This window comes from Heptranchias perlo, chromosome 10, assembly GCF_035084215.1.
Source record: "Heptranchias perlo isolate sHepPer1 chromosome 10, sHepPer1.hap1, whole genome shotgun sequence".
Classification (NCBI taxonomy): domain Eukaryota; kingdom Metazoa; phylum Chordata; class Chondrichthyes; order Hexanchiformes; family Hexanchidae; genus Heptranchias; species Heptranchias perlo.
In genome coordinates, this window is record NC_090334.1 from 35,007,084 (window position 1) to 35,079,172 (window position 72,089).

At 44.9% G+C, this 72,089-nt stretch overlaps 2 protein-coding genes and 1 long non-coding RNA gene across 3 annotated transcripts; 2 read left to right on the top strand and 1 right to left on the bottom strand.

The window, feature by feature from the left end:
• The first annotated feature begins 642 nt into the window (after nucleotides 1-642).
• LOC137326126 (uncharacterized) lies at nucleotides 643-4,424 on the top strand. The gene is made up of 3 exons (XR_010964114.1): nucleotides 643-820; nucleotides 3,341-3,386; nucleotides 4,367-4,424. It is a non-coding gene; the product is annotated as an uncharacterized lncRNA (long non-coding RNA).
• A 40,204-nt stretch (nucleotides 4,425-44,628) lies between these two features.
• LOC137326406 (complement component C1q receptor-like) lies at nucleotides 44,629-47,906 on the top strand. The gene has a single exon (XM_067991452.1). The coding sequence runs from the start codon at nucleotides 44,723-44,725 to the stop codon at nucleotides 46,061-46,063; it is 1,341 nt and encodes a 446-aa protein (XP_067847553.1). The 5' UTR covers nucleotides 44,629-44,722; the 3' UTR covers nucleotides 46,064-47,906.
• A 758-nt stretch (nucleotides 47,907-48,664) lies between these two features.
• sstr1a (somatostatin receptor 1a) lies at nucleotides 48,665-49,771 on the bottom strand. Its single transcript, XM_067991453.1, has one exon. The coding sequence runs from the start codon at nucleotides 49,769-49,771 to the stop codon at nucleotides 48,665-48,667; it is 1,107 nt and encodes a 368-aa protein (XP_067847554.1).
• Between the last annotated feature and the right edge of the window lie 22,318 nt (nucleotides 49,772-72,089).

Genomic DNA, 72,089 nt, shown 5'->3' on the forward strand with positions numbered 1-72,089 from the left:
CTGGATGTCTGAATATTTTATATTCTACAAAAGTCACCGCTGCAATTCCCACTGGAGATCAGCATATACCCTGGAGAAATCGCAGGCTGCACCATTTTTCCAGAGTTCCCACTGATCTTCCCCCCCAAAATTACAGTGGATGACTGGGAGCCCTGTAGGAATTCTGCCTGTATGTGTTTTTTTGTGTGACATAATACAGAATACAAATTTACTGCCAAATTTGTAGAGATGGCATTTTCAAAACACAACCAGCCTTTCTCAAAACAGTAATCCAAAGAAAATCAGCCTTAGCTTTAAGTTAGAATCAAAACATAACGCAACAGGTACTACAGAAAATACCTGAACCAAGCTACATTATGTTGTGAACACCAACATAGTTTGGTTGAAGACTGATGTTGGTTGGCATGATCACTAAAAGAAGCTGATGTACTGAGTCAGCTGATCTCACCAGGAAGTTGGTAAGAGGTGATATAGTTGGCCTCAGCACCCTGAGTTAAGGGCGGGAAACATCAACCAGGGTTCTTGCTTCTGATTGCTGTTCTGGAAGTTCTGCTGCAAGGTGTGGATGTGTAGGTGTCAGCTAAGAATGGGATCAGACTAAGTTGTGATGCCTGTTCACCCCTCCCTCATCCCCAGGTTGAAGAGCCGACTATCACTTACTGTCTAGACTTGCGTATGAGGGAGGACTGCTTGGGCACGGTACCCAAGGATGGGTAATGGCTGTGGGACCACACTTTAACATGAATCAGTGCCTTAGAAGAGTAGGAAAAAATAGGTGAAGGGGAATTTCGAAAGAAAGAGGCTGATGTGATATCCTCAGGTAAGCTCCAAGAGATGATCCAATTTCATAGTTCTTTACATGTTGACATTTTCCATTTGCAGCTTTGTGTAGCATAACATTTAGATTTTCATTTATTTGAGATGGAAGTGTACTTACTGATCCATATTTCTTCAAACTAAACTATTTTGGGGTTTACCCAATACCTTAAAGCATGATTCCTGTACTCTTAGGTCTGAGCTGAAATGTGCCTAGTCCCAGTAGTATTACGGAACAAAAGAAACTTAAAAGCTAATTCACTGAGACATTACATACTTCCTGCAATTTCTTACAAGCACAAAGAGTGGTTTCCTGAAAAAGGTCTGCTATTGTGTCCATTTCTGTCTTGAATTAAAGGACATCCCCTTATTTTTCAGGAGCTTTTTTCAAGAGAGGAGCATTTGGAGGTTAAGCTTGAGATTTGCATCTATTTTCAAGCAATAATAGAAGAGGCTCTTGGAAAAGCAAGAAAAGCTAAGCAGGATATGCCATTATAGATAAGAATATTATAAGCACTGTACTTCTATCTGTGTGTGTATCTATGCCTATTCAGAGGGTGTTAACTGTTTAGCAACAACAATATGCTTAAAACTCAAGTGCAAAGCAAAGAATTTAATCTTCCTTTTCATTTCTGAGTCTGACTTATTCAGCTTTGTTCTAGATTTCTTTGCTACATGAACTGAGAGAATCACAGCAAATTAGTACAAATGTGAAGAGAAAATAATTCAAATAGGGCATTGAATTCATGTTTATTGCTCCCATAACTAGGAGAGTTGAGGAGAAGTCATCCTTTCAAGATTTTCCCAAAGTCTGGACCCAGAAAAACTTTAATATTTTTGTCCTAGATTTGTAATACACCAATTTAAATTCACAAATCTGTGACGTCGCTCACAGGGCCTATGGAATAGGGAAATAGTCTCTGTGGTCTCTGAATTTAAATGACATTGACTGAATTAACTCTTCTTAGAATCATAGAATCATAGAAGTTTACAACATGGAAACAGGCCCTTCGGCCCAACATGTCCATGTCGCCCAGTTTATACCACTAAGCTAGTCCCAATTGCCTGCACTTGGCCCATATCCCTCTATACCCATCTTACCCATGTAACTGTCCAAATGCTTTTTAAAAGACAAAATTGTACCCGCCTCTACTACTGCCTCTGGCAGCTCGTTCCAGACACTCACCACCCTTTGAGTGAAAAAATTGCCCCTCTGGACCCTTTTGTATCTCTCCCCTTTCACCTTAAATCTATGCCCCCTCGTTATAGACTCCTCTACCTTTGGGAAAAGATTTTGACTATCTACCTTATCTATGCCCCTCATTATTTTATAGACTTCTATAAGATCACCCCTTAACCTCCTACTCTCCAGGGAAAAAAGTCCCAGTCTATCCAACCTCTCCCTATAAGTCAAACCATCAAGTCCCGGTAGCATCCTAGTAAATCTTTTCTGCACTCTTTCTAGTTTAATAATATCCTTTCTATAATAGGGTGACCAGAACTGTACACAGTATTCCAAGTGTGGCCTAACTAATGTCTTGTACAACTTCAACAAGACATCCCAACTCCTGTATTCAGTGTTCTGACCAATGAAACCAAGCATGCTGAATGCCTTCTTCACCACCCTATCCACCTGTGACTCCACTTTCAAGGAGCTATGAACCTGTACTCCTAGATCTCTTTGTTCTATAACTCTCCCCAATGCCCTACCATTAACGGAGTAGGTCCTGGCCCGATTCGATCTACCAAAATGTATCACCTCACATCTATCTAAACCAAACTCCATCTGCCATTCATCGGCCCACTGGCCCAATTTATCAAGATCCCGTTGCAATCTTAGATAACCCTCCTCACTGTCCACAATGCCACCAATCCTGGTGTCATCTGCAAACTTACTAACCATGCCTCCTAAATTCTCATCCAAATCATTAATATAAATAACAAATAACAGCGGACCCAGCACCGATCCCTGAAGTACACCGCCGGTCACAGGCCTCCAGCCTGAAAAACAACCCTCCACAACCACCCCCTGTTCCCTGTCGTCAATCCATAATAGGCTTGTCAGCAAAGTTGAAGCCCATGGAATAAAAGGGGCGGTGGCCGCATGGATACGAAATTGACTAAGGGACAGGAAACAGAGAGTAGCGGCAACCGGTTATTTCCCAGACTGGAGGAAGGTATAAAGCGGTGTTCCCCACGGGTCGGTACTAAGACCACTGCCTTCCTTGAGACATACTAATGACTTGGACTTGGGTATACAGGGCCCAATTTTAAAATTTGCAGATGACACAAAACTCGGAAGTGTAGTGAACAGCGAGGAGGAAAGTGATAGACTTCAAGAGGACATAGACAGGCCGGTGGAATGGGCGGACACATGGCAGATGAAATTCAATGCAGAGAAGTGCGAAGTGATACACCTTGGTAGGAAGATCGAGAAGAGGCAATGCAAACTAACAGGTACAATTCTAAAAGGTATTCCCATCTTTTCTTGTTAATATGTTTTATCCTGCATTTCCAATTTCAGAGGCTGCGTTTCAGAGAGAGGTGTCGTTACCGGCTATATTTCTAATGTAAGTATTTTAGAAATTTATTTTGAAATGAGTGAAAAGGGCCTCCAAAATATATCTGCAGAGGATAATGCATTTTTCTTTGCTCAGTGTTAATTCTTTTAATTTAGATATGTGAAAGAAACATTAATGTTATTATATGTTCTAATAATGAATTTCTATTTTCAATTAAATTATCAATAATTACAAGCATGATTGGATTTTCTGTATGCTTATTATTTAATTCATTAATTGTATGAAACTACTGCTTCTATTTTTATACTTAATTTCCTTTCCAGTAGCTCATTGTCTATTTGCATATAAATGATATCTTTTTTAAGAAGGTCTTGTGGTGGTTGAAATTTTAACACTGGTTCTACGGCTATTGGCTAAACAAATGATGTAATACTCAAAGCACACATTCTGGCGTCTTATTTGTAAAATGCACATTATACATTGGTGGTAGAATTTCCATTAGGGTTCCCCAATCTCATTCCGTAATTTTGGCAGAAACCTTGGGGGTTATATTGGATAAGGCCAATTATTGGGCGCGGATAGCCCAACCCGCTATTAACCTGTGCCTGGTGGCCTCGCGCGGGCAGCAAGTGAACTTCGTGCTACCTGTGCTGCTGAGAGGCTGCATGGAGAATCAGAAAGCCTGAAATGGGGCGTGCCCAGCGCACGTCATTGGCAGCCTGCACCTCTTAAAGGTACACGTGGATGCAGTGCTGAAAGAAGTTCAACGATTTGACACGAGTATTCAAGGTGAGTGAATGCAAGTGTCAAGTGGCACATCCTGCCAACTACAACACGGCTCCACGCATCACACCCCCCATCAATGTTGCACTTGGCATGCTGCATCTCATCCACACATAGTACCACACTTGTAGGCCACACAGCCACCACTCACAGGTCACACACACTGGCACCTATTCAATCATGACAGGCACATCACCCAGACACCTTGCAGGATACTCACTGACACACTGCCCTTTGTCTTGCAGGAGGAGGTGGCACATAACTGCTGGCAGCAGGAGAGACTTGAGAGAGGACAGCCACGCCTACACATCCTCATCGCCTTGGAGGAGACTCTGCTACGGATGATTGGCCGGCTGTCGCTGCACCTGTGACCACATGCTGAGCTGGAGGTGCCGATGAAGGGGGTTTCTGCATATCTAATGCTCCTCCTCATTTCTCATAACTCCCTCCTCCCATAATCTTTTCTGACTCACGTGCTGCAGATACTGTCGGCATGCACATCTTACTTACTCCTCAACTCAACCTGTTTCTCTTTGTCATTGCAGATACCCAAGAACACGTGGCGGCATCTTCTGAGGAGGAGGAGGAGGAGGACACTGAGGACTATCCATCACTCGATCTGACACTTGTATCCACCAGCTCAGAGACTGATAATGCGCATCCTTTATAGGCTAGGTTAGAGGAGGGATCTGTACATGGTGAGACACTGGGCATAAGTGCACAGGAGCCGGGGCAGTGGGGGGGGAATGGAATACACAGGTGCCAGCTCGCTGGAGGGTGAGGTCGCTCACTAGTTCTGCTGCAGAGGAGTCAGATGGGGACTTCAATGACCAGGCTACTGAAGATGGCTGATGAGCGTACACCACTAAATGCTTGGGGCACTGGAAAGCCTGCACACAATGTCATTGGGCATGTAGGAGTCCAGGTCCAACTTAGCACAGGGCTTTGCACAGAGCTTGGAGCCCATCCTTTCCAACATGGAATGCATGGTCACCTCTTCAGCACACCTGTGGATCTCACCATGACGTAGCGCCTGATGGCCGATGTCGCAGCTTCCATTGTAGCACAAACCGATGTCATCAAAGGTCTGCAAGCTACGGTTGCTGCTCAAACTGCTGCATTGGAAGCTCAGACTGCTGCTGTCGTGGCTCTGGGGACCAATGCGGAACAGGGCTTCCAGGGCATCACCGTACTCCAGTGATCTGTTCTCGAGCTGATCAACAGGATTGCTGAGGTGCCGCCCCAGAGAGTGGCAGTGGCGCTATGGCAGTCGGAGCTGCTGTCCTCTCTCAGGACGACAGCCTTCCTGCTCCCACCCCTGCCACTCCACCAGCGCCATTGTTGTTGCCTGTCAGCCAGCCAGGCCAGACTGCTGAGATGGTGCAGTCTGAAGTCGGGCCCTCCCAGCCCAGAGCTGCTCCAGGTCGTCCTCCAAGGCCATCTGCATGCTCCTCAATTGAAGGCCAGCAGCCTTCCACCACCCATGCTCCAGCCACTGGGGATGCACCTCGTAGGAGCACTAGGATAGGTAAAGGCACACGGACAACAGGCACTAAGGGAATGCACAAGGGTGAATAGTCCTGTTCTGTTTCCATCATTTAATTTGTTAATTGATAAATGTGACTTTGAATTTGCATTCGGTGGTGGTTTTTATTTGTGTGATGAGCTGAGGGGGAAAGAAATGAGTAATCAGATGGAGGGCAATTTGATGGTCATGTGGGAGCGGACAGGTGGGGAGTATAGGACTATTGGTGAATTTGGGGATGTAGTTGACATTATTGATAGCGGGCACGGATCAGGCGAGCACGCAGAGCCCTTGCAGACAAGGCGTGTGTTCCCTGTTGCACCCATGCGTCGCCTTCCACTTTCTCCTCTGGCTCCTCCCCCTCCTCCTCCACAGCCTCTTCCTCCTCCTTCTTCACATCTGGCTCAGGGTCTTCTCCGATCATCGGTGGCAAGGGCTGGTCCCTCATGATGACGAGGTTGTGCAGCATGCAGCAGACCACCACGAATCTTCCCACCCACTCAGGGGAGTACTGTAGGGCTCCTCCAGACCGGTAAAGGCAGCGGAAGTGTTGTTTGAGGAGGCCTATGGTGTGCTCCACGATGTTGCGTGTGGCAGCATGGCTGTCATTATAGGCCTGCTGTGCACGTGTGTGTGGGTTCCTGATTGGAGCCACCGCGTGAGGGAATAGCCCTTGTCGCCCAGTAGCCAGCCTTTGACTTGCTGAGCCGTGTGAAAGATACCTGGCACGTTGGACTGCTGCATAACAAAGGCGTTGTGATTGCTCCCAGGGTTGCGAGCATCGACCTCCATGATTCGATGCGTGTGGTCGCACATCAGCTGCACGTTCAGGGAGTGGAAGCCCTTTCAGTTGACGAAGACGGACGAGTTGATATACGGAGCATGCAGGGCAATGTGCATGCAGTCAATGGCACCCTGCACCATGGGGTAACCAGCAATGCGAGTGAACCCCCTGCTCGCTCGTTCTGCTTGTCTCTGTCAAGAGGGAAGGTGATGCACCTGTTCCTCACCTGGTACAGTGTGTCTGTGATCTCCCATGTGCAGCAGTGCACTGCATACTTGTGAGATGTTGCACATGTCACCAGCAGAGGCCTGAAATGATCCTGAGCCATAGAAGTTCAGTGCCATGGTTACCTTCACAGCCACAGGCAATGCTGTCCTTGCCCTGCTCTGAAGCTGCAATTGTGGCCGCACTAGTTGACAGATCTCCGTCACAGCCTCCATGGTGAACCTCAGCCGCCGGATGCAATGCTCCTCGGTCATGTTGAGGTAAGAGAATTGGTCCCGGAAGGGCCTCATTGGATATGGCCTCCTGCTCAGTGCCCTGCGCCTCCTCCTCCTCTCCTCACAACTTGACCTGCTCTGCCTGGCCTCTCTGCTTGCTTCCAGTCGTGCTCAATGCCCAGCGGGAACCCTAGCAGACCACCCATTGTTGGCAGGAATGTTGTTCAACCACGGTTTAACTTTCCGAACCGTAAGGCAGTAGATGCCACAGCACTCTCAAATGTAGTCCAGGAACTCTCAGTAAGTATAGCGAGCTTCAAAAAACACTTCCTACTCCTCCAGCAGCAAGAAGCAATAATTCAGTAACTAACCTGCAACACCTGCATGGTCCCTTTTAAATCAGCGTTGCACACTGTATGCATTTTTTCCCTACTTTACATGCTGCCGGTGTTTGCTTTCTGCGCATGCACTAACACCTATACCAAGATGGCATCTGCGCACGTCACACTGGAAACGTGTGTGCACAGCCAAGATGCCATCTTGGCACTTCGAGAGGCCGTATAGCACCGAAATAATGGGAGCTACAATTTCTAGCCCCTTGTAACTAGCCGTTTCCGACAATTATCTGGGGTTTCCGCCAATCCTCTGCTGAAGTTATGGCGGGAGATCGGAAGAATCCCCAAGGAAATAGAGGCAGAAACCTTCAACTCATTTTAAAAGTACCTGGATGTGCACCTACAAGGCTATGGACCAAGTGTAAACAATTTTACAACACCAAGTTATAGTCCAGCAATTTTATTTTAAATTCACAAGCTTTCGGAGGCTTCCTCCTTCCTCAGGTAAATGTTCAGGAGCTCCTTGAAGCCTACGCATTTATACATATAGAACAATACATGGTGTTTACAGAATGCCCCTGCAACTGCCCGTTGCCAAGGCAATCACCGTGTTCAGACAGAGAGGTGTCACCTGCAGAACCCCCGAATACACATTCAACAAAAAAACAAACAGGAAAAAAAAACAGAGAGAGGCAGAAACATCCGGAAGGCAGAGAAAGCCAGCAAATGACCCATTATATTAAAAACAGATAACATTTGTTCGCTGGTGGGGTAACGTGTAGCGTGACATGAACCCAAGATCCCGGTTGAGGCCGTCCTCATGGGTGCGGAACTTGGCTATCAATTTCTGCTCGACGATTTTGCGTTGTCGTGTGTCTCGAAGGCCGCCTTGGAGTACGCTTACCCGAAGGTCGGTGGATGAATGTCCATGACTGCTGAAGTGTTCCCCGACTGGGAGGGAACCCTCCTGTTTGGCGATTGTTGCGCGGTGTCCGTTCATCCGTTGTCGCAGCGTCTGCATGGTCTCGACAATGTACCATGCTCTGGGGCATCCTTTCCTGCAACGTATGAGGTAGACAACGTTGGCCGAGTCACAGGAGTATGAACCATGCACCTGGTGGGTGGTGTCCTCTCGTGTGATGGTGGTATCTGTGTCAATGATCTGGCATGTCTTGCAGAGGTTACCGTGGCAGGGTTGTGTGGTGTCGTGGACGCTGTTCTCTTGAAAGCTAGGTAATTTGCTGCGAACGATGGTCTGTTTGAGGTTGGGTGGCTGTTTAAAGGCGAGTAGTGGAGGTGTGGGGATGGCCATAGCGAGGTGTTTGTCCTCATTGATGACATGTTGAAGGCTGCGGAGAACATGGCGTAGTTTCTCTGCTCCGGGGAAGTACTGGACGACAAAGGGTACTCTGTTGGTTGCGTCCCGTGTTAGTCTCCTGAGGAGGTCTATGCGATTTTTTGCTGTGGCCCGTCGGAACTGTCGATCGATGAGTCGAGCGTCATATCCCGTTCTTACTAGGGCGTCTTTCAGCGTCTGTAGGTGTCCATCGCGTTCCTCCTCGTCTGAGCAGACCCTGTGTATTCGCAGGGCCTGTCCATAGGGGATGGCCTCTTTGACGTGGTTAGGGTGGAAGCTGGAAAAGTGGAGCATCGTGAGGTTGTCCGTGGGCTTGCGGTAGAGTGAGGTGCTGAGGTGCCCGTCTTTGATGGAGATTCGTGTGTCCAAGAAAGAAACTGATTCTGAGGAGTAGTCCATGGTGAGCTTGATGGTGGGATGGAACTTGTTGATGTTATCGTGTAGTCTCTTTAGTGATTCCTTGCCGTGGGTCCATAGAAAGAAAATGTCGTCGATGTATCTGGTGTATAGTGTTGGTTGGAGGTCTTGTGCAGTGAAGAAGTCCTGCTCGAACTTGTGCATGAAAATGTTGGCGTATTGGGGTGCGAATTTGGTCCCCATGGCTGTTCCGTGTGTTTGGGTAAAGAACTGGTTATCGAAGGTGAAGACATTGTGATCCAGGATGAAGCGGATGAGTTGTAGGATGGCTTCCGGAGATTGGCTGTTGTTGGTGTTGAGTATTGATGCTGTCGCAGCGATGCCGTCATCGTGGGGGATACTGGTGTATAGTGCCGAGACGTCCATCGTGGTGAGAAATGTTCCTGGTTCAACTGGTCCGTGGGTACTGAGTTTTTGTAGGAAGTCTGTAGTGTCGCGACAGAAGCTGGGGGTTCCCTGTACGATGGGTTTCAGGATGCCCTCGATGTATCCAGAGAGGTTCTCACACAGGGTTCCGTTGCCTGATACGATGGGACGTCCGGGTGTGTTGGCTTTGTGTATCTTTGATGTATCTCCACATCATGGACCAAGTGCTGGAAGGTGGGATTAGGCTGGGTGGCTCATCTTCGGTTAGCGCGGACACGATGGGCCGAATGGCCTCCTTCTGTGCTATAAATTTTCTATGATTCTAAATTCCAGGCGCACGTTCTTGGACTGATAACATAACCATCATAATTCTTATTCAGATAAATGAATGATCTGAATTCTGCTCTGTGGTAATTGTGAATTACAGGGGATTATGCGAAAGTTCATTTTGATATATCTTTGTGGTTCTGTCGAAAAAACCTTGAAATTAATCATTTCAGTTAAAAATATATGGTAGTAATTGAGTAAATAACAAAACATTCTGATGAAATATAAACAGAGAATGTGAACTATACAAAGGTTCGTTATTCTATCTAACGGATAGGAATGATGTGGAACAAATCTCGAACTGGAATCTTTTTGTTGGCTGCACTGTTTGCACATGATGGTATTTTTAATCTGTTTTCTTCTCAAGAAATTTTTCACCCCTACTGTACTGAAGGCTGACCTCTCAGGGATATGGATCTATGGAACTCTAGCCCTTTCTAAGTCGCCATCATTCATGTGCAATCCTTGAAAGATGGATTCACGGCCTATGCATTTTTAGGGCCAAACTGTTTAATTTATTTTAATGAAAATACCACTTATGAATAAATGTTCTATTTTTTTAAAAAATGAGTCTTTAATAGAATTTTAACTGGCATTTCATCAGTAGATGATCCAACAAAGCAACAGTTCTCACCTGTTTGTTATTTTTGTTCAACATTCCTATGTTTTCAGGCAGATCAATACATCACAGTAGGTAACACAGAATTAAATAGCGTTACACTGAGCATAACAAAGTAGTACTTATAGCATGAAGTGAGGAGTATCTCAGGTAACAAACTCAAACTTAATGGGCCCGTCATTGGTTGTAGCAAGAAGCAGTATTTTTACACTGAAGTAAAATGCCATGTAGAGTTTACTTACATTGTTCCTATGTACTGCAACTGCTCATTGTATCAGAAATAGAGCCAAAGTTCAGCATATATCTATATCGTATTAAAAATCTTGGTCTAGATATTGGATTGCGCAGCACCTGTTTTTTGGGTGAAAAGCAGGTATTGAAGGGTCTAATATGGCTTGCAGCAAGTGCACGCTCATTCCGCGCCAAGACAGCACCTAATACCAAATTGGTTCGGACGCCCCGGAGTCATCCAGGGCGCATGTCTGAAACCAGCATTAGGCCTATTTCATATACAAATCCAGGGCCTAATGCCCCTTTCCCATATTTGATTGTGATTGACTGCAGCATGCTGTGGTCAGTTTTCTCGAGCCTAAAGCAGTGGTCCTTAAAGGGACCAAGAAAGGTAAGTTTAAAAAGAAAATGACTTAGCTGAATGTGGAGCTAGGAGGAGCAGGAATGCCCTTTGAAACTGTGGGTTAATGCCGGCCACCGCTTGCTCCCTTCCCCCTCCCCCTGACCTCTGTCCCCCCAGTTCTGGACTCACCGTGGGCCTGGTGCCAGAGTCCACCTCAACACCGATGCACTGCCTCCTGGGGCATGACTGGCTCCCCCAGCATGGCGATCATGTTCTGACGATGCAGGAGGAATAATTTCCTGTTTATACTTATAGTGTTAACTTCATTCCTATCTCCACACTTATAGGGTTTTGCCTATGTAAACTTGTCACAATTATCGTACGATCATGTGGCTGTGGAGGAAGTTTCTGAGCTGTTTCTCCCAGTTTGGATCCCATCTTGATATTTTTTACAAGTCTTTTTTTCTGGTAGGTAAGTTGCTTTTAATCTTTAAATTTAAACATTTAAACTTCAGATTTGTTATTTTGATATTAAATATTAATAAATATTAGTTCCCTTTTGGTTTTCCTGATTCTCCTATTTGGCCCTCTCTGTCTCTGACCTCTCCTTGCTGTTTCACCTGACTAGTGGCTTGCTCCCCCAAACTCTTTAACCAATTTCAGAGCCCCGTTCTCAGATTCTGTGGGGAGAATTGTATTAAAAGGTATTTTTTTAAGTTAGTGACCCACTTGTCAGAGACCCACTTGTCAGTGACCCACTGTTGGCTGCAGCTACTGGTCCAGGTGCCTGTTGATCAACCACTCTGTGGCTAACTCTACACATTATATAGTTTTAAATCACTGTTCCACTGTTCAAGTTGACAGCACTTTGTCAGCTGCCACTGCAGCTCCTGCTGGTCCCTGTGTGCAGAAGCCTGACAGGGCTGTTTCTCTCTTCAGTTTGCTACTGAAGCAAATGTCACAAGCAGCACTGCATGGCTTACTGCACTATTTAGAAGACTGCTTACTTCTTTTCCCACTCCCCATCTACCCCCTCTCCTTGTCCTTCCATTCCCACTCTCTCCCCACTCCCTTTCTCCCCCTCTTTCTCCACCCCTCTCACCACCATTTATCTTACCCTCTCCTCACTCCCTGATCTCCCTCCCCTTCTCCTCTCTGCCCTTCTTCATCCTTCCCCCTTCCTCTCCGACCCCCTTCTCCCCTCAGATGGAAAAAAGAGAGAGACGGAAAGAGAAAACAGCAACATAGAGACAACAGAGACGGGTAAGAGAGAGACCATATCCTCCAATTTACCATGTTGCAATGCCACAGGAGATCTACTAATGCATGTGTGTATATATGTACGTATGTATATTTAACTTGAATGAAAGATCATCGGAAACCTTGGAGAAACAGCGTAGATTATTAGAGCAAAGCCTTGACTGGCACAACAAATGAAAGAATTTTTTAAAAAATCATTCATGGGATGTGGGCGTCACTGGCAATGCCAGCATTTATTGCCCATCGCTAATTGCCCTTGAGAAGGTGGTGGTGAGCCTCCTTCTTGAACCGCTGCGGTCCGTGTGGTGAAGGGGAGGTGGTTAAATTCTCTTGTTGGAGATGGTCATTGCCTGGCACTTGTCTGGCGCGAATGTTACTTGCCACTTCTCAGCCCAAGCCTGGATGTTGTCCAGGTGTTGCTGCATGCGGGCACGGACAGCTTCATTATCTGAGGGGTTGCGAATGGAACTGAACACTGTGCAATCAACAGCGAACATCCCCACTTCTGACCCTATGATGGAGGGAAGAAAGGTCATTGATGAAGGAACTGAAGATGGTTGGGCCTAGGACACTGCCCTGAGGAACTCCTGTAGCGATGTTCCGGGGCTGAGCTAATTGGCCTCCAACAATCACTGTCATCTTCCTTTGTGCTAGGTATGTCTGCTGGAAGGGCGGTGGGTTTTCAGGGTTCGGCTGCATGAGGCAGTGCCATCAAACTCATTTTAAAAAAAATAATTGTGGTCACAATAAGAACACTGAATTCCTCTTATTTTTTTAAGCATTGGTCTTTGAAAATCCTGGTACTACTTATTGCTGAATACACAAAAAATTAAAAATATTATACATGTTAAAAGGAAAACTTGGAACCAATTGGGTCAGTCAAGACTGGGATTAGAACTCACCTAGGCCAGTATTGAGCGTATTACTGTTGTAACTACTGACTGATTTAGAAAAGGCTTGGAATTATTTTAAATACAAACCTTTCCTTGAAAAATCCACATGGTCTCCCTGTATTATCTCATTGTTGAAAACTACTATTACACAAGTTGTATGCTTGCTTGGGGGATCCTTAATGAAATCATAGAATGGTTACAGCACAGAAGGAGGCCATTCGGCCCATCGGCCCATGCCGACTCTTTGTAAGAGCAGTCCAGTTAGTCCCATTCTCCTGCTCTATCCCCATAGCCCTGCAATTCCTTTTTGAAAGTCACGATTGAATCTGCCTCCACCACCCTTTCAGGGAGCGCATTCCAGATCATAACAACTCGCTGCGTAAAAAAGTTTTTCCTCATGTTGCCTTTGGTTCTTTTGCCAATCACCTTAAATCTGTGTCCTCTGGTTCTCGCCCTTCCGCCAATAGGAACAGTTTCTCTTTATTTACTTTATCGAAACCCCTCATGACTTTGAACACTTCTACCAAATCTCCTCTTAACCTTCTCTGCTCTAAGGAGAAAAACCCCAGCTCCTCCAGTCTATCCACGTAACTGAAGTCCGTCATCCCTGGAACCATTCTAGTAAATCTTTTCTGCACCCTCTCTAAGGCTTTCACATCTTTTCTAAAGTGTGGTGACCAGATTTGGACGCAATACTTCAGCTGTGGCTGAACCAGTGTTTTATAAAGGTTCAACATAACTTCCTTGTTTTTGTACTCTATGCTTCTATTTATAGATGATGTGGAGATGCCAGTGATGGACTGGTGTGGACAAATGTAAGGAATCTTACAACACCAGGTTATAGTCCAACAGTTTTATTTGAAAATCACAAGCTTTCGGAGATTATCTCCTTCGTCAGGTGAGTGAGTAAAAGGTTCTCAAATCGCATATCTTATTTTAGGCTGGGGCACGATCACACCAATCAAAGGTGTTGTTGGTGTTCAGACAGGTTAGCCACGGAAAACAGTACATCCCAGTATACTGAATACACAATGGGTCAGATTACACAGACAAAGAGAGGAAGAGACCCGAAAGGCAGAGAGAGAGAATGTCCAGTTGTATTAAAAACAGATAACTTTTTTTTTTTCCTGCTGGTGGGGTTACATGTAGCGTGACATGAACCCAAGATCCCGGTTGAGGCCGTCCTCATGGGTGCGGAACTTGGCTATCAATTTCTGCTCGACGATTTTGCGTTGTCGTGTGTCTCGAAGGCCGCCTTGGAGAACGCTTACCCGAAGATCGTTGGCTGAATGTCCTTGACTGCTAAAGTGTTCCCCGACTGGGAGGGAACCCTCCTGTCTGGCGATTGTTGCGCGGTGTCCGTTCATCCGTTGTCGCAGTGTCTGCATGGTCTCGCCAATGTACCATGCTCCGGGGCATCCTTTCCTGCAACGTATGAGGTAGACAACGTTGGCCGAGTCACAGGACTATGAACCATGTACCTGGTGGATGGTGTCCTCTCGTGTGATGGTGGTATCTGTGTCGATGATCTGGCATGTCTTGCAGAGGTTGCCGTGGCAGGGTTGTGTGGTGTCGTGGACGCTGTTCTCCTGAAAGCTAGGTAATTTGCTGCGAACGATGGTCTGTTTGAGGTTGGGTGGCTGTTTGAGGGCGAGTAGTGGAGGCGTGGGGATGGCCTTAGCGAGGTGTTCGTCGTCATTGATGACATGTTGAAGACTGCGGAGAACATGGCGTAGTTTCTCCGCTCCGGGGAAGTACTGGACGACGAAGGGTACTCTGTTGGTTGCGTCCCATGTTTGTCTTCTGAGGAGGTCTATGCGATTCTTCGCTGTGGCCCGTCGGAACTGTCGATCGACAAGTCGAGCGTCATATCCCGTTCTTACGAGGGTGTCTTTCAGCGTCTGTGGGTGTCCATCGCGTTCCTCCTCGTCTGAGCAGATCCTGTGTATTCGCAGGGCCTGTCCATAGGGGATGGCCTCTTTGACATGGTTAGGGTGGAAGCTGGAAAAGTGGAGCATCATGAGGTTGTCCGTGGGCTTGCGGTAGAGTGAGGTGCTGAGGTGTCCGTCTTTGATGGAGATTTGTGTGTCCAAGAAAGAAACCGATTCTGAGGAGTAGTCCATGGTGAGTTTGATGGTGGGATGGAACTTGTTGATGTTATCGTGTAGTCTCTTCAGTGATTCTTTGCCGTGGGTCCATAGGAAGAAAATGTCGTCGATGTATCTGGTGTATAGCGTTGGTTGGAGGTCCTGTGCAGTGAAGAAGTCGTGCTCGAACTTGTGCATGAAAATATTGGTGTATTGGGGTGCGAATTTGGTCCCCATGGCTGTTCCGTGTGTTTGGGTAAAGAACTGGTTATCGAAGGTGAAGACATTGTGATCCAGGATGAAGCGGATGAGTTGTAGGATGGCGTCTGGAGATTGGCTGTTGTTGGTGTTGAGTACTGAGGCTGTTGCAGCGATGCTGTCATCGTGGGGGATACTGGTGTAGAGAGCCGAGACGTCCATCGTGGTGAGAAGTGTTCCTGGTTCAACTGGTCCGTGGGTGCTGAGTTTTTGTAGGAAGTCTGTAGTGTCGCGACAGAAGCTGGGGGTTCCCTGTACGATGGGTTTCAGGATGCCCTCGACGTATCCAGAGAGGTTCTCACACAGGGTTCTGTTGCCTGATACGATAGGTCATCCGGGTGTGTTGGCTTTGTGTATCTTTGGGAGGCAGTAGAAGTCTCCCACGCGGGGAGTACGTGGGATGAGAGCACGTAGGATGCTTTGAAGGTCTGGATTGAAGGTCTTGATCAGTTTGTTGAGCTGGTGAGTGTGTTCTTTGGTCGGATCTGTGGGTAACCGTCTGTAGTGTTCCTGGTTGTCCAGTTGTCGGTATGCTTCTTTGCAATAGTCCGTTCTGTTCTGTATGACGATGGCTCCTCCTTTGTCCGCTGGTTTGATGACGATGTTGTGGTTGGTCTTGAGAGCGTTGATGGCGTTGCGTTGTGCTCGGGTGACATTCTGGACTGTCTTGTGAGTGCGGCTGATGAATCTGGCATTGACGCATCTCCTGACAGCTTGAGCATACATGTCAAGCTTAGGGCAGCGACCCTCCGGAGGAGTCCAGTTTGACTCTTTCTTCTTCGGTTGCTGTACCGCGGATCCCTCTGTCTGCTGTTCCGGATCATTGATTGTCTCATTGGGTTCGCTGCTGAAATCTTGGGATTTGTGGAAGAATTCCCGACGTCTCATTCTCCTGATGAATTCCTCTGTGTCCGCCGCGAGACTGATGGGGTCCATTTTGGTAGTGGGGCAGAAATTGAGCCCTCGGCTGAGAACTTCGATTTCGTCTGGTTGAAGGGTGTGGTCGGACAAATTGACGATAGACTTCCCTGTGGTTGCAACCATGGTACCGGGGGAGGCTTGGTTGATGCTGGTGGTGATGCCGAGTTTCTCAAGCTTCCTGCTCTTGGTTTTCATGTAGGCAGCGTAGTTCCGTTGCCTCGTCTGTTTGGCGGTGTCTCACAGCTGGTCTGCTGTGTCCTGAGTACAGGTTGAGAGTATGGACTCTATCTTGGTTTCGAGGTTGCGGCGTCTGCTGTAGAGTTGGTGTACGAGATGGTTGAGGAGTGTGCGAGAGGTACGACGGCAGGGTCTCTCAGTGTAATCTGAGTTGTATGTCGACTTGAGTGGGTTCGTGATCTGTAGTCCTTTCGGGATCTTGTCTGCTTTCTTGCAGCTCTGTAAAAACTTGATGCCTGTGTCGATATGCGCGATCCTCTCCACTGTGAGCCGGCAGTTTGTGGTGTCGATAGTAACCATGATGTGGAGATGCCGGTGATGGACTGGTGTGGACAAATGTAAGGAATCTTACAACACCAGGTTAATCTGACCCATTGTGTATTCAGTATACTGGGATGTACTGTTTTCCGTGGCTAACCTGTCTGAACACCAACGACACCTTTGATTGGTGTGATCGTGCCCCAGCCTAATATAGATATGTGATTTGAGAACCTTTCACTCACTCACCTGAAAAAGGAGATAATCTCCGAAAGCTTGTGATTTTCAAATAAAACTGTTGGACTATAATCTGGTGTTGTAAGATTCCTTACATCTATTTTTTGAGCCCATGATCTCGTATGCTTTTTAAACCACTTTTTTAACTGCCTTCTCAACCTGTCCTGCCACCTTCAAAGATTTGTGCACATATACCCCCAGGTCTTTCTGTTCCTGCACCCACTTTAGAGTTGAACCATTTAGTTTATATTGCCTCTCCTCATTCTTCCTGCCAAAATGTATCACTTCGCAATTCTCTGCGTTGAATTTCATCTGCCGTGTGTCCGCCCATTCCACCAGCCTGTCAATGTTCTCTTGAAGTCTATTATTATCCTCCTCATTGTTTACTGCACTTCCAAGTTTTGTGTCATCTGCAAATTTTGAAATTGTGCACCAAGTCCAAGTCATTAATATATATCAAAAAAAGCAGTGGTCCTAGTACCGACCTCTGGGGAACACCACTGTATACCTTCCTCCAGTCCGAAAAACCATCCGTTCACTCTCTGTTTCCTATCACTTAGCCAATTTTGTATCCATGCTGCCACTGCCCCTTTTATTCCATGGGCTTCAATTTTGCTGACATGCCTATTATGTGGCACTTTATCAAAAGTCTTTTGAAAGTCCATATACACATCAACCGTATTGCCCTCATCAACCCTCTCTGTTACCTCATCAAAAAACTCAATCAAAATAGTTGAACCTGATTTGCCTTTAACAAATCTGTGCTGGCTTTCCTTTCTTAGTCACCTTGTCCAAGTGACTATTAATTTTGTCCCAGATTATCGTTTTTAAAAGCCTACCCACCACTGAGGTTAAACTGACTGGCCTGTATTTGCAGGGTTTAACCTGGCATCTACAGGTCAGCAGTAAACAAGGGTGTAACCTTTGCAATTCTCCAGTCCTCTGGCATCATCCCCATTTCTAAGGAGGATTGGAAGATTATGGCCAGCACTTCTGCAATTTCTGCCCTTACTTCCCTCAGCAACCTAGGATGCATCCCATCTAGACCAGGTGACTTATCTACTTTAAGCACAGCCAGCCTTTCTAGTACCTCCTCTTTATCAATTTTTAGCACATCCAGTATCTCAACTACCTCCTCTGCTACTATGACTTTGGCAGCATCTTCTTCCTTGGTAAAGACTGATGCAAAATACTCATTTAGTATCTCAGCCATACCCTCTGCCTCCATGAGTAGATCACCTGCTTGGTCTCTAATCAGCCTCGCCCCTCCTCTTACTACCCATTTACTATTTATATGCCTATTGAAGACTTTTGGATTCCCTTTTAGGTTAGCTGCCAGTCTATTCTCATACTCTGTCTTTGCCCCTCTTATCTCCTTATTCACTTCTCCTCTGTACTTTCTATATTCAGCCTGGTTCTCACTTGTATTATCAAGCTGACATCTGTCATACGCCCCATTTTTCTGCTTCATCTTACTCTCTATCTCTTTCACCATCCAGGGAGCCCTGGCTTTCCCCCTTGTGTGAATGTACCTAGACTGAACTGACAATCTTTGATTCCAATTTACCTGGGCCAGATCCATTCTCAACCCACTGAAATTGGCCTTCCTCCAATTACGTATTTTTACTCTAGATTGTTGCTTGTCCTTGTCCATAACGATTCTAAACCTTATGATACTATGAGCACTGTTCACTAAATGTTCCCCCACTGTCACTTGACCCATCTCATTCCCCAGAACCAGATCCAGCAATGCCTCCTTCCTCGTTGGGCCGGAAACCTACTGATCAAGAAAATTCTCCTGAACACACTTCAGAAATTCCTCCCCTCTTTGCCCTTTACACTATTACTATCCCGGTCTATAGTAGGATAGTTGAAGTCCCCCATTATCGTTACTCTATAGTTCTTGCACCTCTCTGTAATTTCCCTGCAAATTTGTTCCTCTATATCCTTCCCACTAGTTGGGGGCCTATAGAACACATCCAGCACCCGGTAGTGAAATGGTGCCTCTATTGTTTCTTAACTCTAACCAAATGGATTCTGTCCTTGACCCCTCCAGGACATCCTCTCTCTCCAGCACTGCAATATTCTCCTTAATCAATACTGCCACCCTCCCCCACCCCCCCCCCCATCTTTTTTCCTTCCCTATCTTTCCAGAACACCTTGTATCCAGGAGTATTTAGTACCCAATCCTGCCCTTTTTTGAACCAGGTCTCCATTATCGCCACTACATCATATTTCCATGTGGCTATTTGCATCTGCAGCTCACCAGCCTTATTTACCACACTTTGTGCGTTTACACACATGCACAGAAGTGACACTGACTTTAATGTAATCTTTCTCTGATGAGAATAAGTTTAAAATCTCCAGAGAGCCGGTTGGCCTTTCCTGTGTTAATTTATCCGCTCGAAGATATTTGTTTCTTTGGGCTAGGTGCAGGCAAGATGCCAGCAGCAGTCACCCTTCAATATGTTTAACTCTTATTTCCTGCCATTTTCAAATTGCTTTCCCCAGGAAACTCTGCCTGAGCCTGTGAAAAGCAGTGGTCCTTCGGGAGTAGGCAAAGCAAATTCCCATGTTGAAATACTATAGTGCGCTAACAAACAATCTGAATGCCTGATATGTAGCACAGCAGCTGCCTGGAAGTGTGTTGCACAGCAATAACATGATCTTTGGGTTTGATGACATCAAAATGACCACTAAAGTTCTAATTGTTTACAAACTCATCAGATGGCCAATATTGTGTCCTACATTATAACAATACTCTGAAACAAAGGCCTCGATATTAACGGGGAGGTGGGAAGGTTGCAAGGGTTAAAATCAAGGCCAGAGAATTAAAATTTTTTCCCCCAATCCATTTTATTTTTCAATTCAAGTTCAGTTATCCCCCGTCAGTTCATATCACCTGCTGTTAAGCTCAATCAAATGTCTTCTGTTACTGTCAACATATTCTGCAGTTTGAATTCATCTCCTGATGTTTGTTGACAGAATAAGGTGATTATTCCCCTCACTCTCTCATCACATATTATTTCTTCACTGAGGGAGGTTCCTAAAAATCCTCAACTACTTTCCATAGGGCAAGAAGCAAAAGATATGACAATACTTGCATTTAATTTTAGTGCTATATAACATGCCTTTCCTGATCTGGCTGTTGAAGTCTCCAATGCTCTTGGCTTGGAGAGCTAGGGCTCCTCCCCTCCCCCAGTAGTCTCCCTTGGTTCTGATATAGTCGATCAAGAAACATACCCACCTCCACCACACCACTGAAATCTCCAAAAGTTCAAGCATGGTTGGTTGACTTTTCCATAATCCTTAATGATCCTGGCAAGGACAATCAGTTCTCCTCTTGATGTCCCCCTCCCCACGACATGTTATATAGAATAATATATCCATGTATATATTAGAATAATGCACATGGGAGCTGACAATCAGGATAGTCTTTAATTCACTCCTGATTGTATTACACTCAAGGAATGTTATAATTACCATTTTGAGAAAGTGCTAGGACTTCATGCCATTTTAAGACTGTTGCAGGGATTTCAGTCCCACACCAAATGATGTTCACAGAAGTATGTTTGTTTGTGGCAAGTTAGTTCAAGCTCATTGGAAAATTATTTGCAGTAGATGCCAGGGAAATGTCATACATCGAGCACCGTTCTATTTTCTGGGTCTTTTATGGTAGCTGTTGCCATGTTATCAGGCACCTGGCATCAGAATCTTCAATTACAAGCTCTGGATGCCACTGCAGAATATATGATTTCAGATGTTCATCATCACCGTCCCAAAATATCTTTTTCAATTACATCTTGAACCAAAGCAATCATCTGCGTTGAACATTTCTCCCAGGTGAGAAGGAAGGCACTGGAGCTTGAAGGTTAGATAGGGAAGGAGAAGTGGGCACAATCAGTTCGATGAGAGCAGGCTGCAGTCTAAAGGTGGATATAATTCTCCAACGGCAGGCTTAAAATGGTTAGGACATTGAAAAGTAAATAACAGAAGATCTGTCTCTAATCAGAGATGGTTGGCTTCAGATGAACACAGGACTGAATGGAAGTCTGAGATATCAAAGGCAATAAATTAATAAACATGATAGCTATAGATCACAGAGGAAAAGGAAAACCGTGCAACCCTTCAAGCAACTGAAGTACTGGAGAAAGTGATGCTAATAGTTGTGGGCAATTTTAATTGTTCATAAATTCAGTGTGATAATGATGGGGAACTTTTGCAAAACAGAGTTGTTACAATGGGAGACTTTAATTTTCACATAGACTGGGAGAAGAAAAACAGCTTGAGTCCCAAAGACAGCAAATTTCTTGAGTGTATTTGAGACCGTTTTCTGGAACAATATGTTCTTGAGCCAACAAGAGAACAGGCCATTTTAGATATAGTGATAGGTAATGAGTCTGAATTAGTCAACAATCTAACCTAGCTAATAGTGACCGTAACGTGATTGAATTCAATATTAGGTTATGAGGAGGAGATGGGTGAGTCAGGAACTAAGGTTTTAAATTTAGGTAAGATGGACTTTGGAGGGATGAGGCAGAAATTGGCCACAATAGACTGGGCAGAACTATTTATGGATAAAACTACAGATGAACAGTGGGAGGTGTGCAAAGAAGCATTTGGTAGAATACAAGACCTGTCCATACTTCTAAAGGGCAAGAGCTCTACTTGTGTAATTAAACAACCTTGGTCAACAAGAGAAGTGAGAGATAGTATAAAATTAAAAGAAAGAGCTTTTATGAATGCAAAGAACAGTAGAGGCCCCATGGACTGGGAGAGATATAAAGAATAGCAAAGGGATACAAAGAAAGTGGTAAGAGCTGCAGAAAGGGAATATGGGAAAATACTTGCGAGGGATATCAAGGACAACACTAAAGGCTTTTACAAGTCTATTAAGTGAAAGAGGATGGCTAAGGGTAATGCGGGCTCCTTAAAGACAGATGCAGGTGATATTATAATTGACAATCAGGAAATGGCAGGCTTGCTAAAAACTTACTTTGTATCGATCTTCTCAGCGGTGAATGAGGATAAAATACCAGAGACACGAGGAAAACTAAAAATAAATCATGGGGAGGAACTTGCTAGATTTATTATAAGTTTAGAAAAAATGGTAATAGAGTAAATAATGAGACTAAAGATAGACAAATCGCCAGGACCTGATGGTTTCCACCACAGGGTATTAAAAGAAATAGGTGAGGAAATTGTAGATGCTCCAATCATGAACTACCAAAACTCTCTTGTTTCAGGAATTGTCCCCTTGGATTGGAAAATTGCCAATCTCACTCCATTATTTAAGAAGGGTAGAAGAGATAAACTAGGAAATTATAGGCCTATTAGTCTAACGTCTGTTGTAACTAGAATCTGTTATTAGGGACAAAATGATTGAACACTTGGACAAACATGAACTGATAGAGAGAGCCAGCGTGGATTTGTAAAGAGTGGGTCATGTCTAATGAATCTAGTTGAATTTTTTGAGGAGGTAACGAATGTGGTAGATAAGGGAATGACTCTGGATGTTATTTATTTGGATTTCCAGAAGGCAGTCGATAAGTGACTGTTAACAAAAATGAGAGTGCATGGAATTGAAGGGAACCTATTGACATGGGTAGAGAATTGGTTAGGAGGGAGGAGACAGAGAGTGGGGATAATGGGTATGTATTCAAATTGGCAGGATGTGACTAGTGGTGTCTCCCAGGGATCTGTACTGGGGCCTTAGCTTTTCATTATATTTATAAATGACTTAGATGATGGAAAAGAGAGATGTATATCCATGTTTGCTGATGACACCGAGTTAGGTGGCACAATAAATAATGTATATCGGAACAGAAAGTTGCAAAGGGACATTGATGGATTAAATGAGTGGGCAAAACTGTGTCAGATGGAATTCAGTGTGGGAAAATGTGAAGTCATCCACTTTGGACCTAAGAAAGATAGATCAGAGTATTTTCTAAATGATGAGAAGTTAGGAACTGTGAAGGAGCGAAGAGATTTAGGGGTCCAATTACAGAAATCACTAAAAGCTGGTGGACAGGTACAAAAAATAATTAAAAGTTATGTTAAACTTGTATAGAACCTTGGTTAGACCACAATTGGAGTACTTGGATTAGAATGTTGAACTCGCTACCACAAGAAGTAGTTAAGGCGACTAGCATAGATGTATTTAAGGGGAAGCTAGATAATTACATGATGGAAAAAGGAATAGAAGGATATGTGATGGAGTTAGATGAAGAAAGGTGGGAGGAGGTTCATGTGGAGCATAAACACCGGCATTGACCTGTTAGGTTGAATGGCCTGTTTCTGTGCTGTGCATTCTATGCAATTCTATGTTTAAAAAACAGGCTAATGGAATGTTGACCTTTATCTCAAAAGGGCCAGAATACAAAGGGGTGGAAATTATGTTACAGCTGTACAGAGCTCTGGTTAGACCCCATCAGGGGTATTGGTTCTGGGCACCGCACCTCAGGAAGGATATATTGGCCTTTGAGGGGGTGCGCAGATTCCAGAGAATTCCAGAAGCTAAATGGGTTAAATTATGAGGACAGGTTGCATAGACTAGGCTTGTATTCCCTTGAAAATAAAAGATCAAGGGGTGATCTAACTGAAGTATTTAAGATGATGAAAGGAACTGATAGGGTAAATAGAGAGAAACTATTTCCTCTGGTGGGAGAGTCCAGAACAAGGGGGCATAACCTTAAAATTAGAGTTAGGCCGTTCAAGGGTGATGTCAGGAAGCACTTCTTCACACAAAGGGTGGTGGAAATCTGGAGGTCTCTCCATCAAAAAGCTGTTGAGTCTATGTCAATTGAAAATTTCAAAACTGAGATTGATAGATTTTTGTTAGGCAAAGGGTATTAAGGGTTACGGAACCAAGGTGGGTAGATGGAGTTAAGATATAGATCAGCCATGATTTAATTGAAAGGCAGAACAGGCTTGATGGGCTGAATGGACTACTCCTATTCCTATGTTCATTTTTAAAGGGGCTTTTACATCCTGTGCCAGTGCAGGACTGCTCTCTGGCACAGGATGTAAAAGAAGCTGTACTTGACCAAGTGTTTAGTTGTGAGCCTGAGAAGCTGTCCGATTTGGAGGTTTTTGAAGAATTCTTCAGGTGTGGAGGCTTTTGAAAAATGATGGAGGCCACTTGTTTGTGGCGTTTATGGAAAAATGGACAGTCACTGAATGTGTTCCCTACAACACTGGTAAATATCCCAGAACCCTGAGTAACAAAAACAGAATTTGACTTATTCTGTCAATATGAAGGAGAGGCCCTAACTATAAACTGACAGAGTTATGGAATGTAATCCCCAAAATGCCGATAACTATCCCTGAATCTTGTAATAAAAAATGAATTTGACTTATTCAGCCACCATAAACAACAGCCCTAATCATGATGTAAGTGGTTCAACCTTGTGGTGGGGACTGAGGAAGGTGGTAATACAATGCTGCTGTTGTACTGCATTTGCTGGTGCAATAAAACAATATTTAAGCAATTGTGTACAATAGGAAGTGCACCGTCTTACTACCCACTCACACTGCTATGCATTCAGTACTAATTATTGATGTACACTCCATTTTTATAATTAGTAGAAATGGGAGAGTGGCACAGGAGGCTGCTCAGGTTTTAATAAGAGTGAATAAATGTCAGGTTTATCACTGGCTGAGGTAAAAGCAATATTGGTGCGTGACAACACTTGAAAGTTTATCTTGCATATGCTCAGATTTGAAGATTAGGTTCCAACTTGCAGCCCTATGGCACAGTCTTGGACATAATAGAAATGTTGGTGCGCCAGATGCCAAGTTACAGTTGAATCAGAGTACACTGGATTTTAGGGGAGATGATTTCAGAGATAATGAAGGAAGAACAAGAAATGATTGCCTTGAGAAATAAAGCTGGAATGTTGGTGACGCACTAAGAAAAAAAATCAAATCTCTTTAAAGATACACTGGAGAAGTGAAAATATACTTTGTAGAATTGGGAGGATAATAGTAAAACCTGAACCTACACGGTTAAATAGGGAGGTTAGTGTGATTCATAGAATCATAGAACGGTTACAGCACAGAAGGAGGCCATTCGGCCCATCGAGCCTGTGCCGGCTCTTTGTAAGAGCAGTCCACTTAGTCCCATTCCCCAGCTCTTTCCCCATAGCCCTGCAAATTTTTTCACTTCAAGTATTTATCCAATTCCTTTTTGAAAGCCACGATTGAATCTGCTTCTACCACTCTTTCAGGCAGCTCATTCCAGATCATAACTACTCGCTGTGTAAAAATGTTTTTCCTCATGTTGCCTTTGGTTCTTTTGCCAATCATCTTAAATTTGTGTCCTCTGGTTTTTGACGCTTCCACTGATGGGAACAGTTTCTCTTTGTTTACTTTATCATAATTTTGAACACTTCTATCAAATCTCCTTTCAACCTTCTCTGCTCTAAAGAGAACATCCCCAGCTTCTCCAGTCTGTCCATGTAACTGAAGTCCCTCATGCCTGGAACCATTCTAGTAAATCTTTCCTGCACCCTCTCTAAGGCCTTCACATCCTTCCTTAAGTGCGGTGCCCAGAATTGGACATAATACTCCAGTTGTGGCCAATCCAGTGGTTTATAAAGGTTCAACATAACTTCCTTGCTTTTGTACTCTATGCCCCTTTTTATAAAGCCCAGGATCACATATGCTTTTTTAACTGCTTTCTCAACCTGTCCTGCTACCTTCAAAGATTTGTGCGCGTATACCCCTAGGTCTCTCTGTTCCTGCACTCCCTTTAGAATTGTACCATTTAGTTTATATTGCCTCTCCTCATTCTTCCTGCCAAAATGTATCACTTCGCACTTCTCTGCGTTAAATTTCATCTGCCATGTGTCCGCCCATTCCACCAGCCTGTCTATGTTCTCTTGAAGTCTATCACTATCCTCCTCACTGTTTACTACGCTTGCAAGTTTTGTATCATCTGCAAATTTTGAAATTATGCCCTGTATTGCCCAAGTCCAAGTCATTAATATATATCAAGAAAAGCAATGGCCCTAGTACTGCCACCTGGGGAACATCACTGTATACCTTCCTCCAGTCCGAAAAACAACCTGTTCACCATTACTCTCTGTTTCTTGTCACATAGCCAATTTCGTATCCATGCTGCCCCTTTTATTCCATGGGCTTCAATTTTGCTGATAAGCCTATTATGTGGCACTTTATCAAACGCCTTTTGAAAGTCCATATACACAACATTGGCTGCATTGCCTTCATCAACCCTCTCTGTTACCTCATCAAAAAACTCAATCAAGTTAGTTAAACACGATTTACCTTTAACAAATCTGTGCTGGCTTTCCTTTATTAATCCACACTGGTCCAAGTGACTAATAATTTTGTCCCGGATTATCATTTCTAAAAATATAAAGATAAAACAAAATATTTTAAATGATTGAAGGAAATGGAGGAGGAAGATTGGAAAATGCACAAAAGAAAATAAAAGATGATGAAATGATAATCTAATGGTAAGAAAAATACTATTATAGGAAAATTAAAGGCAGGTATTAATCCATTCAGGAGCAATTGCAGTAGACAGCTGGGAAAGTGAAATTCTTCAGATGTAGTCAAAGTACTATCTTTGCTCTTGGAAGGAGTAGATGGAGAAAAGCCAGGGTGGGGATGCTGCACTACAGCTTCAACGTAACTACCTGATGGTATCCCCAGCATCTGAGGACAAAGATAGAGGACACTCCTATCTGCTGGGACTCCCCACACTTGAGGAAACACAGAGGATATTCCTACCTGCTGGTACCTCCACACCTGAGGACACAGATAGAGGACACTCCTGTCAGCATTTACTGGCATTCAAAGGCATTCTTTTACTGGCTGCAAGACATATTCAGGCCACATTGGTATAAGAGACTTCCTCCTGACTGACATCTTTCCAATCTCCCACCACTGATGTATCATCACCTACGAAACCTTCCGTGTGCCATAGATCTCATTCATGCTACCTCATCAAAGCCATTTCCAAACCTTGTGAGAAACACTGGCCCCAATGTTACCTCTCCCTGCCTGGCGGAAACCAGGCCTGGTTGTGGGGGGGGGGGGGGGGGGAGGTGGAGTTAAAATGGAGTGGAGGACTTACCCACTCCTTTCCCACCCCGATCTGACTGCCTGCAATTTTAATTTGCAGCCAGCAAAGACACCCGCCCCAAGCCAACAGGGTCCTCTTTAAATATGCAAATTGGGCTCTAATGATGTAATCTGCTATTTTAACTGAAGGCTTGAGCAGGGTTAGAGCTGAACTAGGGTTTCTTTTCACATCATACAGTGATACCAATACCACAAAATCAGGAGAGAAATACAGTTCTGTTAATTAAACCCAAGGGCAGATTTAAGTTTCTCAACTTTTAAGCAAAATGAACCCATTCACTAAGAATTTCAATTGTAAACAATTTTACAACACCAAGTTATAGTCCAGCAATTTTATTTTAAATTCACAAGCTTTCGGAGGCTACCTCGATGTTCACCTGAGGAAGGAGGTAGCCTCCGAAAGCTTGTGAATTTAAAATAAAATTGCCATTTCCACATCGTTCACCTGAGGAAGGAGGTAGCCTCCGAAAGCTTGTGAATTTAAAATAAAATTGCCATTTCCACATCGTTCACCTGAGGAAGGAGGAAGCCTCCGAAAGCTTGTGAATTTAAAATAAAATTGTTGGACTTTAACTTGGTGTTGTAAAATTGTTTACAATTGTCAACCCCAGTCCATCACCGGCATCTCCACATCATGACTAAGAATTTCAGACAGCTAAGGGATGTAAGTGAACACTTAAGAGCATTTTGTCTTGAAAAACTGTTTTTATTGAAACTTGTTCTGTGTGAAATTAGGCTGGTGCGCTATTTGAAATTGTCATTTATTTCCAAATAATATTGTGCTTGTTTCTTTGAAGCATTTCTATTGCTAGAATTGATTGTAGTCCTGTTGTAAAGTCACGTCTACAAAAGGAATAAAAAACCACATCATTCTCCATTGTGTAGAAAGGGATATTTTTATCTTTATATGAACAATCAGTTCGGGAATTTGTAAATGGTGAAATATATCTGAGATGAACAATAGCTTGTTTCTTTCATGGCAAAGCTATTTAATAGACTACAAGAGATTTCAAACAAGGAAAAAGAATCCAATCGATAACAAATCTCTACACAACCCATCCTGTAAAAACATAATTCACTCTGGAACAGGTGAAATATTTAGAAGAACAGAAAGTTCTGGTTCATTTACATTCCCGGCTCCTGGTGGGGAAAACATAGAAAATAATTCCACTCTACAGCAAAACAGAGCCACAATTTCTTTACTAGTATTTATTTTTGTAAACATGTAGTAATCTCTCTACATTTCAATGGTAAATTATACCAGAGCCAAAAGAGAAATAAAATCATCAGCTTTTTAAGGCAGTATTTGCAGCCACTTGTATGATGCAGTGTGATGGCCACGAACTGCCATTGACATTACTATAGCTCGACTGCTTGTGTGCTTGTTCAGGTATGGCCCATCTACTCTGTCCCTTTATGATGCCCAGTGATCTGTCTAGACAAAGAACAGTGGATCTCCACGAGGTCTTTGATCACCTCCTAGTGCAAGCAATGTTCAAGCGCTTCAAAATCAGACTTAACTTCTTGAATCTTGGACTGCAAAGCATTAATTGAGACAGAGCATTGACAATACTACTACTATTGTAAAGCAGGCCTACCAAAGTCCCTATTCAAAACATGAAGGGCATTCAACACTTAAGACCACTCCCCTGTCACTGCTGTCTCTCCCACAGCAACCTCCTCTGCTTAACCTTCACCACCAGTGGCCTGCGCCACACTCTGTGCTATCTTGTCTACATCATTAAATAATGGCCACAAAAGGCAGAATTTTCCTCCAACGAAGCACTGTTTTAGTGGCGTTAATGAGTCAAATATTTGGCTGGAACCTATTATGCCAGATTTCAGCTCATTTTGAAACCCGTCAGGTTTTCAGGAAGGCATCAGCCCAAATATGTATTTAAATTAGGCAGTAATGATAGAGTGATAGAAAACATGAAGTGTAACATCATTATTACTTTAGCAACGCTGAGTGATAGCCATGCCAGATACAAAAGGGTTCAGTATTGCTATGGGAGGCACAATGGCTCTCCAAATGTGAACGTCCACATCGGGGTGTTCAATCGATGCAGAGGTGATCAATACACAGATGTAGAGCACAAGGTACAAAATTTGAAACTCTGGCTGAAACCTGATCCTTCAATCTGTTGCTGGTGTCCTGCTCCTGCCACAGTGACGATTTCGTGTCTGCCCCTTCAGTGGTGAGCTTCCAAAGATGGGAATCCCACTAATAATCTCACCCAAAAGATCTAAATTAGGTTGACCTGGGAAATTCACCAGGGCCAAAGGTGAGTTTTTTTTTGTTCACGGGATGTGGGTGTCGCTGGCGAGGCCGGCATTTATTGCCCATCCCTAATTGCCCTTGAGAAGGTGGTGGTGAGCCGCCTTGAACCGCTGCAGTCCGTGTGGTGAAGGTTCTCCCACAGTGCTGTTAGGAAGGGAGTTCCAGGATTTCGACCCAGCGACGATGAAGGAACGGCGATATATTTCCAAGTCGGATTGGTGTGTGACTTGGAGGGGAACGTGCAGGTGGTGTTGTTCCCATGTACCTGCTGCTCTTGTCCTTCTAGGTGGTAGAGGTCACGGGTTTGGGAGGTGCTGTCGAAGAAGCCTTGGCGAGTTGCTGCAGTGCATCCTGCGGATGGTACACACTGCAGCCACAGTGCGCCGGTGGTGAAGGAAGTGAATGTGCAGGGTGGTGGATGGGGTGCCAATCACGCGGGCTGCTTTGTCCTGGATGGTGTCGAGCTTCTTGAGTGTTGTTGTAGCTGCACTCATCCAAGCAAGTGGAGAGTATTCCATCACACTCCTGACTTGTGCCTTGTAGATGGTGGAAAGGCTTTGGGGAGTCAGGAGGTGAGTCACTCGCCGCAGAATACCCAGCCTCTGATCTGCTCTTGTAGCCACAGTATTTATATGGCTGGTCCAGTTAAGTTTCTGATCAATGGTGACCCCCAGGATGTTGATGGTGGGGGATTCGGCGATGGTAAGGCCGTTGAATGTCAAAGGGAGGTGGTTAGACTCTCTCTTGTTGGAGATGGTCATTGCCTGGCACTTGTCTAGCGCAAATGTTACTTGCCACTTATGAGCCCAAGCCTGGATGTTGTGCAGGTCTTGCTGCATGCGGGCTCGGACTGCTTCATTATCTGAGGAATTGCGAATGGAACTGACCACTGTCCAATCATCAGCGAACATCCCCATTTCTGACCTTATGATGGAGGGAAGGTCATTGACGAAGCAGCTGGAGATGGTTGGGCCTAGGACACTGCCCTGAGGAACTCCTGCAGCAATGCCAGATGACAATGAGTTAGATGAGTAGGCACGAAGTCAAACAACCAAGCAAGAGGAAATTCTCAGGTAAAGTTTGTTTATCTGTGGTTTTGGATTGATTCAAGGGTGATAGCACTTAGTATCTTGTTCAGTTGTGCTTTGGTGATCACAAACTTCTGTACGCTCTGCAGAACAGCATCATCCAATACCTCCCTCCCTATGAATTATTTCATTCAGTGCTTGGGCTGTCAAAGACTCTGCTTGTTCCACTCTTTGCCCCATTTGTTGAACTATGGCTTTTACACATTAAAGCAGTGTGAATTAATACAACAGGCCTGTGTACCACTTTGACGTCACAGGATGGAATTTCTGCTCAGAGTACGGTGGCAGTTCACCTGAAAGTCTCGCATCAGACGGGCCTGATGTGGATTTTGTGAGATTTTGTGAACTCCACTTATTTAAATAATTATTTGTGACTTCAGGCACAGATTGGGCCATGCGCTGCAAGCATGCAAACCACAGGAGAGGAATATCCGGTGCAGCACTAGAGTTGAAGGGCAGCTGCTGTGCCTAAAAGGAACAATGATGATTCCAGCAGTGCAAATTAGCAGCAAACAAATATTTATTGCTTTGACAGAGATTGCTGAGGGTACTGCCAGAGCCAAGGGAGGAAGAGATGACTGCGCACGTGATCATCGTGTTACATGTAAGGTGGTCATTGGCACAGATGACTAAAAAAAGTTTGTCGAGGTAAATATATCTGAGTGTAATGCAATGGCATGGCTGCAACACAGACTTTTACCTCAACTGGCTGCATTTTGACATTTGATGTTTGATGGGAGTCCTTTAGCCTCTCTCAAACAATCACAAGGATGCCCATATTTATGCATGGCTCGCCTTCCAGCTTCCGAGGAAATTTTCCAATCGTGTGGTTCAATTCACATAAAACATAGACCAATAATACTTCGCCAACAGCCACTTGGCATGCTTCATGCCCATTAACTCATTGTGGGAGGCAGGGTGACCATTTGTAGCAATATCAGGGCTTTTCAAACTTGCAGCATTTCACAAATTTGTTACCTTTGCAGGAACAAGCAGCCCATAATAGAAGGGAAAGGTGAGGCACCGGTGGAGATCCCACCAAACTTTAGCCTTTAACTCACCTTGAAGAAATTACCTTTCAAATCTTTGGGATGAAGCCCATTGAGGATGATTGTACAAGAGGACATTCTGCATCTCCAGGCCAGTACACATCATTGCTGTATTTTCTTCCTCCCCTTTATTTTTCACATGCTCATGCACTCTGCCAATCACAAATTCAGCATACACCACCACATCAAAGTACAGCATGGCTTAGCAAGTCAGACGTATTGCAAGGAGGTTTGTTCCTCTTGTCTTTCCCTGGGTGTCTCCAAGGAACCGCAAGTTACAGGCCCAGGTATACTCCACCTGGAGAAAGCACCAGCACAGAAATATTCACTCTTGGGGATTACGAATTAGTCTTCAGGCAGGGAGTACCAATGAAACACACATCTGAGTGAGGAGGAGCAAGTGCAGGTGACTGCAGATAAGCAGGGAAGAGTTTCCCAGAGGGCTACTTCTGGGGCCACCCTCAACAACAGAGTCCCAGGATTGGTGCCATCTAGGGTCCACATAAAGAAGATTGCTGCTTTCTGAGCACTGTAAATTCATGGAAACATTTGAGAATGCAAAGCACTCTGTAAAATATTTAGTATGGAGGAGCCTATTAGCTGCATCTGTGCAGTGGTGTTCGAACATTTCACAAAACTGCAGTCCACCTTGGAGCACAAAAAATTCTGCTTAACGACACTATTGTTACAAAACTTTGTGCACTCCACAGATGGATGGATGAAATATTTACCAGTTATATAAGTTAAGTGGTAACCTAGCTGCTTGAGAAGTCTAAAAAAAAACCTACAGAACCACCCTCACTAGGTATTTTTTTTCATTACTTGCTAATAGGTTTGAAATGAACCAAAACGCCAGAAGCAAAAACATGCACACCCGTCATCTTAAGTAGATCTTATTTATTTTCCATAAATATAAGGGAAATTAACCCTTTATTTTTTAAAAGAGGAAAATATACCCTTAGAAAGTGGAAGCAACTATAAAGCTCAGGCAAACTAAGAATATTTCTGTTTACAGTCGTGTTGATTTTTACTAAGCAATAAATCGCAAGAGTGATGCACAAACTTGCAGGACCACTAATCTTCTGGCTGGGCCCACCCCCTCAAGACTTCTTCCTTTATCTAGTGAGACAGCTTCATAATTACATATGTTACATAGAATGTACAGCACAGAAACAGGCCATTTGGCCCTACTGTTCTGTGCTGTCCATTCACACGAGCCTCCGTACATTCACACGAGTTCTGTGCTGTCCATTCACACGAGCCTCTGTACATTCACATGAGTTCTGTGCTGTACATCCACACGAGCCTCCTCCCACCCTACTTATCTAACCCTATCTGCATATCCTTCTATTCCTGTCTCCGTCATGTACTTACCTAGCTTCCCCTTAAGGGAATAAGTATAAACTAATTGATAAATGGTTGCCCATTTTATGTGCTTCCTATGTAGGCACTGCTAACATATAAGCTGTTATTGTGCCGGTGATGAGCATTGTATGCACGGAAGTGGAGCTTGCTTCCTTTTGTGTTGTGTCATTCTCTTTTCAGTACTTTGTTTTTGTTGTATTTTTTGCATGTGTTGATTTTGATCATGTAATACTGTAACGTGGAATTGATAAGCTGCTATCCCTAATAATACCACATTTTCAATTTCAATATACCTACCAAATAAATGAATCCTTCAAAAAAAAAACCTGCCATGTTATTTCAACTCAATGTCAAGTTGTTTTAAGTTGAAATGTTAATTAAAAATTTGGGCCCATAATTGTGGTGTCATCCTACACGTTGAACAGGACCGAGAGACAGTGGAATAGTCCTTTCACAGTCATGTCACAGTCTTATACTCCCAGGATGTCATTACTTGTGTCTAGATCTTACATCATGTCTTAGGAACTCACAAGTGAAGTTTTAACTTAAATAACTCCATATTGGGAAGAAATAATTAGGGTCGATTTTGACTTTTGAGTGACCGACCGGCAGGACAGCGCTGGACGATCGCCTGTACCCTCGACAAAGATGCAGTCGCGATTTTGAGACACTGACCTTATTAACATGGGCCAGTGATCTGCAGGGGCCAAATGGGCATCACGATGCAGCTCGCTGGATTGAAGCCTTCCAATATCAAGCCGCACCGGCTACCAGCAACAACATGCATTTATGTAGCACTTTTAAAAACATCCCTAAATGCTTTGCAGATAAGTGTATGAAAAATGGATGCTGAGTCAGGAAAGAAGAGATTTGGAGGGATGACCAACAGCTTAGTTGAAGAGATGGGTTTTGAGAAGGTTTTTAGAGGAGGATGGAGAGGTGGAGAGGAAGAGGAGTTTAGGGAGGGAATTCCAGAGTGTAGGGCACAGGCACTGTGGGTTCTGTTAGCAATGGTGGGGTGAGAGAAGATGGGGACACACAAAAAGCTGGAGTCAGAGGAAAGGAGAGTTTGGGTGAATATAGTGCTGGAGGAGATGGCAGGGATAGGGTTGGGGAGGATGTGGAGAGATTTAAAAATAAGGGCAACGATTTAAAATTGGAGGCATTGGGGACTGAGGTGGAAATGTGGATCAGAGAGGACTGGAGCAATGGGTTTGCAGGACAGAATCTGTGCAGCAGAGTTTGGACAGCTTGAGTTTCTGGAGGATGGAGGATGAGACAACAGCAAGGAGACTGTTGGAGTAGTCAAGTTTGGAGGTGATGAAGGTTTGTACTAAGACTTTCAGTGGCAGAGGAGCTGAGGTAGTGGTGGAGGTAGGAGATGCTGCAGAGGTGGAAGTAAGTCCTTTGTGATGGATAGGATATGCGAGCTGTAAGTTAGCTCAAGATCAAACGGGATGCCAAGGTTGTGAACAGTCTGGTTCAGCCTAAGAGAATGGCAAGAGAAGGGCATGGAATAAGTGGCAAGGAGCAGAATTTGTGGTAGAGGCAGAAGACAGTGCCTTTGGTCTTCCCAATGTCGAGCCAGAGGAAATTAAGACACATCCAGGACTGGATGTTGTACAGAGGCAGTCGAGGGACTAGAGAGATCGTGGAGAGGTTGAGTTGACGTACACCTGGAAGCTGATCTGGTTTGGGGGAGGGGGAGGGGGAGTGGGGGAGAAAATATCGACACCATTCTTGGCTCAGAAACAAAGTGGGTAGCATTTTCTGGAAGTCATTTCTGCCAGTTTTCCACCCCAAAATCTGTCCCCCTGAATCCCTTTGTGCTTTTTGGGCTTTCCTGCAATCTGTGTACCAAATCAAGAGTAACCTCATTTTAATGAGGGTCAGTGGTGCTACAGCTCCACATTTCCTGTTTTTGCACTCACAGTAAGTTAGAATGAGAATTATAAGGCGCAGCTGTTGTTAGGATCAGGTGGAAGTGACGAATTTCTAACCCCGAAGAATATGGAGAATTTCACTATTGATTTCTGCAGCTGGGATGACTTTTTGCACTGATTTTTCTTTGTCATTCTGCCTAGACAGACCTGAAATTGCTGAAACAACAATCTTGACTGTTTTGAGGAAGTGACATTCCAAGTGGACTGTGGAAGGCTCTCCAACATGATGTACCTAGACTTCCAAACGGCATCTGACAAAGTTCCACACAAAAGCCTATTGGTCAAACTCAAAGATGTCGATAAGAAATTGGCTGAAGGATAGAAAACAACAGGTGCTTGTTAGAGGAATTCTGTTGGCGGGGGCGGGGGTGCAAAGAACTGAGTAGTGTGCCCCCCACTGTTTATAATTTACATCAGCGACTTGGATTCAGGAACTTGTCACAAATTGGTCAGATTTGCATATGATGTCAAACTAGATGGGGCAGTGCATTCCGAGGAAGCAGCTCAGAAATTATGGAATAAGTCGGAGAAAATATTTATGTGGACAGTATAATGGTGGACAAATTTTAATACAAACAAGTGTAATGTACTGCACATAGGAAGGAAAAATAAGTGACATGCCTATTCTGTGAATGGTGTTGAAATAGCTAAGGATGAAGCTGAAAAAGATCTAGGAGTCTTAGTAGACTCGACCAATGCAGAGCAGCAGTTAACAAAGCCAATAGCCAAAACAGCAGAATATATGTCAGAGGAAGTCACGTTGATACTGAATAGTGCTCTGGTCAGACCACACCTTGAGGACTGGATCCACTTCTAGTCACTGAGATACAGGAGAGACTTTCAAGTATGAGAGGCAATGCATAGAAGAACCACAAGGCTGATCCCTAGTGTTAGAGGCCTGAATTATAAGGAAATGTTGGACAAACTTCAGCTTTTCAGGCATGAAAGGAGGCATTTGAGAGTTGATCTTATCGAGGTCTATAAGATAGTTAATGGTATGGAAGAGGTACATTTCTGATTGTTATAGAGCTTTGATTGAATAGAAATATGTGAATGGGAAATAATCTGGATATTATTTACCCTGAAGGAAATTGTGTTTGTCTTTATGCAAACAATCATGGACTTGTTGTAAGAACTTGATAAGTTGGATTGCAGAGCTGAATTACAATCACTGTATGGAAATCTGAAGTGTGTGCTTCATTTTTACATTTTCCTCTTCACAATCTGTTTTGTTCATTAAATTTATTGAAACCCGATCATCTATAATACAAAAGCTATACTTAATGCCCAAAACTGCTTTTGCTGATGTATAAAGCTGTTTGTGTTTTTTCCCTACTTACTCATTTGGATAAATTGCATTTCCCGTTTAAGGTGAGTGTACCATTGAGCGTTGGTGCATGTAGAGAAAGGGGGCGATTTTAACCAATCTTGCCCAGTGGGAATAGGGTGGCTATGCAATTAAAATCGCCTTCAAGAACTTACCACCCATTCCCGTTCCATTCCTGCCCACCGCCACCTTAACTGAGCTTTTTTTTTAGGCAGCCGAGGCTCCCGCCTGACTCAGGCAGGACTCTCATTAATATTGCAAATCGGGATCCTATGATATCATTAGGACCCTGCTAGCATTTTAAATCCGACTGAGCAGGGCGCCCATCATGGCCGAATCACACAGTAAAACCTGTAAAAGAAGCGGCGGCCGGAAAAGGTAAGTTTCAAACTTATATTTGTGGAGCCAGAAGGAGCCCTCCTTCCTACCGAAACCATCCCCCCCCACTTACCTGCATGCCACTGGGCCCATGCCTGTTGCCTCTTCATGCTCTTGTTGGGGTGCGGGGGTGGGATGAGCATCAGGCCGGCAGGATGTAAATGAGGCCTGGGAGTTAAAATAGCCCGGGCCTCAAAATGATAGTCAGAGGGATTTGATGCTCACTTTGCCCTTGCCACCTTGGAGGCACTCCTCCAGGCTCCACAAGGAAAGTTTAGGCCTCTCCTTCCTTGGGCTCCTGCGGATTGTGAGGCCCTACCGAGACCCAATCTCCATAACTTACCTGAGTGCTGGGGACCATTCCTTCCGTCCATGCTGGCAGCTTCCTAATACCCGACATTGTGTTCCTGTCAGTCGGCCGGCTGCCCCTTCCTGCCAGTTGCGGGCAGGAAATTGACAAAGGGCATGAAGACGAAGCCCAGGAGTTAAAATCTCCCTGACCTCATGCTGCCAAGGTCGGGATGGTTTGCCGTCCGCCCAATTCCTGCCCTGAGTTGAAATCGAGGCTAATATGTTTTTGAGAGTTTTTCTCCTTTTATTTTCTCCTTGGTGAACTCTGATCTTCTCAGGCCAATCACTATCCTTTGATGAGTGACCTCCTCCCATGCATCTACCACACTCAAGAATGGTTCTCTGTTGATTTTCTGATCTCAGGAGAATAGCATTGATGGGAAAAAGAGCCCAATAGAAACCTAGGAAAACTGGAAGTAATGGGAGAATCAACCATGTGTCTCACCGCTCTATGGTGCCACCATTGGATTTAATAGTGATCCATAATTCCTGAACGCTTTATAACATTTCAAATTAAATCTACACCTTGCAAGTTGATCAGTCTTTCGCTGATGTGTTGAACATAATACTTGATCAAGTTGCATTTTGCGTCAGGTATAATATCATAGGGTAATATAAGATGCTCAAAATCATAGTCCCATGTATCATTCTCATAACAGTTAGCTGGTCGATTTCAACTGAGCTAAAAGGTTTTTGCCTTATTATTTTTAAGACACTGTAGTGGAGATTTTCAAGTCGGGCCCAAAACGGGCGTGATATTGACAATGTGCCCGCAATGCCCGGCCAAGGCCGCTGTCGGGAGACCCGAACCACTTTCAGGTTTGGACCTCAGTTGAGTTTTACCGCGTGCTGCAGCGGTAATTGAAATGGAAACAAAACATTCTTTTATCAGCAGTTTCTAACTTGCTGTGATTGTTACAGAATGTTCGTGATCCATTTCTTACTCCCACTCATAATATACATTTCATTTGGAGGTTTCTGAATGTGTTTGACCCAGTTTGACTTTATCTCCAATGATATTTAGAATATGTAAAATAAGATATAGATCGGAGCATATTATGAAAAACTGTAACACACTTGAGGGGCTACAATGATATCATAACCCATGAGAGCAAAATAGAAGAGTTATTTTTCATCTACACTAGAAATTCGATGGTGCCTGGAAACGGGTGTGGAGGTGGTCGGGACGCTCACTGCACGCGCCTATTCACGTGGTCCCAGGCAGCCCATTAAATTTGTGCTGGGACCTCGTTAAAATTATTCAGGTGTGCAGCAACACTACCCACGCTATTCATCGGCTGCACGCCTGTTTGGGGGGGAAATCAGGAGTCTCTGACGCCACTTAAAGGTAGCCATCACCTCTTAAAGTGGGGAGGGGGGGGGTGCACTCTGGTTGAAGACAACAGGAAAAATTGAAAAAAATGGCTGCAAGAGGTCCAGACAGGGCACCCAGGTTCTCTGGTGTTGTGTTGGAGGCTCTGGTCTAGGTGGTGGACAGGAGCTGGGCGATCCTGTTCCTCTAAGGGGACAGAAACCCCTCCAAGCAAAACCTCGGCCAGTAGTGGGAAGAGGTTGCAGAGGAGGTCAATGCCAAGGAGATTAGCTTCCAGGGCATGGCTGCAATGCTGTTCAATGACCTCACTAGAGTTGTCATGGTAAGAATACTGCTCTCTTACTGTCTGCTCACACCTCCAGTCTCACTGCTCACAATACTCCCCTCCCCCATTTCCCTTCACTCTCCTACAATCACTGCACCACACTTCACTCCACCTTGTTCTCCTTGTACTCACACACTGCAGTATTGCAACCCACACTTATCCATGCCTTGCATCTTACACACATCAGATTAACTATTCAACCATGACAGGCACATTTTCCAACCACTTCACAAGACTGTCACTAATACAATCTCTTTTTTCTTGCAGGAGAAGGTTGCATACAACTTGCACCAAAAGGCTCCCATCGGAGGAGGCCGAGCTTGTGTTGCACCTATTACTACCAGTTACATATAGACTCAGTGAGTTATTGTATTACTGTTGGTTATGATGGGAATCTGAATGTTACCAATATTACTCTCAGTTATCGGTGCAGTTTCAGTGAATTACTATTAGTCACTGGTGGAATCAAACATCCTCCCACCTTTGGTTTCCTCTCTTCAAATCGCTCCCTCACCCTTGGTTTCCCCTCTTCACCATCTCGCAGGTGGCCTCCTGGTTCTCGGAACTTCTCGCACAACAGGTGGAGGCTCAAAACCATGAGCAAATATACTTAACTACAGGGGACTCAACCTTTAAAAGGTAAATGCAATAACATCTGCAGACATCGCCTAATCAGACGTCATGTGGTTAGATGTCACATGGTCAGACTTTAACGTGATCAAACCTCCAACCAAAGTTGGCAACCCTATTCCTTTGTGAAGCAAGGGTGACTGAGACATTGCTCCTCAGAGAAGTTCAGGTAGGAGAATTGCTCCCTGAAGACCCAATGTGGGTATGGCCTCCTGTGCAGTGTCCTACTCCTCCTCCCTCTTCTCCCAGATGCTCCTGCTTTCTCTTGCCTTCTTTGCTGCTCCCCTTATCCTCCAGCCCCAAAGGCATACCTACCAGACCACCGATGAATACAGTAAAACTGTTGTCCAGCACCAGCAAAGACTTCTTCTCAGAAGTCATAAATCAGTTTTACAAGTCAGAAAACTGACCAAAAAATACCCAGAAGTTAACCAGCAGCCTAAAAGAACAAACCAGAAACTAACCTGCATGTGGTAGATGTGCCTTTAAATAGTACTGCTTAAGAGTCCTTCCTGTCTGTTACCGCCACGAGTTGCTGTGTGAGTTTATTACATGAGGGGTCAGGCCCTGAGGCAGACCAATATCACAAAAGGGTCCTACAACAAGCATAGGACCCTTATTTAAATATTCTAATCATCCCTTAACATACCTAGTGCACGCCCTGGACACCTATGGAGCAGCTCGATCCAATATAACGGGTGGCACACTCCTGGCTCGGATTAAGCATGTATGTGCCCCCATCATATTGGACTCTTAGGCGCCATTTTGTGCCTGAAAAACGGACACCAATATATTTCTAGGCCATTGTGTTTCAGCAGGAATGCTACTCCACTGATGTTTTACTTGATTATAGTCTGTAACTTTTATTATTGTATGGCAATTGTAAGGTCTTACCTAAAAGTGCTGTGGCTGCCACTTCAGTGTGTTATTGCCATCGTTATGTTGCATGATAGGAAGGAAGCATATTTTACAGTGCTTTGAGCCTCAGTCATCAGCAGCCACAGTTTTCTGCGTACACTAATAGTCATTCTTCATGTATGAACTTGGTCTGTGAGCATCTACAAAACAATTGACCATGGTCATCACAACTAAGCATCATCTTATCTTCAGATGTTTCCACAAATATGCACTTTCTGGGGAGATCAATAGTAATCAGAAATGTGATCCTTGCTGATTTTCCTCCTACTGGCTCAAAGGCACTGCAATGGTGGCCTAGCTGAGATCAGCTAACTCAGTGCATGCAAGGGAAAGAATCGGGGACCTACCAGTTCTGAGGAAATTTTTAAATAAAAGTTCTACTTTACCTGCTTCTCTTTCACAAGATTTGATCTCATCTTCCAGAATACTAACCTTTTCCATTTCCTCTTTACAGTATATAGCTGCTTCTTAAACGAACCCAAAATCCTGGTGTTAATCATTATTCCTGGCAACCCTTGATCACACCGTGAGTAAAGAAATACTTTTGACATTTAACCTAAACTTGCCCTTCACAAGGTTGAATCCGAATTCTCTTGTCCTGCTGCCCTAGTGAATCTGCAAGTATTGTTCTGGATTTATTTTCTACATCTCATATGCCTCTAAAAATTCTCCTCTGAGGCTGAAGAGCCCCAGCTTTTCTAATCATTCTTCAAAACTCGACACTGGAAATCAGCCTTGCTTTCTCCAGTGCTTCGATGGCTCCTTTGTGTTGTGGCAACCGGAATGGCGCAGCCTCGCCAAGACCCCAGTAAAGATGCTCATTTTTGTGAGGCCCCAAAACCTCCCTTGGGAACCTCTGCCACACAACTGGAACCTTCTCTCAGAAATTCCTTCCATGCCATTCCATTCTGCACAGAGGGATTTCCTCTACAGGTTAATGCTGCACACTCTCCACTTCCTTGCTCTCGTCTTCCTTCTGGACACGCCTTGGGAGAACACCTTGCTTGCGGAGGCGAGCACCTCCAATGGAAAGCTTTGTATTTGGGGATCCTCCCCTGCACCACCGAAGACCTGGGATGGAGAGTGTTGCACAGAGCAGTGGCTTCAAATGTCGTACTTAGCTACTTTACAGATATCCAGGCCACTTGTCCATTCTGCAGCATGGATGAGGACTTTTCATATTTATCTACAGTGCCAGAGACTGCAGCCTTTCTTTCACTATTTAGAGGGGCTGCTTCTCAACTTTTGATTGGACTTTTGTCCGATGCTTCTGATCTTCGGTTACTCTGTATGTTTAGGGGTGAGTAGATTGGAGGACCTTCTTGTGGGTCTGCTCCTGTGCTTGACTAAAACCACCATTCATAGGTTCAGGATGTGTAGGATCTGAGGGAGGGTCACTCCTGACTGCCAGTCTCTCTTCTGTGGCCTTGCGTGTGCCCATGTGGCCTTTGAGAGGGATCACGCAGTGCCCACCGGTACACTTGAGGCCTCCTGCAACCGGTGGGCACCGTAGGCTATCAATTGTGTTATCAATGAAAGGAACCAGATTATGATTTATTTTTATTTTAATTTTGTATACATGTTAGTTTGGGTGGACCATTTGTGCTAGTGGTGTATTAGTGATGCCCTCCTGAGGGGGGCACTTCTGGTGTTGTTTTTGTCCCGGTGGCACTGGGTTATCCCAATGCTACTCCATTGATCACATAGAATTTTACAGCACAGAAACAGGCCAGTCGGCCCAACAAGTCTATGTCAGTGTTTATGCTCTACACAAGCCTCCTCCCATCTTATTTCATTTCACCCTATCAACATATCCTTCTATTTCTTTCTCCCTTATGTACTTATCAAAGTACTGGTTCATTTCAAAACAGTCCTCTGCATGACTTCTGGGGACCTGAACTCAACTGATCTGACCACATGTCCTAATGTCCTTTTTACTCTGTCATTGCCACCTTATACCGTCTGAATATGATAAGCGAGTCAACCAATACTCCTGAGTGCCTCGTCTAACTCCACAATCTCATTCCAGCTGCCCACTTGTGAATTTAACTACCTTGCACTAGAACCGTCTGGGTGACCACAACTGAACACAATAAGGTACAACCTGAGCAGAGCACTATACAGGCTTAAACTCTACTGATTTGGCACTATAGCTCAACATTCAATTTGCTTTGTTAATTGCTGCTCCAGAACTAGCTGCGCCTCTAGCCAAGCTGTTCCAGTACAGCTACAACACTGGTATCTACCCGACAATGTGGAAAATTGCCCAGGTATGTCCTGTCCACAAAAAGCAGGACAAATCCAATCCGGCCAATTACCGCCCCATCAGTCCACTCTCAATCATCAGCAAAGTGATGGAAGGTGTCGTCGACAGTGCTATCTAGCGGCACTTACTCACCAATAACCTGCTCACCGATGCTCAGTTTGGGTTCCGCCAGGACCACTCAGCTCCAGACCTCATTACAGCCTTGGTCCAAACATGGACAAAAGAGCTGAATTCCAGAGGTGAGGTGAGAGTGACTGCCCTTGACATCAAGGCAGCATTTGACCGAGTGTGGCACCAAGGAGCTCTCGTAAAATTGAAGTCAATGGGAATCAGGGGGAAAACTCTCCAGCGGCTGGAGTCATACCTAGCACAAAGGAAGATGGTAGTGGTTGTTGGAGGCCAATCATCTCAGCCCCAGGACATTGCTGCAGGAGTTCCTCAGGGCAGTGTCCTAGGCCCAACCATCTTCAGCTGCTTCATCAATGACCTTCCCTCCATCATATGGTCAGAAATGGGGATGTTCGCTGATGCCTGCACAGTGTTCAGTTCCATTCGCAACCCCTCAAATAATGAAGCAGTCCAAGCCCGCATGCAGCAAGACCTGGACAACATCCAGGCTTGGGCTCATAAGTGGCAAGTAACATTCGCGCCAGATAAGTGCCAGGCAATGACCATCTCCAACAAGAGTGAGTCTAACCACCTCCCCTTGACATTCAACGGCATTACCATCGCCGAATCCCCCACCATCAACATCCTGAGGGTCACCATTGACCAGAAACTTAACTGGACCAGCCATATAAATACTGTGGCTACAAGAGCAGGTCAGAGGCTGGGTATTCTGCGGCGAGTGACTCACCTCCTGACTCCCCAAAGCCTTTTCACCATCTACAAGGCACAAGTCAGGAGTGTGATGGAATACTCTCCACTTGCTTGGATGATTGCAGCTCCAACAACACTCAAGAAGCTCGACACCATCCAAGATAAAGCAGCCCACTTGATTGGCACCCCATCCAACACCCTAAACATTCACTCCCTTCACCACCGGCGCACTGTGGCTGCAGTGTGTACCATCCACAGGATGCACTGCAGCAACTCGCCAAGGCTTCTTCGACAGTACCTCCCAAACCCGCGACCTCTACCACCTAGAAGGACAAGGGCAGCAGGCACATGGGAACAACACCACCTGCACGTTCCCCTCCAAGTCACACACCATCCTGACTTGGAAATATATCGCCGTTCCTTCATTGTCGCTGGGTCAAAATCCTGGAACTCCCTTCCTAACAGCACTGTGGGAGAACCATCACCACACGGACTGCAGCGGTTCAAGAAGGCGGCTCACCACCACCTTCTCGAGGGCAATTAGGGATGGGCAATAAATGCCGGCCTCGCCAGCGACGCCCACATCCCGTGAACGAATTTAAAAAAATTACTGGATAAGGTCAGAGTAGAATATTCCACTAGTTGTGGCGGTTTGACATGGGAATGATGCAATAAATTTTAACTTGATATATATTTTTATGGTGTTGTTGGAGTGATCCGCACTCTGTGAATAAAGGTTCGAAACCCCGGAGTCAGATCAACTTGACAGATTTTATTGGACAGCACACACATAAGTAATACAAGCAAGCTACACGTTTGTACACTCACCCGTACGATACTAATCCAGGGTCTAAGAGCATCACCAATCCAAGCTGTTCCTAATGCTGAGTTTGCTTAACTAAGGGGTTCATACCATATTTACACCTCTCCTTGAAACATATCTACTTGTACAGTTTCTTTGCCTGCAACTGTCAGTCATCCTGACTCAGCATATATCACGTGACTGGCTTTGGCACAAAACTCTGTAAGATAGAGGGCCCCAATGCTTATTTATGCCAGTCCTCAAGGCTACTGAATCATTCCTCAATTATTATCTGTATTACACTGTGCACTAACTGTCCTTGTCTGTTTTATCTCAGCCTCCCTGATTCTTACTCCGTGTGCTACTCTGCACCTTTTGTTCATTCACACTATATGCTAACTATCCCATCATCCTTTATGCCTATTCTAAGCCATTTAGCCTGTCACGGTACACTGCCCTAGACCGGGCAAACATTTCTTCATATTTGCAAACACTTTCTGCTGAGGAGGGTGTCTTTTTAATTCCTACTTCCTACCAACACGCCACAGGATATACAAGCCATAAATATCTTTATCAGACTTCCCCCTGTAGCTGGGGCGTTTTTTAGTTTGATTTATTACAGTCGGGAAGTAGCAGTCCAGTGTAGACAAAGCTAACTTACTTCGCAGCCGCTCGGTCTGAGAAAGCTGCGCTAACGCAAATACCCTCAGAGAAACCAAACATGCTTCGTTTAGTGTTAATTTTACTTTGGCTACAGAATTATTTGCAGAAGTCTGGTGTTCGGTCCCACGCATCAACACAAACGTTTTGCAATGAAGGGAAGTGTTACAGTTTGCACTGGGATGGAAACTCCTTTCCCCATGCGAAGAAACTGTGCGAAGACAAGAAAAGAATTCTGACCACCATGAAAAGTAATGACGAAGCAGAGAGCATTCGGCAGCTTATAGCAACCAATGTAAATATTGGACCACAACTGCATCAGCTCTGGATAGGACTCCACAGGAAGGTCAAGCAGTGTTACATTGCTGAAAAGCCGTTACGTGGATTCTTCTGGGTCAATGGGAATGACCATTCCACTTACAGTCCCTGGATTCGTGAACCTTTGCGAACCTGCATACACGAGAGCTGTGTTAAACTTCAGGTGAACATCACAAACCAAATCCAACTTGGATGGGAAGCTTCCACGTGTACCACTAAAGTACTCGGATTCATTTGCAAGTACGAAATGTGTGAAACCCTAAATACTGATGTTGGAACGGTCGTTTATAAAACCCCCCACCAGAGTGAAAGTCAGCTCTCCTCTCATGTACCTCAAGGTTCAGTGGCTATCATTAGTTGCACTAATGGCAAATCTATCGCAGTGAAGTGTGGGCTTCAGAAAGGGGAACTTAAGTGGTCATCCCCTAGAAACTTGGAATCTCTGTGCAACAGTTGTTGGGAAAAAACAAATGATGGCCCTTGTCAAAATGGATGTTTTCAGACCGTTGAAGACTTCTTCTGTTATTGTGACAAGGGTTTTGTAGTGGACTGGGAGCAAAGTAAATGCGTTCCTGAGGGAGAATTGGAAAGTGGTTTCAATGAGCATTCCAGGACTCGTCTCAGAGGCACAGAGAGTGTGGCTGTTAACATCACCTCTTCTACTGTTTCCATATCAGCCTCCAAAGCACCAACGACACATTTACTTCGTCCTGCTGAAAATTCAACACTTACCTTTTCACCGACTGTCAGAGGTTCAGAACAAGGAAAGCAGGAAGCTCACTCAAACGCGCCCTTCCTAATATACCAGGTCGTTATTGGGGTCTTAGTTTTGATGCTGTTGATTGCAATTGCGGTGATAATTATCAGGGAGCGGGGTAAAGGAGACAGCCGGAAAACAGTACCCAATGAACATCGTCTGGAGAGTAAAAGCACAGACTCTGTTCATCAAGTGAACGAACCTGCCGCCGAGAGTACAGTAAATGTTACAAATGAGAATCACTACGTGGAAACCCCTTTAGCAAGTGAAAATGAAGTTAACGGTCCCAAAGGAAATGGTGAAATAAGCGAGGCTGGAGTACACTGAGGAACCACACGGAGGCGCTCACTCTACAATCACGATCTGTTGTACGAACGCCCACATATTGTGTGTTAACTTACATAGGATTGCATAGAATATATAGCACAGAAACAGGCCTTTCGGCCCAACAGGCCCATGCCGGTGTTTATGCTCCACATGAGCCTCCTCCCTCCCTACTTCATCTAACCTATCAACTTAAATGTACAGCAGATTGTTTTTAATGGGAAAGTATAACGATCGTTAAAACTGGGGTAATTTATGCTTTATCAGGTTTGAGATGAACGAAGAGTCGAATTTCTAACAGCAAATAATCAAAGTGATTTTTAGGCTGGAGCCAGTATTCTTGCTGAAAAGTAAACAGGACTAACGCAGGGCACTTAGACCGGGAGCTGTGCTGAGACAGTACACATTGTTATTTTCAATTGTATATTCATCGATATTACAAGCTTAAACTGTTCAAGGAGGATAGGAGGGTTTGTTTTCTACTTGCCGGTTTGTTGCTGCGAGTTATTGTGTGACTTTTTTGTTAAATGAGATGCTGGAAATATATATATATATATATTAGGAGTCTGTACAAGAAAAAATTGTAGTGACTTAGAAATAAAGGGCATGTGCTCATATAGTTATTGACCACGCAAATATGCCAACAACCCAAGAAATCCAATAGCTTTACCCCGACCACATAAAGTGGGTAGGTATATTGACGTTAATCTGATGAGTAAATGTCGTTTCCAGGAAACGTACGTTTGGACGGATGCCATGTAAACACTACCGCTTTATACGAGAAAAAATACACCTGAAATGTACTATGGTTTTGTTTAGAATATGTACCGATATTTTCATTTAAATATTGAAATTAACGACGCTTTAAACATCTTTACTAACACAGACTTGATCTTTAATGTGTTGGAGAGTTAGATAACACTTGGTTCAAATAATGACACTGATCTGAACACTCTACTGTAAAGTGCTTTTTTGAGCAATAGAAACGAGTAGATACATGCTAATGGACGACAATCTCAGAACACATTTAGAAACCTGTCTAGACGGAAGTGTGTAATTGCACAGGATAAATTTACAAACCAAACTTACATTCTTTAAACTCATCTTTTCACACCACGTGTTTTACTTTTCCTGAGAGCTAATATACAGGCTCGTATGTTGATGTCACATCAGTCAATCTGCGAATAAAAAGCTATTGAAATTTGCTGGGGATTTCAGCTTTGATTTGATTCAAAAGTGTACCGAAAAAGTTAACCGGGTTATATTTAAGAATAGGTTTCCTTTAATAGGTGAACTACTAAACTGTCTGAAGGATTTCAGTGGGTCTTTTAAACAACAAAATGTAACGTTAAAGGCTGGCAGTAGCGGTGCCATTTCGATTAATCTACCAGAGATGAGGTTGTTGCATCTACTGATCCGAGTCTTAACCATAAAACCAAATTGCCATTTCTGTTAACTCTGTCAAGGCTGTGGTGAACCAGCAGCCCTGTCAATACTTACTTGCATTTTGAAATGTGCGTCGCTCTTTTTGTTTGCCTGAACAAATAGGAACTGCTGTTACGTAATATATATATTTAAATAGAAACGCGTGGATTCAGGTTTCAAACGCCCTTTAGTTCTTAATGGCGTAACTTAGAAGAATTATTTTTAGTTCCAGTAGGAACTTGGCGCTTGTACAGATTTACATGTAACATTCGAAAAATAGTCGTAAACAATACAACTTGAAAAGAGGAATATTAAAAAGCATGGAGAGTGGCTCATGTGAAGGGCCACACCGCACAGACTGGACGGGCTGAATGAGCTGTAACATTTTATGATTCTATTAAAATATAGAATAGTGATAAAATCAGTCTCGAATTATTTAGCCATTAAGTCCCCGAGAAAGCAAGGTTGATATAGGGTTCTTGTGCACAAAACGCCCCCCCCCCATTAGTTCTTATTGAAGGGCATAATAAAAAATCGATTTTAATCGTCTAAAGTACGTATATTTTAGGGGAATTGTAATTCAGCCCTTCATTTCCTAGATGCAGCAATAGTGCAGCAGTTATAATTCTGCTGTTTTTCAGTACCGATAGAGCGAGACTCTCAAACTGACTTTCACCGTTTTACTTTTAAGAACTGTCATTGGTCCTCGATGTGATACTACGTATCGTAACAAGCCGATGTGGAATTAAATGGGGGAAACTTAAAATAGTTGTAAAACACTACAATACTGGCATTCTCGAAGGTCTTCGAATTTTTGTACACAAAAACGTATTTTAAATGGATCTCACATTTTGCCAACAACAGCACGGAGCTTGCAGTGGTTCAGGCGCGACAACATCTTACAATCCCCTTAACCCGAATTAGGAGAGGAAGCTTCACAAAAAAATAACCGACCACCTGAAAGATACAAATAGCTGAAGAATCGCGGCCTTGATAAACAACGGCGAGCAAAGGTCATCGCTCACAATTCACAACCTAAAGCAACAGAGTAGGGAACAAAACGCGGGAGCAGAGATATGTCCCACGAATGCAGAACAAGTGAAACCAGATGAAAGCAGGTAGTGGCTTTCTCCGTTGTTATTCGGGTTCTATTATTGTACCCCTCCCTTGTGATTACTATCAGAGGGTGGTGGTCCTTGAGGTACAAGTACCGTTGCGATACACACTGTCCGACTCCAGTGGGTCCTGTTGGAAGTCTCCCACGCTGTACGCTCTGCTTTTTAGAGCCGTGGCGTAGTAATCTATGGGCTCCTCCGGAACATTGTCAATCCAACGTAGGCACAAGATTCTCTGGAACGATCTCTTAAAGTTATCCGAGAGGAAGCCGTAGAGGATCGGGTTGGCACAACTGTTGGCATATCCTAAGATGACGGAGAGCTGGCTGACAGTGGCGTCTTGTTGCCCCACAAAGACATTCACTAACTGAACTATGTAAAATGGCATCCAGCACATCACAAACACAGTCACGACCATCATTACCATCAGGGTGATCTTTCTCTCCGATTTCTTGCGCTGTTGCCAGCCTGCTTTAAGAGCCACCACTCTCATTTTGACAATGATGAGGATGTAGCACAGGCAGATGGCGACGACGGGAATGAGAAACCCCATTAAAAACGTGTAGACCACGAACACCGCTAGCCACTGCTTGGCAGGCTCCGGCATCTGCATATTGCAGGCAACTGAGCCATCGGAGTTGGTGGCTGTGTTTGCAAAGATTATGATGGGCAGGATAACCAAAATGGACATGAGCCACACTGCTAGGTTGACCATTTTAGCTATGGTGGGTCTCCTGTAACTGGCAGCTTTGATGGGGTGTACTACAGCAATGTATCTGTCCACACTGAGGACAGTGAGGCAGTAGATGCTGGTGAACATGTTGATGGCATCCACACTGAGTACCAGGCGACAGAGCAAAGAACCAAAAGGCCAGTGACCTAGCAAGGTTGAGGTCACCAGAAAGGGCACGCTTAGCATTAGTAGCTCATCGGCGATGGCCAAGTTCAAGATGTATATGTTGGTAGCCGTCTTCATTTTGGCATACCTTAGGATCACGTATATGACTAAGGAGTTCCCACAGAGTCCAACAAAGCATACGACTGAATAGATGAATGAGATAAGTATAGCACTGCTGTGCGTGCCGCTTGAAGTCCCATTCTGGGTAAAATTGGCAGTGTCCATGGCATCATCTAGGCTGGCGAGGTGCTTGGCGGAGTCATTGGGCAACATCTTCTGAGCAAAGCTTTCCTTTCTCAAATCACACCTTGCTCATATCTCGCTGGCAACCTGAACGGCATATCCCGGAGCTCGCTTCTTTCTTTCTTTCTGAGCATTCTCGCTTCTAAGTGTATGAACTGGTGAGTGAATGGGTAGCAGTGTGGAGACAGGGGTCGGCGCTGTGCAGGGGTCTTCGCTCACAGACAAGCTACAGAGGAATTAAGTGTTGTCTTTTAACCAGTAAATGATTAACAGCAGCAGCAAACTGGCGATTCACATTACATATTTGCAGGCAGCCGAAGCGACATGAGCTGGTCTTACTTACTGTCAGTCAGACAGAGAAAAACCAACCTTCCTCTCGGAGCCCAGAGATCGTGCACCTCATTCAGCTGGTGGATGTGGTCCCTCTGAAGTAGATGTACAGAATACTTCTTGGAAGCTACCAGTGTTAGCAGCTATATACAAATAATCAATCGCCGAGGACATTTCTCCGATTTCCTCAGGTATTGGTGCAAATTCTGAGTCACGTGTACAGTTTGTCACTAAATACATGGTAACTAAGCACCGTGCATACAAATCCCTGCGTCTGTACAGTGTAAAAGTTAAATCCAAGGATGGCAGCACCATAGAAATCTAAGAGCGCATAACTAATCAAGATAAACTGCACTATTAGAATAATTCATAATTGCACACTATAGTAATGCAGCTTTATTTCGCGTCAACTGTCTAAATGTAGTCTGTCTCGCGTACTTACCTAAAGCCGGGCATTACTAAATGTGGCTCTTTGTATTTTATTATTTTCGCTCGTAGACAGTGTTAATCAGGGCACAAATGCATCGATTCTTTCGCAACAAGTTCTGTTTATTTGTGACAAAACGACGCTATCTCAGCGCCTTGCCTTCAATGTAAACAAGTTTAGCGAGCGAGCAAATTTGTAGTTGATGTTATAGCTCTCCTGAAAATTAGACTAGAAGCAGTGATCTCAGGAGTCCATTTCCCAGGGCAAATACCAACAATTATCCAAGCTTCTGTTTGCACACATCTGATCTGGATTTTATTTGTGAATACAGTACTCGACACTTATTATGGTTAATTCAACCACCTGTTCAAATGCTTAAATCCGCTTGTAATACCATGATTGATTATTCTTTTTGTATTTGCTGGGTCACTGAACCAGTAACGTTTTGGTTTGTCAACTTATAGATAATTTAACTAATAAACTGTGGACTTTCTGTGCATAATTATATGACCAGGATTGCATTTATATTTCAACTTTACTTTGTACATTTCTGGATCTACAGGTTAAAATTTGGACGTGCTTTCTACCACATGTATTTTCACTTACATTAATTTATTTTAGTTTATTTCAATATCATTTTTACTCATTCAAAGAGCTGTATTTTAACCAAAGTTTGGGGATTTTGCGATTAAGTTTAACCATTAATATGCTGGGAATTTTCAGATTGTTTAAAGTATTTCAAAAGTTTAAACCCTAGAAAGGACTGACTGTTGTTAGATATTAACGAATAATCAATTAATGCGTTCATAGGACACTCCCTAGTCTGCTATCTCAGCGGAAGCATTAACTCACCTAAACAAACGAATTAAAGCTTGCGTTAAAATAGCAGATAAAAAATTGTTATGCAGATGCGTTTAACATTCGTCTACTAATATCACAAAAAGTAATTTCTGGATTAAATGTTAACAATTACTAGTGTTAGGCTTTTATAATTAACGAACTATTAGTATGCTGGAGGTGTTTATATTTTAGTTATTCCTTTTCAACGTTCAGTTTAAATTTAAAGCACTGTCTATATCAATACATGATATTAAAACAATGTAGCCTCCAACTCACTGAGCAACTCCATGGGAATTCTGTTAGTTTTCAATAATATGGCACCGTGCCTCCTTCCAAAAGTGGATACTATTTAGAGAAAGAAAACAAATGAAAAAATAGGAATGGTATGTAGATACAGGCTTCATCAGTTTGCATTTCTTTCTTTCATTCTAATGTTAAATTGGGTCAATTTCCAAACTTGAATGTTGAATTATTAAAGATTGGACTAGTAAAAATGGTTATATTAGAAACAAAGGTAAAGTATGAAGGAGAGTGATATAATACTGTACACATAAATTATGCTATCTGCTTTACCAACAATATTTTAAAAAAATCAAAATTAAAACTAGAAAACAATGTCTCAATACTATCACAGCTAGTCAATATTATGGCATATTATTGTTTTGAAATATATATCATATTTGTTTTATAAAACACCATAAATTGTGCCCAATAATGAGAAGGCAATTTCCAGCACCTTGAATCCCTAGTGATGTTAGTGAACCATATACAGTCTGCCTGTGGAGACAGTCTCTCTCATATGTGGAATGCATTTGGATTTTTCAGTGCTTCATAATGCATCTGCTCTTTATAAAACTGAGATTTGCCAAGAACAAAGTTGCATTTAAATCTATACTAAAATAAAACTTAATTAAGGGAAAAAACCCTTTCCATTTGTTTTGTCCCAAAACCTTGATTAAAATAAACTGGTCTGGACATTATATATGGAGTAAAGGCAAAAGTGGGTACTGTGCTTACATTAGAGTCCAAACTGTATCACAAAATACTGGTAAAATCTTTCTATTTACAAGTTATAGACTATGAAAGAGTCAGACAAAAAAAAGAGGGGATCGACAAGCCATGTGGATTGTGCCTGAGTCCTTAGTTTAGTTGAAGGTATTGTTGCTGGTTTCTCCTCAAAGGTTGCCCCCTCTCACACACTTCCTATATCAAAATTCTGACTGCTCTCACATGCTGCTTTTTACCACATACCATGTTGTCACATGACAGACTGCCCCTAATAATATTTAACATGCTTAAGAAATGATGCTAAATTTGATTTTAAAATTCTTTACCACTTCTGATGGAATCACACTTTATAGTGTTCACAGCCAGGGTAGCTCCTTCCACAGTACTTCACACAGAAGCAATCCTGCCATCATGCAGGATCAACTCTTTTAGCCAAAGTAACCATTATAGAAATTATTTAATATTTTACTCTTTCCTTCATATTGTTCCTTGCTTGCCCACTCCTCAGAGCAACAGCATGGATAGATAGCAAGGAGATGGAATTCTTTGGACCACATTCTTTTTAAGTGTGGAATCAGTATGACTCAGATTGGCTTGTACGTGGTTCTAAAGGGTGTGACTGCTCATGACCTTTTTTCCTTCACCAAAGATGCAATGTTCAGGTGCTGGTCAGTGTTCTACCTAGTGATGCAGCCAATAACCTGGCAGGTTGCCTAATGTCAGCAAATAAATTTAAATGCACAGAACTGCCCACATTTCAACAACAAAAGTAGATAGATTTGCATCTCAGTCAAGAATGGAATTCAAACTCAAAACCATCTGGTTGTGATTGTAATTCTCTGATATTGGCACCACTGTATTACAACACTAAATTACTTTGTTTTTTTTACATGGAACTTCCTCATCAATAATCCCTGCCAATGGCATGCAAGGGACCATATCATTGAATTATATTGAGTCGCACTTTACTTCTGCAGAAAACCCATCTGATAACTTCAATCAATGAAATATATAGTTTTAGAATTATTTTTTTCAAACAATAAGCACTGATATTTCTCTGGACATTCATTGTATAAATAGTATCCCCTATATGTAGCATATTTCTACAGTGCATAGGTTGCACTAAACATTTATATCCATAAATATCCACAATTTTTTCCCTTTAACATAGAGGAATCCCTTTTTAAATGGAGCTGCATCTACCAAGCACTCAGTAAACTTGACAAATAAAGCAACTACAACAACTTGTATTTATATAGCACCTTTAATGTAGGAAAATGTCCTAAGGTGCTTCACAGGAGCGTAATCAGACAAAAATAGATACTGAGCCAAAGAAGGAGATATTAGGATGGGTAACCAAATGCTTGGTTAAAGAGGTAGGTTTAAAGGAGGGTCTTAAAGAAGTATGGGTAGAAGAGTTTATATGGAGGGAGAGGTTAAGGGAGGACAGGAGGTGAGTTATGTTGGAGGTTGAAATCACCAAGGATGAGAAGTCACTCCGTATGGAGGATGAGGGAAGCAAGGAATGAGGATAACTTGGAGTGGGCTTGGGTGAGCAGTAGAGAATGAATATTTTAGAGGAGAGGCGGGAAGTGCGGAACAAGATGAGGTGCTCAAAGGAGGAGAATGTATCAGAGGAGCAGGGGGACAGACCAAGGTGAGCTTTGGCGATAAGGGCCACACCGCCACTGCGGCGCTTTGGGTGGGTCTGTTGGTGAAAAGTATAGCCAGGTGGGGAGACTTCAGTAAGGGGCAAGGTATCATCATCGTGAGCCAAGTTTCCATCAAGGCCATGAAGCCCATGCAATCATCCACAATAAGGTAATGCATGGCAAGGACCTTGTTCACAAGTGAGCAGACATTCTGGATGAAGATGCGAAGAGGGCCTGTGATTGTGTCAGCTGTGGCTCAGTGGCAGCACTCTTGCCTCTGAGTTAGAAGGTTGTGTGTTCAAGTCCCACTTCAGAGATCCAGCTGACACTCTAGTGCAGTACTGAGGTACTGCTGTTGGAGGTGCTTTTGGATAAGCATTAAACCAAGGCCCTGTCTGCCCTCTCAAATGGACATAAAAGATTCCAAGGCACTATTTCAAATTAAGAACAGGGGAGTTCTCCCTGGTGTCCTGGCCAATATTCATCCCTCAACCAACATCTAAAAACAGATGATCTGATCATTTATTTCATTGCTGTTTGTGGGACCTTGTTGTGCGCAAATTGGCTGCCAAGTTTCCTACATTACAACAGTGGCTACACTTCAAAAAGTACTTAATTGGCTGTAAAGCGATTTGGGATGTCTTGAAGTTGTGAAAGGCGTTATATAAATGTGAGTCTTTTTTCTTTTTGTTGATCCACTGGCAAAGTTTACAGGGTCAGCGGTGGGATGGGTGAGTGGAATGGGAAGGAGGATGGCAAGATTAGCCCCCAGTGGGCACGCTGGGTGGGAAGGTCGATGAGAAAGGAGGATGGGGTAGTTGGGGTTGCTGCTTATAAGAAGGCAGTGACGAGTGCCTCGATGGGCCCTTCAGAGAATGACGAGAGAAGCTCAGAGGTAAGCTGTAGGCTTATCCAAGAAGGAATCAAAACCTGGAATGAAGGCTTGAGGCTAGGAAAGTAGAGGAACAGTGAAGAATTGGAGTAGGGATTTGGGGGTGCAAAGTACTCATGAAGGGAAAAATGAAAGGAAGTATGACTAGGCAACAGGAAGGGGAGGAGAGGAGAGAAGAGCCCAAGAGTGATGAAGAGATGAGAAAGGAAAATAGAAGTAATGGGCTTGGATCCAGAGTGGCTGCCATATTGCACACTTTAATGTACATATAGGGAAGTCAGGTAATAGTCAAGCCGAAGATTAGGATAGATATGTCCTGTTTGTAATCAGAGGATAGGGAGGAGACAGTAGGAGAGAGTCCAGTGTTAAAGTTACAGATTCCGTGGTGGGATGAATTGGAGTAGATAGGTAGGGGTCAGCTGGGAGCACTGATGAACTACTGTCCTGCTTCAGAGACACGTGAGGAGGGCGAGTGAGTCCAAGAGCTGTTTGAGGGGCAGAGTATCAGCCGGCGCACTGCTAGAGGTTTTCTGGTGGAAAATGGAGAGCTGAGGAGATGTCAAAAATCAACCATGACCCAGCGTTAGGTTGATTCAGGAGCCCAGCGAAGGTGAGCAGTGGAACACCAATGTATCCAGTATACCAGCGGAGGTATATCAGCAACAATGGGAAGTGACTGAGTAAAGGTCATTCGGCAGCAGTGCAGCAGAATCCAGAGCAGGATGGGAACCAACAGAAACAGATCAGAGCTAGCTCAGCGTAGAGTAATCAATTCCCGGCAGTGGAGCAGTAAACTAAGAATGCAGCATTTGGCTATTTACTAGAATCAAGATGACTCTCTGGGTTGATATTTTTAGATTAGCACGTCTACCACTTGAATATCAATAAAGTGTTAGATCTTCCCTTTCTAAAAATGCTGTTTCTACTACCTACCTGGTCATTATCTATTACGGGGCCTGCACTTATCTGATTATAATATAAAAGTTACCTTTGTAGATTCTAGTACAGTTATATTTGTGGGTAATGGCTATTTTTTGATGCTCTAATTGAGTTTTAATTCTGACTTGTTTTTGTATCGATATAGCTAGTCAATAGGTGCAGCTGGTCACAATACAAATGGTCCTCAACCTAGCTTTAATGGTGTTAAAGGCAAGACTTGAATCGCCCTCTAATATTTCAGTATTTACCAGCAGAATGTGCACTTGTGCTTGCTCGGGGCATATTATAATTGCAAACTGATTCTGTTCAGGCTTTTATGTTTTTCTGGCTGTTCTCCAACAAAAGCTGGGTCAAGTATATAGCAGTTAAATTACCCAACCCAGATTTTCACAAACTTTCATTCGACATTAATGAAACTGAAATATGACTTTCATTTGTAGTACTCATAAGGGACCCTCCTTTAGGAACATCTCAAGTATTTTTTACTTTTCTTCTCTGTGCAAATGCAAAGGCTATTATTAGATATATAAGCCTAAAAATTGGTTTGCGCCAGCAGGCCGGAGCGAACTGGGTGCAGGGAATAATCCCAGCGCTGGAATGGGTAGGCCCGAGGGCCACCCGATATCGGGTCTCAGGCCTCATTTACATTCCGACGAGTTGCAAAGACTTGCTGGGTTTCCCCAGGCAATTCAATAGTGAAGAGGATTTCAGGTAGGTCCTGGGAGAGAGGGGGGAAGTGAACGGGAACGAAGGGCGTGACTGTGAGAGGGATGAGGGCGATCGGGAGGGGGCCGAGTGTGGGCCAGCAATAGTCTTTGGCACTGCAGTGGACCCAGGAGGAGCACTCCTGCTCCACGTTCAGTTCAGTATTTTAAAAAAGTACCTTTTTGGTGGCAGCCTTTAGAGGTCCCTTTAAGAACCACTGGTTAGCCGCAGGCAGACCATGGTTTCATGTTCCGGCAGCCCAATTTTACAAAGGGGGCTTCAAACAGGCATTAGGCCCCCTTCTTGCATCTGCAAAGGGACTAACTGCTATTTCAGGCAGGCCCCTCTTTTTTTGTCCTTACCAATATGGCGGGCGTTGCACTTACAACGTGGAATGAGCATGTGCGTCCCACCCGCCATATTGGATGCTTAGGCATCAATTTTGCGCCTGAAAAATGGCCTCGCGCCATCAAATTTCTGGCCACAGTCCGTTCTGATGAACTCCAATGTGAGTGTTATTTGGTGGAAAGATTTATTTGTGCATTTTTCGCAGAGAGATTGTGTCTTCATAAATATGTGTACAATTTTCCACATAAAACAGAGAGAGGAAATCTTCCCCGTTGGTGTGTTCTTTCTTCCCAAAATCACATATCACTGCGTAAATTGAGGAGAGACTGTCTAGGGGTCTTTATGTTAATTTGCATGGCTCAAGATTCTAAAGGATGCAGTGAAATGTAATAATCTAAATAGATGCAATCATGAGATGATATTGCAAAATGCCATGGAAAGTAAATATTAAGATTGTAAGAATTAGAGCATTTGAAAATGGCTGATAAGGAATAAGGGGCTCGATGTTACCAGGCCTGCGGGTTTCCGGCGGGTTGGGTTTCGGGCGCGTGGTCAACACGCTCGGTGAAATTAGTGGGTTGCCCGCGCAATCGTAGCAGGCAACACACTAATAGGAATCAATTACCTGCTCTTCCGGGCTCCGCGCTGCTGGTCTGCGTGTCGGGCGGGCTGCGCATGCGCAGTACGATCTGTCAGCTGGAGGCTCTCTAGTTAAAGGGGCAGTCCTCCACTGACAGATGCTGCAACCAATAGAACAAATTTCAGCATGGAGCAGCCCAGGGGGAAGGCTGCTCCCAGTTTAATGATGCCTCACCCCAGGTATCATCAGATGGGGTGAGGAGGAGGGCGAAGACAGAGATCTTCCACCCGACGGGCGGGAGGAAGCGGCCAGCCTCTGCCACCAAGAAGGCCTGGCTCGAGGTGGCAGAGGGGTTCACCTGCGCAACCAACATATCGCCCACCTGCATACAGTGCAGGAGGCGCTGCAATGACCTCAGTAGGTCAGCCACAGTGAGAACACGAAGTCTATCCCCTACACTCCATCTGCCACAACACTGCCCCAACCCCACATCTCCTTCGGCACCGCCAACACTACTCTGTCACATCACCCCTCATACCCACTCAAACCCCATCCTCATCTTACCTCCACCTACTCACCTCGCCAGTACTCATCCTGCCACTAACACGCGACCCAATCCTCATACAATCTCATGGCTCTATCCCATACTCACCCTCTCGTGCATCTCCCTCACGGCCAGCCTCACTCAACCTGCCACCACCTGTGCTGCAGCCACAGGGCATGCATCACATATGTGCAGTAGGCAGTGTAAGGCAAATGTTTCGTGAGCATGAAGGGGGTGCACAAGGGTGTCGGAGGGTTTGCCATGGGTGTTACCTATATTGAATTTCAGAGCAACAAACAGCACACATTATATTGGCACCACCACTGCCATGTCTCCGCTAATCCTGTCTGTTGTGTCCAATAATGCCCGCTCTTGGGTATCACTATGAGGACCCACCACTAATGCCACCCATCGTGTTACTGCAGAGTAGGTGCAGGTGTATTTGCAGGGCTCTTCCGCGCAGACGACTGAGAGACATCGGCGGTGTACCCGGCTGCACCCTGGAAGGATGCGGAGCAGAAGTTGTAGAGGGCAGTGGTGACTTTGACAGCGACAGGTAAGCAGTTGGTGCTGGGGCCAGCCAGGAGCCGCTCGGCCTGAAAGAGCCTGCAGATCTCCACGACTACATGTCGAGCGAATCTGCGCCTCCGTGTGCACTGCTGCTCGGAGAGGTCCGGGGAGCTGCGCCTCGGTCTGTGGACCCTGTGGCGAGGGTAGTGCCCTCTGCGATGCGTCTCTCTCTGCGGTAGCCCTCCCTCCTGCTGTGCAGGTGGGCGTGCAACAACCCCGTGTTGGGGGGCTCCACGTCTCTGCGGCGGACGGCGTGGACTGTGAGGCTGCTGGGGCTGGTCATGCTGTTCGTCCTCCGAGGGTGTCCACGCACCACCCATCTGGCAGGTGTTGGTCTGAGGGGTTGTGCAGGGTAGGTGGGTGGTTCCTCGGACTGGGGCTGCAGTTTCGTGTCGGTCTGTCCTCTGGCTTGGCGGGGGGTGGTGGGGGGCAGGGGTTGCCCTATGTGACGCGGTGGCCTCCTGCGTGGGTGAGGGCTCTCCCCCGTGGGGTGCATCTTGGCACCTGCCACAGGCTGCTGGCTGCAACACGCCTGGTTGGAGAGAGACTGTTTCCCCCAGTGTGGGAAACACGCTGCCATGCAGGTGAAATCCCACACTTCCTCTTTTGACAGCTGATTCAGCTCATTAACTGACCTCAATAAGCAAGGTAAGTACTCTCAAGTGGAACCCCGCTGGCTTTAATTGCCTGCGGGATTCCCACCAGCGGGGGCCACGCACGCAGCCCCGCACGTCATCGGGGAACCCGGAAGTGGTCGGGATCGCGGCGCGATCCGGTCACGTGACCTCATATCGGGATTTTCGGGGCCCCCCGCTGGAAACCCGCAGGAAACCCGACCCTAAAATCGAGCCCAAGGTGTTAGTTGGCCCATTTGCCAATAGGGAAATGCCAGGAATAAGATACTAAATAGGCCATTAAACAGTGTACACTGACAAAGTATTGCTACATTTCACAATGGGGATGAAGAAGCCAATTAGTGTTCCAGTCCTGGTGACTCTGAGATGTCTGTCAAATGTGGACTGGTTTATCCCTGCACCCATCTGTGTTGCTATGGTGATAAAGTAGCAGGAAAGGGAGAAGTAGCAGGGGAGGATAGCAAGCTTGCAGGAGCTGTCCTGACAGAGTCTGGATCACTCTTAACTCTGCAACAAGAAATACCAGAATTGTATAAAATTGGTTGGGATGATGACCAGAGACTAAACCACAGACCCTGGGCTGATCCACCAGCAACAGTCAATCCATGGGTATTTCCACGGGCACTAGTGTAGACAAGTAAAGTTCCTAGTAATTCTTTAGGTTGTGTTGTTGAACAGGACGTAAATGTACTTACTTCCTTTGTTTATTTGATATGGTAGAACTGTGCAAAACAGAAAATATTTCTACGTCCTGTTACAATATTCCACCAGAGGTCTCAAATTCTTAGCCATGCTATGTTCCAGAATTTCAAGCAAACCCAGCTTAAAAGATTTCGATCGTCATGAGTACTAGATGGTCTAGTGGACCAGGCACTGAACTTTCACCCTTGAAAAGAAAGACTTGTATTTACATAGCACCTTTCATGACCTCAGGATGTCCCAAATTGCTTTACAGTTTTTTTGTAGTGTGTCACTGTTGTAATGTAGGAAACGCAGAAGCCAATTTGCACAAGGTCCCAGAAACAGCAATGTGATAATAACCAGATAATCTCTTTTAGTGGTGTTGGTTGAGGGATAAATATTGGGCAGGATAACGGGAAGAACTCCCTGATCTTCTTCAAAATAATGCCATGGAATCTTTTATGTCTGCCTGAGCGGGCAGATGGTTTAACATCTCATCCGAAAGACAGCACCACTAATATGCAGCACTCCCTCAGTCTGGTCTGAAATTGGGTAGTGCTACCTACTTTCAGACCAGAGTTCAAAATCCATTCCGGACTAATGAAATGAAGGTATCCTCTAAATGTGGAAATGATCTGACATTGCGAAATGCTACAAGGTCAGATCTCTATGTTAATTGCACACGATATGTTATGATTCTGCTGACACTGAGACAGGACCACATAATGTGCCATAACATTTAAACCCAACAGAATTAATCACCACTTATGTTGTCTCAAATATTCTTCCTTTCATTAAAATGCACAGGTGGAAAATTATGTACAGAAAAGTGAGTGCATTCTCTTCCATGTTTGCTTGATGTACTGGGCTAGAAATTCAGCTGCTTTGTGCCCGTTTTTCATACACTACACAGCCTCCTAAGGTCCCAAAATGGCGTCCGGAATGCGCACGTGCGCATGTGACATCATTTTGGTAAAGGCGTTTGTGCATGCGCAGATAACGAACATCGGCATCATGTAAAGTGAGGAGACTATGGGTTAGATCAGTTTGCAACACTGATCTTTTTTTTATTCGTTCATGGGATGTGGGCATCGCTGGAGAGACCAGCATTTATTGCTCATCCCTAATTGCCCCTGAGAAGGTGGCGATGAGCCGCCTTCTTGAACCGCTGCAGTCCGTGTGGTGAAGGTTCTCCCACAGTGCTGTTAAGTAGGGAGTTCCAGGATTTTGACCCATCAATGATGAAGGAATGGCGATATATTTCCAAGTCGGGATGGTGTGTGACTTGGAGGGGAACGTGCAGGTGGTGTTGTTCCCATGTGCCTGCTGCTCTTGTCCTTCTAGGTGATGGAGGTCGCGGGTTTGGGAGGTGCTGTCAAAGAAGCCTTGGCGAGTTGCTGCAATGCATCCTGTGGATGGTACACACTGCAGCCATGGTGCACTGGTGGTGAAGGGAGTGAACGTTTAAGGTGGTGGATGGGGTGCCAATCAAGCGGGCTGCTTTGTCCTGGATGGTGTTGAGATTCTTGAGTGTTGTTGGAGCTGCACTTATCCAGGCAAGTGGAGAGTATTCCATCACACTCCTGACTTGTGCCTTGTAGATGGTGGAAAGGCTTTGGGGAGTCAGGAGGTGAGTCGCGCACTGCAGAATACCCAGCCTCTGACCTGCTCTTGTAGCCACAGTATTTATGTGGCTGGTGCAATTAAGTTTTTGGTCAATGGTGACCCCCAGGATGTGGATGGTGGGGGATTCGGCGATGGTAATGCCGTTGAATGTCAAGGGGAAGTGGTTAGACTCTCTCTTGTTGGAGATGGTCATTGCCTGGCACTTGTCTGGCGCGATGGTTACTTGCCACTTATCAGCCAAAGCTTGGATGTTCTCCAGGTCTTGCTGCATGCGGGCATGGACTGCTTCATTATCTGAGGGGTTGCGAATGGAACTGAACACTGTGCAATCATCAGCGAGCTTCCCCATTTCTGACCTTATGATGGAGGGAAGGTCATTGATGAAGCAGCTGAAGATGGTTGGGCCTAGGACACTGCCCTGAGGAACTCCTGCAGCAATGTCCTGAGGCTGAGATGATTGGCCTCCAACAATCACTACCATCTTCCTTTGTGCTAGGTATAACTCTAGCCACTGGAGAGTTTCCCCCTGATTCCCATTGACTTCAATTTTATTCGGGCTCCTTGGTTCCACACTCGGTCAAATGCTGCCTTGATGTCAAGGGCAGTCACTCTTACCTCACCTCTGGAATTCAGCTCTTTTGTGCATGTTTGGACCAAAGCTGTAATGTGGTTTGGAGCCGAGCGGTCCTGGCGGAACCCAAACTAAGCATCGGTGAACAGGTTTTTGGTGAGTAAGTGCTGCTTGATAGCACTGTTGACGACACCTTCCATCACTTTGCTGATGATTGAGAGTAGACTGATGGGGTGGTAATTGGCTGGATTTGATTTGTCCTGCTTTTTGTGGACAGGACGTACCTGGGCAATTTTCCACATTGTCGGGTGGATGCCAGTGTTGTAGCTATACTGGAACAGCTTGCCTAGAGACGCGACTAGTTCTGGAGCACAAGTCTTCAGCACTACAGCCAGGATGTTGTTGGGGCCCATAGCCTTTGTTGTATCCAGTGCACTCAGCCGTTTCTTGATATCACGTGGAGTGAATCGAATTGGCTGAAGACTGGCTTCTGTGATGGTGGGGATATCGGGAGGAGGCCGAAATGGATCATCCACTCGGCACTTCTGGCTGAAGATGGTTGCAAACGCTTCATCCTTGTCTTTTGCACTCACGTGCTGGGATTTGCCATCATTGAGGAAGGGGATGTTCATGGAGTCTCCTCCTCCCGTTCGTTGTTTAATTGTCCACCACCATTCATGACTGGATGTGGCAGGACTGCAGTGCTTTGATCTGATCCGTTGGTTGTAGAATCGCTTAACTCTGTCTATAGCATGTTGCTTTCACTGTTTAGCATGCATGTAATCCTATGTTGTAGCTTCACCAGGTTGGCACCTCATTTTTAGGTACGCCTGGTGCTGCTCCTGGCATGCTTTTGCACACTCCTCAATGAACCAGGATTGATCCCCTGGCTTGTTGGTAATGGTAGAGTGAGGAATATGCCGGGCCATGAGGTTACAGATTGTGCTGGAATACAATTCTGCTGCTGATGGCCCACAGTGCCTCATGGATACTCAGTTTTCCGCTGCTAGATCTGTTCTGAATCTATCCCATTTAGCACGGTGATAGTGCCACACAACACGTTGGATGGTGTCCTCAGTGTGAAGTCGGGACTTCATCTCCACAAGGACTGCGCAGTGGTCACTCCTACCAATACTGTCATGGAAAGATGCATCTGCGACAGGTAGATTGGTGAGGACGAGGTCAAGTACGTTTTTCCCTCTTTTTGGTTCGCTCACCACCTGATGCAGGCCCAGTCTGGCAGCTATGTCCTTCAGGACTCGGCCAGCTCGGTCAGTAGTGGTGTTACTGAGCCACTCTTGGTGATGGACATTGAAGTCTCCCACCCAGAGTACATTCTGTCCCCTTGCTACCCTCAGTGCTTCCTCCAAATGGTGCTCAATATGGAGGAGGACTGATTCATCAGCTGAGGGAGGGCGGTAGGTGGTAATCAGCAGGAGGTTTCCTTGCCCATGTTTGACCTAATGCCATCAGTCTTCATGGGGTCCGGAGTCAATGTCAAGGACTCCCAGGGCCACTCCCTCCTAATTGTATACCACTGCGTCGCCATCTCTGATGGGTCTGTTCTGCTGGTGGGACAGGACAAACCCAGGGATGGCGATGGAAGAGTCTAGGACATTGGCTGAAAGGTATGATCCTAAGAGTATGGCTGTATCAGGCTGTTGCTTGTCTAGTCTGTGGTTCAGCTCTCCCAATTTTGGCACAAGTTCCCAGATGTTAGTGAGAAGGACTTTGCAGGGTCGACTGGGTTTGGTTTGCCTTTGTCGTGTCTGGTGCCTAGTGGTCCGATGCTGTGTGGTCAGTCCGGTTTTATTCTTATTGTGACTTTCTGTAACGAGAATGTAAAACTGAGTGGCTTGCTAATCCATTTCAGAGGGCGATTAAGAATTAACCGCATTGCTGTGGGTCTGGAGTCACATATAGGCCAGACCAGCAGGTTTCCTTCCCTAAAGGGATAGACATCATTTTGGCACGCATTGCTCCAGCCAACTAATTTGCTTAACCATGTACAGCTGAATAAGTCTTAGATGGTTTGGAGGACCCCCTACCAGTGCAATTAAAGGGATCATGCAGGTGTTGCAGGTTAGTGGCTGGATTATTGCTTCTGGCTGTTGGTACAATTGTACGTGTTTGTTGACGCTTCCTATACTTGGATAGAGTTGCTGTAGTATATAAAGAATAGTTTGGCAGGTCTTGCCACTGCCTATCTGGCAAGACACTGAGCCAGAGGCAGTGGAAGGGGAGGACAAGGAGGAAGAGCTTGAGGAGGAGGAAGCGGAGCAGGAGGAAGAGGCAAAGAAGGAGGAGGAGGAGAAAGTGGAGGAAGATGCAAGGGGGCAACAAGGTGCACAGACCCTGTCTGCCCGGGCTCTGCATGCTCACCTTATTCGTGAGCGATATCACTAACCTCAACGACACCTCCCAAGTCACCAACAGTCCTACACTCCCCACCTGTCCTCTCCCACATGATCATCACAAAGCCCTCCATATGATTACACGTTGCTTCCTTCCGCAGCTCATCACATAAATAAAAACCACCACGAACTGCAACTTCAAATCCAAATTTATAATGTAACACATTAACTCAAGTATCAAACATTACACTATTCACCCTTGTGCATTCCTTCATGTCGTTCATGTGCCTTTATCTTTCCTAGTGCTCCAATGAGGTTCATCCCCAGTGGCTGGAGCATGGGTGGTGGAAGGCTGCTGACCTTCAATTGAGGAGTGTGCAGATGGCCTTGGAGGACGACCTCGTGCAGCTCAGGGCCAGGAGGGCCCGGCTTCAGATTGCATCATCTCGGCATGGGCTGCAGCAGTCTGGCCTGGCTGGCTGACAGGCAACAGCAAGAGCACTGGCGGAGTGACAGGGTGGGAGCAGAAATGCTGTCGTCCGGAGAGAGGACAGCAGGTTCAACTGCCATGGCACCATTGCCACTTGCATGGGACGGCGCCTCAGCACTCCTGGTGATCAGCTGGAGAATGGATTGCTGGAGTGCTGTGATGCACTGAAAGCTCTGTTCCAGTGGTACCCAAAGCCACCCATTCATCACTACTCTCTGCTTTCTGTCCATTAGCCAATTTCGTATCCACGCAGCTACTGCCTCTGTAATCCCATGGGCTTCATTGTTTGCAGTGCTTATTTCTGACAAAGGCAGGATTCTGATGAAAGGTCGTTGGCCTGAAACGTTGACCATACCCCATACCTTCCTCTCTCCACAGATGCTGCCCGACCTGCTGAGTGTTTCCTGCATTTCCTATTTTTATTTCAGATTCCAGCATCCGCAGTATTTTGCTTTTTGACTTGTTTCTTGATGCACAATGTTAATACTCTATAAGACCAATACCGTTTGTTTCCATAAGCATTAATTGAAGGTTAATAAATATCTAAATGACAAATGCACCACCAAACACTATTTTGGATTGCTAAAGCATGAATTAAAATTCTTTTCTTTGATACATATTGTTTTCACTGCCTTTAATCGTATCTGTCGAAAATACAATCACAGCAGTGAATAATGGTTCATTATCACAATCAACTGTGTCTAAACATTGTAGAAATGCTGCATAAGCATCAACATGATAGAAAGAAGTGCCTAGAATAGTGTCATTAGCAAGAATTGTACACAGTGTCTGAAAACAGAACCTTGATGGGACCTACTGTGTAGAATGTAATACCTTCAGAAGTTCGATTTGAACAATGTGATGAAAAGAACTTGTTATGTCACTGATTTTTATGTTTTTGCATAATAGTGGTGGCAAACAGCAGTATAATGGACAGTTTGAACTACCTTAATTAATATTAGTCAGAATAAAATTGCTTCTGGCTGGTATTTGAAATAACTGTAAGAATATATATGATCATTAAGAATCCAAACACATTAACCAATATATCACTGAGTTTTAGTTTACAAACAGATTAATGGTCTGGAACATATTTACATATACATAATAATACTCCTTTTTTAATTAGCATTTTGTTTTCTGAATGAAAAAATATTGTAGCATTCAATCAATATAAGCAGACAATATATCAGTAAATTCAGCTATGAATATAGGTATTTGCTAGAATAGATGATCAAATACAGGTATAGTGTTTTTGAATATAATATACAATCATCGTAGGACAGAGTAACTGGTGGGCAGCTTGTGAATTTTTAACTTATCTTCAGTAACCCAACTTCAGATAAAGAGTGACATATTGGGATCATGTTGAATATAATCTAGTTCTACATGTACAATGCAATTTTACACCATTTGATCTTATTTAGGTTTTAGGTTTTAATGAAAATGTAAGGCTATCTTAGTTTATTTTCAATGCTTTAAACTTAAAAAGCTTTTATGTCAATATACAGTCAGAAAATCCTAGAAGACATCTGCTGAGCTGTCAGTCATAGTGATGATCATACATTATTAACCAGACTCATTAGCTCCTAAGGATCTGGGGTTTGACAGGATATTTTGTATTCTGTGCCAGCTCCTAGACTCACCAGTTCAATACAGCCATGTCCTTCTACTCACAAGATCACAAAATAACAATGGATGAGGAAGACCAATCAGCCTATCTCAGTTCATCCATTTGCAAAATCTTACAGCATCCAAAGGTTTCTTAAATGGCTCCACGTATTTTGCCTCCATTACCCTGCCAGGAGGTCTATTCCAAGTGTTAATCACTCATTGGTGAAAATTGACATGTTTGATCTATATTCTACTGATTTACTAATATAATGCAGCAATCTATTTACTTTGTTGTTTGCTGCTGCACAATGTTTGGACTTGTAAACTAGCAGATCTATTAACACCCCCTAATCTTTCAGCTTCTGCATTTGCCACTTTAACATGATTCACGGAGTAAATAAATCTCCCATTTTTCTTTGTGTGCAGTACCCTACACTTATCCCTGTTTGCTTCTTCCGCTGTTCCAGCCATTTACAGATTTTATTTAATTTCTTTTCTAGATCTTTTACTGCCCTTCAACTTCCTCGGAGTTTAGTATTATCTGTGAATATTGTGTAGAATTACATAGAAACCACAGCACACAACAGGCCATTTGGTCCAACTGGTCTATGTTGATGTTTATACTCCACACGAGCCTCCTCCCAGTCTAATTGCCTCTTCCCACGCTGCCCCCACATCTGTCTATTCCCTTCTTCCTCATGTATACACACCTGCTTCTGCATACCGAGTGACCTCACCTTGGCAGACAGTTTTTACAGGTGGAAGTTCCAACTCATAATGTGTGTTATGACAGCAGGTCCGTCCGAGCAGAATTGATGGGGCATTTAGCATTTTCTTGTGTGTTTTCTTATGTTCTTATAAAGGTTTGAGAACAATTGTAGCAGTAGGGTCGACAGTGACCTTCAAGTGAAATATGGTTCAACTTGAAGTTCGATGTTGATCCTACTGCTACAATGGGGTAAATTTTCATCTTCACCACCTGAGCGGTAATTTTTTTAGAGACCTTAACATAAGAGTGCACCTAAAGAGTGTGCATTATTTGTGCTGAGCTGTTGTTTAGAGTATATAAAACTTACTGGTTGATCTCTATTAAAAAGCTTCTATTAAAAAGCATTTGGACAGTTACATGGGTAAGATGGGTATAGAGGGATTTGGCCAAGTGCAGGCAACTGGGACTAGCTTAGTGGTATAAACTGGGCGACATGGACATGTTGGGCCGAAGGGCCTGTTTCCATGTTGTAAACTTCTATGATTCTATGATCGCTTGTGGCATTGCACGTGGAGTCAAGGCAAAGTGCAGTATTCGGGTCATGTAGGGTTTGCGGGAGGGAATGATTAGACCAGGATTGGGGAAAGGAGGAGAGAGATGAAACTCAGGATGGGAGGAAGAACAGGGGGAAGGAGAGGAGAAGGGTAGGGGCTGAGGGGAAAAAGAGAGGAGAGAAGGGAGGAAAAGGGAGGAAGGAGAGAGACAGTAGAGGTGAGGGGTGAAAGGTAGAGAGGAAGGAGTGAAGGGAGGGGGATAGGAGGAAGCAGGGGAAGAAGGGGAAAGCGGAGCGTGCCGGAGGTGGGTAGGTGAAGGAGGGAAATAGGTTGGGGGGAAACAGTAAATCATCCTAAAATTGTTGCTCGGTGGGGGAAGGGGCTCCAATTTTGAACAGCATCACTGATGGGTTTTGCTGCTAATGTTATATGCCAGGCATTTAACACTGAAAATGCTAACTTAATTGCATGTGCATGTGCAGCAGGTACTGCGGGTAGATGTTAAAACTTTTAAAACAGATTTTTCCATAGACAGAGCCTGACAGATGAGTTTTCAAAGCATTTTGAGTTGGAATGTTGCAACCCACTCTATTTTTAAAATATAATAGATATTTTTATGATATAATTTTTCAACAGCTAACCACTGGTCCTCCAGTCTATCAAATCCTAGGCTACCCAAAACTAGATTCAAAAACATTAAAACCTTATTACATTGTGGGCAGCCACCTAAATTACCTAACACAAACTGGCTGTCCTTGCCACAGATTGTCAATATAACAGTAGAAGCTGACTACAGTACACGAGACAGTTAATAATAGAAACGACTGGATAAATAACTCAGAGGTGAAGATTGTTGGTAAATGAGATTAGAAATAACAAAAATAGGGGAACAGAGGTCAATATCACCTTCTCAAGGGCAATTAGGGATGGGCAATAAATGCTGGCCTTGCCAGCGACGCCCACATCCCATGAACGAATTTTAAAAAATCTCATAGATAAATCATAATCATAATCTATGACAATAATCATAGATTAATCATGGCCCCGATATTACCGGGGAGGTAGGATGGCAGCGGGGAGGGGTGGGGGGGGGCGATTGGATGCATGGGTAACCCGCCTAGTAAAATCCAGTGGTTAGCTGTTGTAAATTGGAGCCACTTACCATGGCTTCCGGGTTGGAAACCTGTGCAGTGGGCAGATTGCGCACCCGCATTACAGGCTGTCAGCTGGACGAGCCCTATTTAAAGGGGCAGTCCTCCAATGGCTGCTCTTGGAGCAAACACCCAAATCACACAATGGAGCAGCCCAGGGGAAAGGCTGCTCCTAGATTTAATGATGCCTCACTCCAGGTGCTACTGGATGGGGTGAGGAGGAGGAGGGATGTCTTTTACCTGGTGGACGGGAGGAAGTGGCCTGCCTCTGTCACCAATAAGGCCTAGCCCGAGGTGGCAGAGGAGGTCACCAGCAGCAGTAACTTCTCCCACACCTAGATACAGCGCAGGAAGCGCTTCAGTGACCTAACTAGATAAGCCAAAGTGAGTACACTTACTCAAAGTCCTACACTCCGTCTTCCACATCACCGCCCCCACCCCCTAACTCATTCTGCACTGCCAACACTATATCACATCACTCCTCACACCCATTCAAAGCTCATCCTCAACTCACCTGCACTTACTCACCACTTCCTCGCCTCCCCAGTACTCACCCAACCACTACCACTCAACCCAACCTCATACAACATCATGGCTCTGTCTCATACTCACCCTCTGCTGCATCTCTTTCACGGTCAGCCACACCCAAACCAATGAATTCAGCAGTTGGCCACGTCATCATCCCTCGCTCACGCCTCTCTACTTTCTCCCCTTATAGGAGAAGAGAGCCCAGAATGCACGGGAGAGGGCGAGGACCAGAGGGGGTCGCAACAGATAGTCGTCCTCACAGACACGGAGCAGGAGGCACTGGAGCTGAGTGCCTGTCCATCAGGGACGCCGAGACTGGCACCCAACAAACGTCTGGTGACAGAATTTTAACATTCAGCACACACAATATCAATTGATGTTAACATGCCTTGCCATCTTCAGCAGCTCAACATCTGTCATCATGCTTAATATTGCCTTCTGTTCTCTTACAGGGCCTTCAGCGACTGCTGTGATGGTGGAGGGCGATTTTTCGGAGGGCGATTCTTCAGAAGACCTGCAGGCCTCTGAGGGGGCACTGTCACATTTGAGTGAGCCATCCACCAATGCAGATACACACACCTCGGTGGGTCCCCGTCCTCAGTTAGTTGGGTTGGCACATGGTGAATCACCACACACATGTGAGCACAAGCAGACATTGGTGGCAGGGGCAGCTGTAGAGACTCCGCGTTGGTGGGAGCACTCTTCTCCAGCCTCTGCTCAGCTGGACACAGATGCTGAACCCTGGGGGCCATCCATGATCGAGGGGCAGCAGCACATTTGCGAAATGCTGGAACAGGTGCCAAGCGCACTCTCCACAATCGCGCAGAGGATGGAGGAGTCCAACTCCTGCATGAGTGGAATGGTGGCACAGGTAAGGGAGGGCATCTCTGAGATACTGTCACAGGGACGTGAGGGCATCTCTGAGATAGTGTCGTGGGTAAGTGTGGGAATGTCTGCGATGGAGGGAAGGCCAGCCTCCATGGAGCTTCAAGCACGGCTCACAAATGAGTCCATTCAGGCCCTGACAACGGCCTTCGGACTCCGGGTGAACAACATTCTGCTGCCTTAAACAGGCAGGTAGATACACTAGCACTGGCCTGACAAGGCTTCACACATGTCCTCCAAACTGTCGTCCAGCAAAGTGGTAGGAGTGATGTGGGCCTGGCCCAGGAGAGGGAAGATGGCGAAAGAGGACATGGAAGTGGGGACACCACTTAAAGCACCCCCGTGTCTCACCCATTGCCCCCCTCTCAACCAGTACCCGCAATGTTGCCTCCTCTCCAGGTGGCCGAGTCTGCCCCTGCACGGGTGCTGGTGGAGCAGTCTTTGGAGGGGCCTTCACGGGCACCAAAACCCAGAGGGCGTAGGCCGAAAGCATCTAATCGGTCAGGGCATGAACAAGAGCAACCTGCCACTACCTCTGCTGCAGCCACAGGGGTAGCACCACGTAGAAGTAGTTGGAAGAGAAAGGCGAAGGTCTTGTAAGCACAAAGGGGATGCACAAGGGTGTTTGACGGTTGGTCATGTTGTTTATTTATATTTGCTTTTTGTTAAATGCACATTAAATATTATTATTGTCACCACTACTGCCACGTCTTGGCCATTCTTGACTGGCTTGTGTAATAAGGCCCTTTCATGAGGTTCACCATGAACATCCACAGTTGATGCCACCCATTGGGTCACTCTACAGTGGGTGTATGTATAGTTGCAGGACTGTTGTGCAGGGGGTGGGGGGGGGAGGGGGGCTGCTCTGTCCGGGTGGTGAGGACTGGACTCTTCACACTGTCTGATGTTAGGAGAACCGTTCACATATCAGTGACTCCCTGACCTCATGAGCAGCCAGGTGAACCGCCGTTCTGCCCATGGTTTGCTCCTTCTCCTTCTCCTCCTCATCCTCCTCAGTGTGGGTGGCAGCTGTGGGTGGAGCCTCGTCCAGCAGTACCCCTCTCTGTTGTTCCATGCAGGGCACAGCACACAACTATAATGCGCCCCACTCTGTCTGGTGCGTATTGAAGCGCTCCCCCAGATCGATCTAGGCACCTGAAGCGTATCTTGAGCAGCCCTATAGCACACTCAATTGTCGACCTACTGGCGATGTGGCTGTCGTTATATCAACGCTGTTGCTCGGTGGTGGGGTTCCTCAGAGGTGTCATAAGCCACGTGTGCAGGGGATATCCCTTGTCCCCGAGGAGCCAGCCCTTGCGGGTGTTCGGTGCGTGGAAGAGGGGCGGGATGTTGGACTCCCAGAGGATGAAGGAATCGTGGCCGCTGCCAGAGTATCTTGCGCACACGTGAAGGAATCTCCTGCGGTGGTCACAGATGAGCCGAGTCTTCATGGAGTGATAGCCCTTCCTGTTGATGAACAGTCCTGGCTCGTGTGGAGGTGCTCGTATTGCTATATGGATGCAATCGATCACACCCTGCACCCGTGGGAAGCCAGCCACAGCGTGGAATCCCGCTGCCCTCTCCGTCTGGCTGAGGTCGTCCATGGGGAAGTTGATGTACTGTGAGGCTCTGCGAAACAAGCCGTCGGTGACCTGCCTTATGCATTTGTGTGCAGACGGCTGAGAGACCCCGGCGATGACCCCGGTGTCACCCTG

Coding starts and splice junctions, on each gene's coding strand:
- LOC137326406 (XM_067991452.1), top strand. CDS start 44,723: ATGCTTCGTTTAGTGTTAATTTTACTTTGGCTACAGAATTATTTGCAG.
- sstr1a (XM_067991453.1), bottom strand. CDS start 49,771: ATGTTGCCCAATGACTCCGCCAAGCACCTCGCCAGCCTAGATGATGCC.